Source organism: Rhipicephalus sanguineus, chromosome 8 (assembly GCF_013339695.2).
Source record: "Rhipicephalus sanguineus isolate Rsan-2018 chromosome 8, BIME_Rsan_1.4, whole genome shotgun sequence".
Taxonomy (NCBI): Eukaryota; Metazoa; Arthropoda; class Arachnida; order Ixodida; family Ixodidae; genus Rhipicephalus; species Rhipicephalus sanguineus.
Window position 1 is genome coordinate 91,499,504 of NC_051183.1, and position 72,089 is coordinate 91,571,592.

General features: G+C 47.1%; 1 protein-coding gene and 1 pseudogene across 1 annotated transcript; both read left to right on the top strand.

The window, feature by feature from the left end:
- Positions 1-11,815: 11,815 nt before the first annotated feature.
- LOC125759572 (uncharacterized) lies at positions 11,816-39,005 on the top strand. The gene is made up of 4 exons (XM_049418542.1): positions 11,816-11,929; positions 18,622-18,648; positions 35,437-35,737; positions 38,671-39,005. Exons 3-4 carry the CDS (start codon positions 35,562-35,564, stop codon positions 38,990-38,992), a joined length of 498 nt encoding a protein of 165 aa, XP_049274499.1. The 5' UTR covers positions 11,816-11,929; positions 18,622-18,648; positions 35,437-35,561; the 3' UTR covers positions 38,993-39,005.
- On the top strand, positions 29,152-30,159 carry LOC119403378 (uncharacterized; annotated as a pseudogene).
- Positions 39,006-72,089: the final 33,084 nt, after the last annotated feature.

Genomic DNA, 72,089 nt, shown 5'->3' on the forward strand with positions numbered 1-72,089 from the left:
CATCGCCTCATTGTCCCCTTTAGCGGGAGATGGTGTAATTTGTTTATTCCCAAGGAAATGTAGCAAAGTTTCCTGATGATGCGTCGTCTGTTAGAAGCACTTGGTTTGAAAACTGATCAGTAATCACATTTGTTACAAACTTTCGATCATGAATTGCCGCATTACCACGCCAACGTATACCTGAATTAGTGTATTCAGCCACTTAACGAAGAAGTTAAAAACGGGACTTGTTTTTTATGTATGCCCATCGTTCTTGATAAATCAATGGCTAAAAAAACTGCATTTTCATCTGTCTCGCTCTGTCAATGTGTGTGTGTGTGTGTGTGTTTGTGTGTGTGTGTGCGCGCTTGTGTGTGGATGTGTGTGTATGCGCGTGTGGGTGCGTGTGTGTGTGTGTGTGTGTGTGTGCGTGCGTGCGCGTGCGCGTGTGTTTGCGTGTGTGTGTGTGTGTGTGTGTGTGTGTGTGTGTGTGTGTGTGTGTGTGTGTGTGTGTGTGTGTGTGTGTGTGTGTGTGTGTGTGTGTGTGTGTGTGTGTGTGTGTGTGTGTGTGTGTGTGTGTGTGTGTGTGTGTGGACTTATAAACGGTTTCGCATATGCAACATATCCAACAAAGTAGCTTCGCTTCAATATACAAATTTTGCTGTCTTTCGGGACTGCACCATTCTTTATTTATTGCATCTTGTATCTGTTGTTGCTTTTCTCGGAGACGGCCTTGGGAAACTACTTTTTCTGTGTTTCAGTGCAGCTGTGGAGGACACTACCATCAACTAATGGCAAGCCTGGCTCCTACGTCGCGGTCAACTTCGATGGCAGGGGCGGCTTTGTCGACGCAAGGGAAAATATCGCCACACGCCGGGAGTGTGGTGCCAAGCCCCGAAACCGGTACCGGCTGACAAGACGCGGCAACGTTTTGTGTAGATTTAGTATGAAGATTATTTGTAGATACACCGAACTCATGTGGTTTCAGCAGCACCTGAAGCAACATGCCATTCTAAAAGTAAACACCTTGTTCGGTTTTCCAAATGCAGTCATTGCAAATATGAAGTATTCTCGATTATCGATGCTTCGTATGCGGTTCCTATGCTGATGAACTCAGCTCGTGATTTTGGCAGAGTAATTATTAAAAATAACTACTCCAACCAGAAAAATGTTCTTGTCTTTGATATACCTTGTGCATGAGAGCATACCAGATGACTGTAATGGTGGATGGAATGGCTCACTGCCTCTTGCTAACTTCTAACAGATACAGCTTAAATACCTAAGTCCACAACTTGGAATTATGACTTATTGCAATTTTATTTCAACAGAGAATCATAATGACCACTACGAAAAAAGAAGTCTATAGTTCCATTAAAGCACGAGTAATGGAACTATACCTGTTTACACGACCCTTTTCTGACAAGATATTATTTTCACTTTTCACTTCGTATACTGTCATTGAATGGCGATATTTAAATGGCTTCCAAAGTGGGACATTCATATAGTTATGCCTTAGCGTAGCTAGTATGGTCTTTCTCGGTGTGCATGGTCTTCTTCCCAACTATATTCAGGAACGCGTACTGAACTTTTCAACACACCGAAATATATTAAGGCAGACTTTCATAGCTTGTTTTAGATCCGTATGCCTGTAAGCTTCGATACGAAAAACGAGAGGACGTTATGTTGAGGCTAGTCGTCACCGGAATTACCATAACAATGACGACATTGATGCGAGGCTTCTGTAGGCTCCAGATAACAGGTACCGTTGTTGTTATTGTAGATAGTGTGGATATTGCTAAAAAAATCTAGAACTAGTAACCTAAATAATCATTGATCATTGCGTTAAGCTGAATGACTCATTACATGGTACAATAATGCTACGGTTTGTGTTGGCCTATACCCTGACACACAGAAAAATTCGCTGTCTATATTTTGAAACTGCTAAGCAGTTTTCCCTGCTTCGTTTCGAGAAGGTCATTACTGAAGATGGCCTTTCGAATCCTGTACCCAGTACCGTACATAAGCGACATATAAAAAGCCCCTGCTCCTTCGGACGAATCGGGCTGTCGTATGTTCAAATAAATAAAGACGGAGCTGTCATTCTTAAAACAAGGCCTCAATGTTACTTCGTGAGGTGTGATGAGCAGAAGCAATTCAAAAATATGTGAAGAATGTCGTAAAAGTCTAACCTACAGTTGTTCTCTTTCTCTTTGTTACAAAGAGCATCCTGAAACTCCAGCAAAGTACAGCACCTTTAGTTTCTGCATATAAGATGCATATAAGACGAATATGTTGCGCTTGCACTTTTTAGACACAACAGGATTTCAGGGGCAGATGGAGGATCGAAATTGCGCAATCATTGCACAGGATATGTCGCTGGAGCCAGCGTTTGAACAATTTCACTTGTCGAAACGCGCGGCATTTTGGCAGATTTCACGCACTGTCGGAATCGATTTCGTGCAAAGGAGTCTGCAAGTAGCTGTACACTCTAAGGCAAAATTGCCTGAAAATGAAGTCACGGAGCCCAATAGGCGTGCGCGATGAACTTATAGATCGTTGAAGGAGCAACCACAGAGGGATGCGTGCTTTTTGCAAACCAGACAGTCTGGAAAGGCAACAAAGGGATCAACCGCGCGGGAGATGCAAGCAGTGTGCAGAGAGAGACGTTCCATGTGCAAGCCGCTGTCAAGGGAAATAACCGTGCTCCTCCCCGCTCTTGGGTCAATCTTCCCACTTGATTTCCCGGTGGCGTGTTGGCGGTTGTGTCGCGCTTGGAGACTTCGATGATCTAGGCACTACGCTGCATGGTTTAGCGTTTGGTTATGCTTTTACGTTTCGCCGCACCCATGAAATCTGGAGCTGGTCTCGACACGTAGCGATGCCGCGCTGTATATCCCCGGCGTAGTCACGGTACTGCGTCGCCACCGGCTGGTAATGGCGGCCGAGAAGACAGTAGGCCTATCGGTTCTATGATTTCACTCTAACTCTGGGCAGAAATTGGCGCTGGATTATTTCCCAAGTAAGTGATCATTCTTTATTCTGCCGTACCTGTCGCGCCCGCGAAAAGCATCACGCTTGCCGGCAATGGGCTCGATCATGTTGAATATCGTGCGCACGGATTGCACCGCGAAGGCCGGCTTCGGCGTCAGCTCTCCTGTGCTTTGTGACCGCCTGGAAGTCAGCCTCCATTGCTGTCGACCACGCGGACGCTCGCTTATCGAGTGTTCGCCGCAGTGATTAGCTGCGGGCTCGTGATATTGGGCAGGGGCCTCGCCGCTACGCCGCGACTCGTTCGAAATGCATTGCGGTGGCCGGCAACGAGCTCGGTTGTATGTCACGTGCTTGAAGTACACCGGCATGGGTTTGCGGGGGCTTTGGATAGCCGACTTTAGCTGTGCTTCGGAACTCTGTGGTCTATCCGTCCATGACGTGCACCTCTTGGGCTCCGTTGCACCTCTTTCGGGTAAATTTGTCTTAGAGTGTAGGTGGCTAGATAGATAGGAACAGTCGAAGTGGCTTTGTTCGGCAAATGCATATATTATGTGAGGAATCTTGCAAAAGTCTAAAGTGCAGTTCTCTTTTTTTTTCTTTTTTACAAAGAGCGCACCGAAACTCCAGGCAAGTGCAGCACCTTTTGTTTCTCCGAAGCACATAAAACAAATGTATTGCGCTTGCACCTTCCGGTCATGAAAGAAGCTCAGGGGAAGATTGACATCAGTGCACTGGGAACGTCATTGCAGCCAACATTTCGATATTCGAAACGCTGCCTCAAGCGTCATTGTTTGTTCAACGATATTTGATCCCTTACAGCCCACATCGTGTTTTTTTTTCGAACATCAAACTCCCAAAATTGGCCAGAAAGCAGTTAGAAGACGTGTGCTATAAACTTTTGCGATGGAAAGAAAGCACCGCTGTCTCAGACGGCGAGTTCTATTTACGCTATTCCAAAGCCGCTGCCCAGCGAGACATTTTTTACTGCTCACACAGATGTGCTACTATCTTGAATTAGCAATTGCACGAAAAGCGTAAAAAGCAAAATACACTGTACTGTAAAGAGAAGAAAGTTAACTAATGCGCTGATGTCACTTTTACCAGTGAAATATTCAATTCCGATAAGCAAACAATTAGGCTGAATTAGTCGCAGGCCACCGTGATGTTTTCAAAGGAGCTCTCCATCCCTACATCCTCCTAGTAATGGGTCTGCTATAGCAGAAAAAGAAATCTGCTAAGCAGGTTTAAAAAAATGCTAATATATTTAATCTGATAAACCCGTAGAATGTATGTACCCTACAAAAGTGCTGGAATTCAGTGTGGCTGGTTCTATGAACAATTTAGCGATTTATAGATCAATTAGGCGTTTAAAGTTTCGCTCGAAATAAAGAGGGGCAGGGAGTGATAGACATGAAGTCGAGTTGACGGCAGTAATAGGTAACAGTAAATTGTAGAAATCGGTACTCAAATGAGTAAGTAAGAAAATAAATTCTGGAGGTGACTTGGACGTCTCGTATTCGTCGCTTAGCCAACTGCAGCACTCTCGTTTTCTTCCGGCAACGTTTCGTGGAGCTATGCAAGGCTGAAGGCTAGAGTAGTAACATACGACCCTTACGTCTTATGACACTCCCATTTATTGTTATCGCAATCATTGCTTCACCCTTGCTACCCAGCCGTGACTTTCTTTAGAGCGTATATGGCCTTTGTGGTTAAATAGATAGTGATTATGATAATCGACATATTTGAGCCATACATTATTGAGGTCCTTGCGCAAAGTTCTTTTTTAACACGAAATTGTTTTATACCGGGGCCCACGAAGATTTCAGTGACGTATTTCCATCACGGAAATGACGTCGAAAGAATGGACACGATCAGATGGCAAAGAAAAACTGAAGAGAAAAGTTCGAATCTATAACCTCTCGGTCTGCGACAAAAGATGCTGTCAACGCTATCCACTGGGCCACGGTCACACACTACAGAGGCTTAACAAACGCGTGTTTTTTTATCTCACATTTACCTTTCGCAGTGTACTTGGTCGGCGCGGTAGTGTCGGCCTCTGGGAGCGATAAAGTGAAGTAATGACCGTGGCCACCGCGATTAGCTCCTGCAACGTGTCGTTGCTATGCGTCCGACCCATTTGGCGCCTTGTGCAATTTTGTGAACGTCTTAACACACCCCGACGTGGCCACTTTAACCCAATTCTTGGCCTCGCTCGCAGCATTGATCCATGTTACAAATAGTCCTGAGACGGGCGCCTGCCTCGCCTGGCTGTACCATCGCGTTCGCCGATTACGCTCGCCCCGAGAAAAATCGCGGCCGGGCTAAAAAGGAGACAACACGCGCGTTGCGTTATTCTCTAGTCCGGCTGTTACCACAAAGCTACCACAAAGCTTTGTTTTACTTTTACTTTTTACTTTCGTGTTATACCGATTTCTATGATGGAGGGATGAACCATGTTTCTTTTGTTATGAAAACATAATCGCAATTTAAATTAAGGGTCACTGTGTTCAATATTTTCTACTTATCAGTGAAATTGATTGATTTTTTTACCTATTTACGTGGTTTTGTTCGCTCAGATGAGCATCTGGAAGATAGAACGGCGGCGGAAAGCATGGCAACACGTAAGTACTTCAGTGATACAATCTTTTTATAGGAGTATTACGTCTTCAGAGATTGCTGCTTGTCACACTATGGTTATTTTTAGCCCCTTCATGGTTCAAAACGCATTCCTCAAGGTGTTGCTTGAAAAGATAAACAGATCTTGAATATATTAGTGAGCCTTCACTTCTTACTACGGTTCATTCCATGCTCCATGAAAGTTAACTTATCTCTAAATATCACGGCTCACATTTCTAGAAATATTGTTCCAATATGTTCATAAAACATCAGACGTGCTAATAATAAATCATTTGGATATGCCGGTATCTACAGAGGCTTACAGTGGGGTGGAGGCTGGTAAGTGCAGGCTGATGTGCTTTCTTTTCAGTTTTGCATGCATCATACCGGGTATCAGTGGCGCAGCTATGGGAGTGGTTTGGGGCAGTTCAACCCTCTGCCCGCCCCCTCCCTTTTTTTAGTTTTTTTTATGTGTATACAACATTTGCATATTTTTGGTGATACATATTCAAGCAGAGATCTTACATGTAATTTGCGTACCGTTGCGTTTGTCGGGCCAATGTGCCGGACTAACTATGGTGTACAGTAAATTGATAACCAAATTGCTCTATTGTGCAACAAGATTCCTGAATTAATTCAATACACTAGAGAGGCTACAAACATTACACAATTTAGGAAGCGAATTATGAATGTAATAAACAACACAATTCGAGGATACATGTGCTGAAAGCATTTAATGTATGTAATACATTTAATGTATCTAATATATTAATTGTATTCGTCGTTGTCCCCATTACACTTTAATTTGTATGTATTTCAATATCTGTTAAATTGTGCTGGTCATAGTGTATGTTGTATTTATCGCTGAGGAACAGCTTCATTTGCATCTTTATCTTGTAGTTCTCCAAATGCTGTAGTATTCCTCGTTTATGTTTTTATTTATATTGTTGTATATTCCATAACTTGTCTTGCTGTAACTGCCCGAAGTGCCTCACGAAGAGTGGGCCAAGTTAGGAAACAAACACTGTCATTTTGCCCTCTTCGTGGTCATTTTGTGAAAATGCCCAAATACACGAACTGAAATAAAAAAATGAAATATATAAACGCACACATGCAAAGAAGCGAACGAGAAAATTTCCATCAAGATGGGTCGGACCGCTAACCCCCCATCCTCCCCCGAAAATACCTTCTGGCTACGCCTCTGCCAAATATAGATTTACTTGATGTATGTGTTTAGGGAGTTCTTAAGGATTCAACAATAGAAAATGGGCAAGATAGCATTTATGATCTTTGACTTTTTTGTTTAACGCAATTTATTGTGTGCGCTGCCACGTCTTTCGCGGAGACGTAAATTACTTTGTTCGGCCGATGAGTTTCATTCGCACATAAGGGAGCTTCCAGAGTTGAACTCGAGGCCGGCCAACGTCAGTGGTAGCGAAAGGCAGCGAATTAACCGTTGAGATGGCGCGAAAGTTCGTTGTGCCATTTTCTGCAGAATTACAGGAAATACTGACATGTGTAGAAAGCTTAGTCGGGTGTAGTAGCGGCTTCTGAAACAGCGATTTCGGTGCAGCTATCTTAGTTGTCATTTATATTATTTGTAGAAAGCGCAAAGAGCTCGCTTTTCGGCGTGGGCTCAATCGGTGATGGCACGATGTGTGGAGAGAATGTCACAGCCTAATTTGTCGTTGTGAGCAGATGATGGCAACGCAATTAGTTGTGACATACAGAACAGTCTCAGTGACGAGGCATCCTCGTTGACAACATCATCGATGTAGGCGCCGAACGGCCCGCCGTACTGCGTACAGACAGAAGTAGCCATAGACGTAGGGACAGTCCACAAATGGGCGCTGTCACTTCTCCATAGTTGTTGCAGACACGTACATCTATCGCTAAAAGAGCAGCACCGCTGTCGGCAAATGCTGGCGCCGATATTCTCTCTAGTACCGAGGCTTCAAAAAGTTAGCAGCATCACCAACTCTCTATAACCCTTCAAGGCGAAAGCCTGCCGCAAAATTGGTAATACATTAGTGAACCAAAGCAATTTAGTCAAGTTAGGTAATTAATTTACTTAATCGGGGACCAGACTTCTTGCAGGTTAGGGAGCAGTGCAGTGTGTGAGAGACGTAATAAATTACCTTCTAATTATTACTTGATGGTACTCTGCGTACTTAAGCACATAAGTGTTGATTCCTATGTCGGCACACAATTTTTACTCGTGAAGTGCTAACGAAGTACTATTCCTCTACCAAATATTTTGCTTGTTTTCCGTAAAACCGCGCTTTACAATAATCGTGTACGTGCCGCTTTTTCAAAGATGTCGAAGACAGACCGCGGTAAGCAAAACCAAATTTATTTCCTGCAATTTCACCTTTTCATTACTACCCTGTAACTTGCGTGTAAGTGGATACCCATGCTTTAAAGGAGTACTGACTTGATACTGAAACTTCGCAAAATGGACATATTAAGTTTCATTTCATGCAGTGTTCAAGCTCTCCACACGCCGGAGCCCGTCAAAACGCACAAAATATTATAATTCGATTTCAAAGCGTTCGTCGCCCGTGATCTGCAAGAAAGCCCCACCAAAATAAATATTATAAATTCTAATCACGAGTCAACATAGTAGCAGTTAACGTACTGATTCTACGTCCAGCATGCAGCAAAAATCGTTGTCGAAGTCGTTGGACGACAATTCACTCGTCCCTGCTTACGTGTACCACGGGCAAGTGACAGGATATGATCCCCAGGTGGTCGAAATTTCCGGAGCCCTCCACTACGGCGTCTCTCATAATCAGATCGTGGTTTTGGGACGTTAAACCCCAGATATTATTATTATTATTACAGGATATGACAAAGCTGCCGCTAGAGCATTACGAGTGGCTGTCCTGACGTAACGTACACCATGTCAGACTGTGTCTCCTCAATATCTAAATCTAACGTTAGTTTTTATAGTAGCGTTACTTATTATATGCGCGTCAAAGCGTTCCGAGGTACGACGACGCTTTCTAAAGTGGTCTCGATATCAGCATTGTTTATAAGAGTACAACACGAGCATTTTATAATTCGTGCCAGGACTCCTTTAAGAGCGTCAGAAGAGTGCGTGGTCCTCGTCACTAAATTAGTTTCTTGCTCAGTTCAAAGGTTAATATTTTTATAGTAATATCTATTCAAAAAGAAGCAGTTGTAACAAAGGCTTGAATTCAAGTTTTCAAGCGGCGTTTTTTTTTTCAAACAAATAATTGGCATTCTGTCGCACGGGCTCCAAACTGTTTATCAGCGAGGATGTAACCCTCCATATTTTGTCTCTGATATGTAACCACTTGACATTCTCGAATATATTCGTTATGAGAAGGCGTACGAAGGCATCAGAAGCGACTGAATTATAGCTATTGTGAAGGAACACGGACGTGGAGAACTATATACTTACATACATACTTACATAACTTAGAAAAGGCAGCCTCCAATACATACGAAATACTTACTGAATAATACTTTAATTAGGCAAAATAATGTTCACAAAAGGCAGCTTGTGCATTTAGAGCCACGCCATATTTATAACATTCGCAGATCTGACATGCGGCAGATTATAACGCTGCTATTGATGAGACAAAAGTCGTGGTTCACTGTTGTGAGTGCATAGCTTTTTTTACAATAAACCATGGAACGTGCCTAAAACGATCAGGCTCCGTGAAGCTTTACCTAGAATTTCTTTGCCGCACTAGAACGCTTATAAAATTGTAAAACAAAGTAAACTAACTTTGTTTCGAAATATAGCATGCATGCGTTCTATCGAAACAGGAGCAAGAGCAGTTTTTAGATTTCCTAAAAAAAATCACAGCATATCCACGGAGTGAATTATGATGAGTGGGCCAAGCTGCGGAGGTTCATCGGTAAACCGTGAATCTTCCCTGAATTCTGCCCAGTACATCATCACCGACGTGAGATCGGGCGCGTTTATACTAAAGGTTCGATGAGTTATGGCGACTTGCAGCTCACTTTAATTTTACATGTACGCTGTGAATTTTCGTTGTTTAGAAAACCATTGCTTTAGAAAATATCTGGCGTCTTTCGTTAAGCAGCTGGCGTCTTTTCGTTTTGCTTTAGAAACATCTGGCGTTCTTTCGTTTTGCTTTTAGAAAACATCTGGCGTCTTTCGTTGGTTTATTTCATCAATCAACGGCGTTTTGAACAAAATTTTTATTGTTTAATCACGCACAGGAGAAATCTCACCAGGCACTACCTTGGAGGTAAACAATGGCTGCTAATGGGAATGAGAGACAGAAGAAGTCGGCTTTTAGCTAACACTTACACTTCTACTTCTACTAACGTTTCCTGCTGGAACATGGCAATGGCTGCTAATGGGGAATGAGAGACGGAAGAATTCGGCTTTTAGTTAACGCGCACGCTGCGAATTTTTTATTGTTCAACAACGCACAGGAAAAATCTCCCAATGGCACCACCTTGGAGGTCAAGATCTGGTACTAGCGTTACGACTGGTTACGCACTACGACTACGACAACTACGAGGGACGAACGGGTGCCGCCTTAAGGAGCTTCGCCCCTAAAAGGCGGAGGGGGGGGTTGTGTTTGTCAATACACAGCTTTCTGTGGCATTTACTTCATTAAACAGTTACCCTTTATTACACCTGCGTGTTTTGCGGTTAGTCACTTAACACTTAACAATTTTGTAACAGCTCTTCTTTAGAAAATGCGGCAGACTCAACGCACTCTGGCAATCAATTTCATGCGCAGTACTCAGCCAGTACCAGCCTTTGTCGGGTTTTTCGCTTTGAACAAGCGTTCTGAGGTGGATCGCCGTCTATGTCTAAATTCAATGCTTTTGCACACATCGTGCGCTTACCAGGAAAGCCAAGTACACTGACGTCTGAACACACTTCTGTTGCTGTTAAACCAACTAAACATGTATCGACTAAACATCACGCCGTTGTGCACAACGTACATTTACCATGTTGCTCTTCATTTCACACGTCTTCGCGACTCTCCACTCCAATTATCACTGCTATTACTTAGCTCCGTACTGCCAAAGAATTTACGATAGTCTCGCACGCTAAAATTTGAAATGCAGAAACGGATGACCTAATATCTACCCCTGTTCGAAAAATATATAAGCTGGAATGAGGAAGACTTCATTTCTGGGCTTTTATTATTCATCAGGTAACACATTAGTGTGTAACCATGCCGTTAGTGTCATTAATGAAAGAAAAGCTGCGGTACCTCCATCAAGCCATCTTGGTACTCATTCGCAGTCCGGCCTGTTTGTTTTATTGCGATATTAATTATACGGGCACTGTAAGCGCATTTGTGTTGTCGCTTTCGGCGTCGCCGTGATGCTCCATATAAACTCCAAGTGCGATGCAACATTGCCCCGCGCTTTGCACGTTCTTTGTGCGAGTGAAATCGTGCGAAGGCAACCGTCGATCGCGGCTCATGCGAGGAGAAAACGCACCGGCTGCCTTCTGTTGCGCAATAGGGCTGGGAGAGCTGCGTGGCTCGCTGCTGCTGCCGTGTTTTCTTACGCCAGCGTTTCGTTCAGTTACGTCAGGTCGAATGTTAACGAAGTTAGCTGCTAGCCTTACTTCTTGTGACATTCCAATTTGCTGTTATCGCATTCATTACGTCGCCCTTGTGGCGCAACTGTGACATATTTGTTTAGCCTTTCAGAAAAAATCATGAATAGTTGAAATGCGAACATGTTAGAATTAATACGCTTTTATTCGTCGTTGTGTTGACCAGTACGCATAATTCAAACATGACTTCTACTTGATTTCAACATGATTTTTGCAATGCATAAACTATCGCAGACTACCACATAATTATCTGTACGAGATAAAACAGTGAAGTTATCGCGTGTAAAAACAGTTCCACTTGGTTATTTATTGCTTGCCTTTCATTTGCTTGTGGCTACACATTGGCGTGTTTCCTTCGTGCATCATCCTTTGATCATTTCTTCAAAGTTAGCGTTTGTCCCCTTCACACCATGATTGTCTGTGCGCTCAACATTAAATGAGAAACTTTACGGCAATGAGCTGAACGTGTAGCATATAGCGGCAGGCGCTGCAGCCATACGACATAAAATTTACGAAGGTATAGGTTTTAATGCGGTGAGTGCAAGGGAAAAGCTGGCAAAAGCGAACAAAGCAACAAGTATGTAGCGAAACGTAATATTTATGCCAGTAATTTATTGTTCTCTCCTACTCGTCACAGACACCGGGAACACGAACAGCAGCTTGACTTCCGAGGAAGCGGGAGCTACATCTTGTTCACCTGCATCATACCCGTCATTCTGGGCTTCCTCGGATTAGCGCTCGTCTTCGTCGTGAGCCGTGAGTGCATTACGCGCAGTAGGCATACTACTCTTAAGCGCACACGGTAGGCCCTGTACCAGCCATGTAATTAAAGGCTTTTTGAGACCAATTAGCTCTTAAACTGCTATATGCAAAGCGTTCGGGTTTGTTTCATTTTATTTGCCGGCCTCTCTTCTTGCAATGGAGCCAGAATTAGAATCGTATTTGAAGTGCTGATATTTTTGCAATTCTTTTACTAAATCAAGTAGTTCTTGTCATTACTTTTTAAGTAAAAATGCCCGAAAAATAAAACTATTCCGCATACATACGCTACTTTAGTTCAGTAGCTTCCTGTTCATGCTTCGTGTATTCTGGTACTAAGTCAGCGTACTATTTTTTCGAGTTGTTTTGATAATGGGGCAAATATAAAGGAAAAATTGATTTCGAGATATTGGCAGTTAAAGAGGAAAAAGAAGTTCATTACATGTTATGTTCAAAAAGAACTTGTACTGAACAATTTAATTAATTGCAAGCTGCCATACAGTCATCACGCCAATAAACGTTTCTCCTCTTTTCTTCTTTTCTTGGTTCCCTGACTTGTTTTCTCATATCTTCTGTATCTCTATGAGCCAAATACAACCGATGGCCGTCGAGCTCACCCAATCAAATCACCTTCTTGCGCCTAGGGGACATGGCAAAACACCCTGAGAAAGCTCACTGGGGCCATGCAGGCCGTCTTCAAAGATAGAACGGTTTCAAAGGTGGCAGTTCTGAGTGTTTCCATTTCAAGGAACACGATCTATTGTGTTCTCTACGAGTGCCACGGTTTCTCTGCATTATGTGCAGACACAGTTGCTCTTAATGCGGTTTGTGAGCTCCACATCAATCAAACGGTAGCCATTGTCACTACAGGTAACACTTCATCCTTGTGGCGACGCGGAGTGAGGACAAAGCTTACTTGCTGAAGTGCTGACGCGAGTGCTCTAGCTCTCGTTTCTGTTAGTAGCCGAAGCGTGTTAATTTCCAATAATACTGCGCCTTCTAAACAGTTTTGTTGATGTGTCAACACGCGAATATCCTTTGCCACCGCAAGAAAATAAACAAAGGCGCAACTAAACTCAAAATGAATGCACAGAACCACGTCTCTATGCGCGTCTGACACACCCAAGGCATGTGGGCTCGGTAAGTGCCACGCGTGTTCAAAAAAACTGCACGACGGGCTTTAAGTAACTGGACTATAACTTTAAAAATTCTATTAAAACAAATTACTTGGGGCACAAAGCTAAGGTTATGACGATCTGAGAAAGGGGGCTTGGCTGCTCGCGAATTGGTTTTGAAAACCTGGTCCTTCTGGCTCAATCAAAACGCGCAGAAATGCGTGGGGAACTAGATATTGTTAAGGAAGGCTTTATCATTTCAAACAGCAAAAACCGAAATTTTTTAAAAACATTTTATCTTGCTTAGTGTGCTTGAGCATTACTTCGTAGATGCGGGTGGGTACACGCACACGTCCATCTATGTATATGGATGGCAAACCACTTTATGCATCGCTTTTTTGTACATGAAAACCTGTCGCGCCTTCCACAAAGGTCTATAACAAAAAAGCTCTAGTAGCAACGATTTATGCAGCATTGAATGTTTGCCACATACGTGAGAATCGTGTTAGCCACAGCAGTTTACAATCGTATCAATGTTAACAGTTACTAGCTATCAAACATAGAGGCCGTTACTAGTATAGCGCATATATCGCCTCAGCACCTTGTAAGCAATAACAAATAGAGTTCCCGAATTGTCATTGCCAAAACTGACCTTGTGTAACTACTGAGTCAGAGTAATGCGACTTTACTTTAAGGAACACATCCAATCCAAAAGGCAAAAGCTGGAGGGCTCACACACATTCATTTTTAATTATAGTCACTACTTTACTAATCAAGTCAATAAAACTATGATACCAGGAACATTAGCATGCGTGCAATTACTTGCACTTTGTTGAAGTATATACAAAAGAAAACAGCATATCATATAACGAAATGTACACACAGGTACAATGGCATTTAGCTGCCAAAAAATTGGGGGACCCTTAAGCTTCGCCTTTAAGAGTTGAACGCAATAGCGAAATCCGGCCCTTAGTGCGCACTTCAACCACTAAGTGCATACTTATTAATGTGTATTGTTACACACACACGCACACATCACACACGCGCGCGCGCGCGCGAATGGTGCAGGTTTTTGATCTAAAGCAAGAGTCGCATGGCCTCCAAGATACACGCCGCGCGCTCGCCATCTCGGAGGCCATGAAGAGTCTCACAATGCCTCACAGATGGCAGCACATTATCTAGCGTTTGCTGTTTGTTTGTTGATATGTTTGCCGCTAGATGGAGATAGTTGTCCATTTTTAGAGCTGTTTGAAAGTTCGTGTGTGTTCACTATCCCGGCCTTTTTCGACATAGTTTGATGGCCTCCCAAATGCGCCTACAAATCGCCGAATGGGCTCGCTTTCGTCTTCCTTCCACTACATGGCATTTATGTAATATTCTTTTTCCGAAGAACCTGTAAGTAAACATCGTGGCTTTGTGGTAGGACACCTGCTTGCCACGCGAACGGCCCGGGTTCGATCCTCAATGGGACCGAAGTTTTTGTTCTTTATTTTATTTGCTTCCTTCTCGATTTTTCGCTCACGGTCGATTTTTCGCACACAACCAACGGTGCCGACACCGACGGCGGAATTTCTGCGACACGAGCTCTCTAACGCTATCGCGTTAAAATGTAGATGTAGTCACATTCCTGGGAACCGTGCTGACTGTCTGTGTGTACGCATGCCTTGTCGGAAATTGTTCTAGTCATAGTCGTTAATTTGTGTGGTATAATGCGTCCTTGCAAGTGCGTAATGTAGTACCACATAAGTGATAATTTGACATAATGAAAGCAGTAATAATGAAAATATGGCCGCTGAGAAAATACCCTGAGCTGGATCAATGCACTAGTAGCAAAATGAGGGTGTAGCCATTACTAAATTACCTGAAAGACAGCTCTGAAACTGTAGCGTGAATATACAGCCGAAAATAAATGGTCACTTTCTTTCAAACTTAGTAACACTGGAGGTTACGAGCTATTTGCTTGCATTTAAAAGTTTTTTACTGCCCTCTTGTAATAGTGTAGACATTAGTAAGTCTGCTTCATTCTTCAATCGGCGCGAAAATTCGCAGTTGTTTGCAGTCTGTAGCTACAAATCACTCCTCCAGTATGTAGATGTGGCATTCCGAAATCAAATTTGTATTGATTAAAACGCACTGAACTTTATCGCTCATCTGTATTGAATATTTATCCACCACGTGGAATGGTGGATGGCACCATTCATCATTACGGTGGATTATGGTGCTGGAAGATGGTGGCATGTGGTGTCAAGCAGAATCACGCAGCGTAAAACGGCTCACAGCGTCAGGACCATCGTGCCTAGCTGTCGCACATAAATAATTGTATAAAAGGCGATGTAGAAACCGTTAGTGCAAAAAAGAGGAAAAGAAAGACATATGCAACAAAAACCTTCTGCCACTAGGAGTCGAACGTTCCACCTTTGGATCCCGAGCCAAGTACTTTACCTCTACGCCATGCTGACAGAAGTATTGCTTTCAGTAGAATGACTAGTCAACATACCAATACACCGTTTGGATTCAGCTTTGTATGTCTCATACTCGAGACAGACGCGATCTCCACCTTCTACTCAAATTTGCTCAGTTAATAAACGCAAACAAACAGCTGCCGGTAAAGAATGGCACGCCGATAATGGCATCAGCGCTAACTTTCTTCAAAATATCAAAATTTCAAAAAATAGCAAGTGGACCGAGCAGCGGGTATAGTTAACCGGATGTTACTGCGAAGTTTATTAGCCATTTCTCGCTTTTTCCAAAGGACGAGAGGCTTTATGTGCAGAGGCTTTATGGTGACTGTAATCTCATTCGATAAATACGCGCGTACAATTGATTGAGTATTGTGATGTTGTTTTTTTTTGCGCAACGTACAGCGCGACCGTGCTAGCGCACTGATCTGATGTTATATCATTAGCTACAACTACATAACAGCTGGACCAAAAACGAGTGCAGTGAGGAGAAAAAAAAATATGCCATCATATTGATTCAGTAAGGCGGACGAATTGACAAGTCTATGTCCTCGAATACGAGTAAGAGAAGTGCCGGCGAGTGCTACTGGCGGTGGTTGGTGAACGGAGGCCTTTGCTGAAAGCGCGTCGCATCGATGCTCATCGCTTCTTGTGCCGACACCGTACACAAGAAAAGATGCTTCATTTAGGTTAGCCGATGCCACAGCTATGCTGTAAAGTCATTCGTACTCGTCGGATTCGTGTATCCTGAAACCCAGAAGCGCCGATGACACGTAGATGGGCTCGTTCGGTACACTATGCCTAACCTTTGCTGGAAATCGTGGTGGTAGATTATAATGGTGGAATCCGTACTTGGTGGGGCTCATCTCTACGAAGGCCGAAGGTAAAAGTTTGTTCATTTTATTTGCGCGTGCATTTTCCCTGTTACCTTAAAGTGCCGCTGAAGTGTGCAAGAGTTGCCAGAGTTGCGTATCTAGCTTGGAGGTATCAAGGGGTGGGTGTTTTCTGGTCTACCCGCTGGAAGGGGTAATTGCGCAGCCAGGCTCATTTACTTCTCGACAACTGCGCGGCGATGTAACACAGTTAGTGTCGCTGTTCACACCGACCTCCCCCGCCCCCCTCTACACTTGTAAACATCACATTACATCAACACATCACGGATGTAAACCTGATAAGTACTTGCGTAAAATGTAAACATTCACGGCTGCTATGCTCCACAAAACTTGAGGCGGTTATTGGCGCAGCATGAATGAAAAAAAAAAAAGATGTCTCGACCTCCCCGAAGGGAATCGTGAGGAAATGCGAATGCATTTCTTGCGCCGAGAGTACACGGCGTAGTAATTGTATTGGCGTAAAGCTGAACACATCGACGCGCTCAAGTGTCTCCCTTTTGGGCGCCTCTTTCAACGAACGCTTCCTACGTGCGTTCGTAATCACCTCAGGGATGTTGCCATCGCCTTCAATGCAGCACAAACGCGTTTAGAACGCGCTGTTTTCAGGCTGTGCTAAGGCAGCACAAACGCGTTTCAAACGCACTGCATTGAGGCGGTGGCGCAGGGAGGAGAGAGAGCGAGCGGCGAGAGAAGGAGCGGCGAAGCAGTGCACCTACCCTCTCACCACACACGCGGGAGCTCCTGTTGCGATGCGAGCGCCCTCACACGCCAGAGCGCGCTCCTCCTCTCCACTCACTCTCCGCTACTCCGCCCGCACCACCTGCTTCGGTTTCTAGGGGCGAGGATAAACGCGCGCACCCGCAGCTGTTGCTATGGGAGAGGGAGTGAGAGCGGAGAGGCGCGCGGACAACGCCGGATGCCTTACATAGCCCGACTAAGAAATGCATTCGCATTTAAAAAAGCGTGCTAGAAAACCTAATGATCGGCGTTGGCTTCATTGAACTGTAAGCATATTTTTCTGCACATTCAACAGGAAAACATGAAAAACGACAGTGATTTCACTGTTTCACATAATGTCACGTGCACTTTCATCATGCCACAATCATCCATCATGCTTCCATCATGCTACCGTCATCCAGCTTGTTCACCAAGCCATCCACCAAAACATGTTTTGCATCGACACCACCAGCCAGCATTCTACACTTAACACCAAAAGGAGCTCGCCACCACCATCACTATCTGCCACCATCAGCCACCATCACCACTCTCGCAATCATCAGCCATTATAAGTACCACAGCTTTCACCATTCTTATTTAAAAGTTGTAGCGCTATATTAGACGAGAACAAGAAGAAAGGAACATGACAGGACGGGCGCTAACTCCAACTATTTTTATTGAAACAACCGCGCAGCATTTTATAGCAATAAAGAGAAGGCACGCATGCGCATTCATGAGGAACAGAGTATGGGGTGGGATGCGTGCACGCTCTCACTTTTTGTTTAGTACCTCAAATTCACTAGCACGCAATGATACAGATGTGGTGCTGACGCACATGTCGCCTTTCTGTGTAATGAAAAGCGCTTCTGATTGTTTGCGAGCTAATATATCTTTACTTCTGCTTTGGATGTTTGTTTTCTCAAGCCGTGGCTCACAGTTTCTGCAAGCGCTGCAATGAGCCGGTAGATTCTGGAACAACGCTGACTCATCGCCTAGCGACCGTTCACGTTCTTTGGCGCTCTGGTTGATGCAGCGCCCAGTCTGACCTACGTAAACCTTGCTACATGAAAGGGGGATCTCGTAGACCACACCCGCGGCAAAGCGCACATACGGTTTGGCGTGTTTCATTCCACAGCCGGGAATAATAATTTATCACCAACTAGCCCCGCAACGTGTTTTATTAAGCGCTCACCACATCCACTATTTTTTCCACCATTTCCACTAAGAATGCCAGCATCCCCCAACCCACGATTATCAATGCGGATGCATCTACTGAGGCCGAAGGATACGCCCTTAGCCAAGCGAATTCTGTTTATACAGCTGATTTCTTTTCTTCTCAGGAAAATCAAAACGCGTTCATAATAAAAGATTTCTCGCGTGCCATTACTTCGCGCGAAGGTAAAAAAAAGTATTTGCTCAGAATGTCTCAAACGTAAATTCATGATCTCAATTTATTTGAACGTATGCGGAATATATTCTCGACTGTTTTTTTTTCTTTTGTGCAGGTCTTGGAACTGAACCCGCTGCTGCAAGTGAGTAAAGTGGTTTCAAGTGCGCGAAAAAAAAATTATTTTACCTTAATCCATAACATCGGTGTCTGGCAGTGAGTATATTTCGGTTAACTTCGTTTTTCGAAGAGCTATTGAAGTGGCTCTTAGAGGCCACGTAAAACGAAGCGCGTGGTGAAGACCTCCTCCGCTAGGTGCCGCTACGATCCTAGCTGCTCACAAGGAAACCGTGTGCTCTTCCAGTGAACTCGTTCAGTGAAATTTCAGCAATTATCCTGACAGTTCATTGTCCCTTAACCAAAATTAACTTAGTCTCTGATATCATACGTACCCAATAGAAGCCTTGAAGCAGAATCATTGATTTCCTTTGACTTTATTACGGAAAATACATTTTCTGAATATTTCGAAAATCGCGTGCAACTGCCCAACCGGAAGTGCTCGGAAAAGAAAGAGGAGTGTCACTTAGTGCCCATGTCACTAATAAATTAGATTCCTGCATTTTATAAAACCACGGTGTGATTCTTATACAAGCTCTAGTAAGTGGTTAACCTCCCACAGCGTGAAAAAGAATCACAAAGGGGGCAAGGGAACCCTGGTTGACAGCAACCACCTCAGATTCCATAACGTGCACCTAAACGAAGTAGAACGGTTACTCCATTATAATCTCGTAGATTTGGGTCTATGAGGAACTCAAACGCCGCGCCCTTTCGTTTAGCAGAGCACGATGTTAGTTGTTGAGCTGTCATTATGGCTAAGCTTGTTATCAGAAACACGCTGTTATTAAGGCACTGTGCGACTTTCTATTGCTATAATAATATCTGGGTTTTAACGTCCCAAAACCACGATATGATTATGAGGGACGCCGTAGTGGAGGGCTCCGGAAATTTCGACCACCTGGGGTTCTTTAACGTGCACCTAAATCTAAGTACACGAGACTTTCTATTGCAATGTTGCTGCCTTTAATCGTCCTGCTCTCACACTTTGCTTGCAACCAAATGTGACAGCCGGACACTTGATGAAAAACAAAGTAAGGTGACTGTGTGAATAAAGGGGCCTTTCAACACCGCTTCAGCATGATCCGAAAACGCTGCCGATCGGTAGCCAAGGCTCCTGAGAGCACGTGAGCCAAACATTATTGCACAGCATGTGGCTTGCAATTTACAATTCATTCGTAAAGTCAGCCTGATATCGTTCCCTTTTGTCTCGGCAAATGATGCCATCAACTTAAGACCACGGCCATTGGCCGTGGTCTTACGTTGATGGCATCATTTTTGATGGCATCATCAGTCTTGAGTTGATGGCATCATCAGTCTTTAGTTGATGGCATCATTAGTAACTATGCATCGTGAGCTGCATAGTTACTGCGGACGCCAGGGAATGCCGCCTCGTGCCCGCAAGCGTGTTCGGGATCACACTGAAAGTAAGGCGCGCTTTCGAAGAAATTAAAAGAAAGTACTAAGGTCATGACGCGCGCTGACGAAGGGACGCATCTTACTGCCCACTTATCATGCCCCTCTCTGCGTAGCTTTCAGTGCGCTTGCCGGTACGAAAGGGGAGAGAAGGCTCTTAAAGCGTGCGGCAATTTCCTGTAACTCCGCTCGTACATGAAGGATTATAAAAATTTTGCGGCATTACATTTGTGAGCTAATGAGCTCTTTTAATGAAGGGATTGCACTAGGGTTGACAAAAATGCGGTCTGTGGGCCGCATGCGGCCTTCATACCTCTCGCTAACAGCCTGCGGCTCGCACATTGCTGCCTTCGTCTCTTATTTTTCGTCAGGCACCGCATGTAGTCATCCTGTGTAGAAATTTAACAGTGCAACAAAAAAAATCACAGTTTCGCCGCAACGGCGAAGCAATTAATGCGATAGCAACCAACTGGAAGGCAACGCAAAGAACGGAAGGCAGCTCGAAATTTCCAGCGCGTCACTCAAACGCAAAGGATGCACGAAAAGAACACGCACTGGACGAGCGCGAACTATCAAGTCTCACAGTTTTTACTTATTTCTGTTCGAACAGCATGCTCGTTAGTTCTGTTTGAACAGCGTGCTCGGTCGCGTTGCAGCGGTCGCTGCAACGCGACCGTTGCATGCAGAAGTAAATGGTGTATATAAATAGCTCGCCGTTAGCATGCTGAGAGACGGTACTCTTCGTGGCCAAGCCATCTAACATCGTGCGCTGCGCATCAAGAGGTCCGCGGTTAGATTCCGCGCGTCGGATAGTATTTCTGAATTATTTTCTTTGTTGCTTTTACATATATATATATATATATACATATATATATATATATATATATATATATATATATATATATATATATATATATATATATATATATATATGTATGTATATATATATGGATGGATGGATGGGATGCTATGAGCGTCCCCTTTATAACGGGGCGGTGACATGTCTGCCACCAGGCTCGAAGAAAGAAAGAAAAAAGCTTCCTTGTTTCATGTTGGCCTAATACCTTATCTACATTGAATAAATCTATGTTATTATACCAAAAAATATAAATTCACGGTCTATCTCTCTGCCTCTTAAGGCAGAATGACCTTATTTTTCCTCCATTATTTACTTTTGTTCTTTATCTCTACTTTTCTGCCACCAATACTCTAACCGTCTCTTACTTATTTCTATCGCGGACGTGTTCAGCTTTCCATTGTTGTCCCTAAAACCCAAGGCTTCCTGTAGACTCGTGCCCACACGTATACCTGGGTGAATATCGCCACATTCAATCAGTACATGTTCCATCGTTTCCTTAATTCCCCCGCAGCATGTACGTTGTTCTTCTTCGTTACTGAATCTCGCTTTATAACTACGCGTTCTAAGGCAGCCCGACCTTGCTTCAAACAGTAAAGCGCTTCCCCTTGAATTATCATAAAACCTTTCCCTCCTTATTTCGTTTTTTCCCTTTCGGTAGTTACTCAGAACCGGCTTCTTTTCCATCGCTGTCATCCAATAAGTCCTCTCCGCCTCCCTGACCTTCCGCTTAATGCTCCTTGTTGTCATATCGCCCGTACTGTTAGCCGTATATTTACTGGTGAGCCTCCTAGTTCTTTTTCTCCACTGCGTGTCAACGCTTTTCTATACAAATACCTGAAAACCTTCTCTGCCCATCTACTCTTCTTCATTTTCCTCAGCCTCTCTTCGAATCTCATTTTGCTCTGAGCTTCCCGCACTTCAAAGCCTGTCCATCCCATATCACCCTTTACAGCCTCATTTGTCGTCTTCCCGTGAGCGCCCAACGCGAGGCGGCCCACCGTCCTTTGATTTACATCCATTCCTGATTGTACCTCTGACTTCATGCACACCACTGAGTTTCCAAATTTAAGCCCCGGGACCATCACACCCTTCCACAGCCCTCGAAGCACCTCGTACCTATTGTACCCCCATAAAGCTCTGTGCTTCATAATTGCAGCATTCCTCTTTCCCTTTGCTACCGATGCTTTCTCTTGCACCTCCATATATCTATCCCCCTCATTTACCCATACTCCGAGGTACTTGTACTCGCTTACCCTCGGTATTTTTTGGCCCTGTATAAAGACCGCATGGTCTTCGTGAACACGGGGCATTACAGCGACGCCCACAGCAAAAATCAGCCGAGAATGTCTATATAATTGCTATCACAATTAAAGTCTTCATTTCCGAATCGCCGCCCAGATTTCAGTCAATGTGGAGATCGGTATCACAATTTCTCGAGTCCTGACGCCTAATTCTTATCAGACATGACATATACTACAGGGAGAAAGGGTCTTTCAGATGGCAACGGTAATTAGCTTACGTTTCATTCACACACCCCTCCCTCTCTGCTCATACCGTCTTTACTGTTCCGGCCCTTGAGCGGCTAAATTTCGGGCGCACGGTCCGCTAAATGAGGTGAGCTTGCGACCCCTGGATTGCACGATTAGTTGAAAACGTGTTGCAGGGCAACTTCAATGGACCAATGGTAGTTGAGATATCATCTTTTATGGCTATTGCATAGCTAAAATGAAACTGCGTAGGTCTGAGACAAAAATTAGAAGCACACATTGCGGTGTAGAAAGCAAAGTTTGACAGCCATTTGCGGAATAAACTGCGTTTGTCATGCGCGGGTGTTGAACTTAGTTTGAAAACATGTGGACCAGAAGTTGTATTCTCATATTGGCTTCTATCTATTTTGTGCGTGTCCCTTGATAAAGACAGGCAACTGAATTGCTCGCTGGATCGTTTGATGAGTGCCAACGTTAGCACCAAATTGCAGAAGCATCAAGTGACTTACTTCTTGGTGCGCTTGCGTAAATGCAAGCGTTTTGCTTAGTATGTTTGCGTTTAGTGCAAGGGCTGTTTCCTGTGAAGTTCCGAATTGTTTCAAGACACTCATAGTTGAGCGCCGATCCGAATGTCGCGGGATCGAATCCCGGCGGTGGCGGCCGCATTTTGATGGAGGCAAAATACTGGAGGCCCGAGCGCTTAGAATCAGGTACACGTTAAAGCACCCCAGGTAGTCGAAATTTCCAGGGCCTTCTACTGCGTTGTCTCTCGTAATCATAACTCAGTTTGGGAACGTGAGACCCTAAGAGTTATTATTGTTATTATAAATGCGTGCAATATCCACTTCCCTTAGCACCCGGCAGACCGTTCCTCATCTGCCGAATGCGCAGCAAGGATCTCTGGAACGACGTGGTTCAACCCGCCACCGAGTTCTGCTCGCATCTCATCTTGACACCCTGGGGCGCAAACATCCAAGAGCGCGGTGAGACGTCTACAGCTTCAACAAGTTTCAGTCTTGTGCAACCTCTGTGCTATTAGGACTACTTACGGCAGATTTCACAATGCCTGGGGTTTTACGCGCCAAAACCACGATATGATTAAGCCGCGCCCTTAACGAGGGCTCCGAAGCTTCCGACCATCTGGTGTTCTTCAACGTGCACTGAAATTACACATTACCGGCCTCTAGAATATTGGCCCTATCAAAATGTGACCACTTGGGCGGGGCCGAACGTGGACCTTCGGGTCAGCAGCTGGGCGCCGTAACCGGTGTATATCAACATCCACGACGGACTTAAGCCAGATTTCTTAGCTACATTGTAGATACGTTTGGCACAATTTTTATGACTCTTTTCCCTGTGATACACGAAGAGTCATACTCACAAACAAACAAGAATAAAAAAAAATTACACCATCCCCATTAAAGAGAACCATGTGGGGATGCGAAGCAGCGCATGGGTCGACCTAAAATTCCGTTCATCAAGGGCAGCTTGCCCGATGCTAACGCGTGCTTGCAAGTGGAGCACACCACGAATTTCCTGCAGTTGCTGTCGCTGTTGCTCGTCCCGAACTCTTGTTGGAGCACGCCACGCGGGTTCATCGCGCGTCTGCAGAATGTCGTTTCCCGACGCCATGACGTGATTGCTGAGAGAGTGTAATGGGGAGAGGCCACAGCGTCTTAACCAGCCCCTTACACAGGCCCGACCGCGCTTGCGCGAGCCGGCGCGCCCTGACAAGCATAGGACGCGTAGGTTCATCGCGGGTCTGCAGAATCTCGTTCCCCGACGCCATCATATGATTGCTGAGAGAGTGTAAGGAATAGATGCCACAGCGTCTTACCCGGCCCCTTGCACAGGCCCGAACGCGCTACCGCGTGCCAGCACACATGGTTGCCTTTAGTGGGAGATGAGCGGACGGTCGCCAATGGAAGAGCGGACACAGCCCCGAAAAAAAGCTGCTTCGCATCTAAAAATCCAGGGATACCATACATACTGCGGGAATTCGTCATGCAAAGCAGTTTTATTTGGAGATCTGGCTGAGCCACATTGCACTTTTTGACGGAGTAACTTACCACAAGCAGCATATCCCTTTATGCCGCGAAATGCATCGGTTTTCCGCATGCGCATGGCGTTTATTGCACGTCTTATTTGATGATGATGATGTCCTATTTCTAGTGGCGTCCTCGCGCAATGAGATCGGGGCTGAAAACCGGGCGGCCGGATGCTTAAGTTTCCTGCTAGTGAATTGCCTTTTCATGTTTAGTGCACCGGGGATGAGTACTGGGATTCGCCCCATTTCCATGGCACATAGCTTCCCATGAGCTTTTTCACAGACGCAAAAGGAACCACAGATGCAAGCCCCTAGCCATACAAAGCTTCTGTGTAAAAATATTTTCCTTTCATTTGTCTGCTGGGAGGGAAAAAGCGGTACAAATGTGAAAAGTTCAAATGACAGCCAACAGCAGCCGACGTTAGCTATCACTTAAGCAGTAACAGCCAACATTATCTATAACTTGACCAACACATACCCACCCTATCCATAATTTCTCAACAGCGAAGCCCTTAAGGCTTGCCGTAATTTGTCCGTCGGAAACAGAAATGATGATCATCACGAAACAGCACGACTCTCTACATCCTCTTTTTCAACTTTGTTCTTCTGCTTCGCTCCAAGAACACGTGTGCCAATTTCTTAGGCGTGGCCTCTAATAACCCTGATGGCCGAGAGAACGAGTAGAAAAAGGGAAAAAGAAATAGATATGAAGGAAGAGAAAAAATATAAATTTTCGGCGACAAAAAATATTCCGAAGTTGTATCCGCGCCAGCATATCGTCGCTCCGAATGCGAGCGTCCTTAGTACTCGGCTACCCAGGCACGCTAGCAGTGCATAACATAGCCTTATATTTTATAGTGCAGCAAGAGGGTGGGGAAGGGAAGTGGGCGTGAGGAGCGGAGACATTATGGGAAGAAGGAGTCAAAGGAGAAGGAAGAGAGCAAAGCATAACCTAGAAAGCAAGATAAAAAGTGAAATAGACAGAAACAAAATCCACAGAGACAAGGAAAGAGAGAACAAAAGGAAGAGAGGGAAGGAAAGATAGCGGCAGATAGAGAGAGAAAAGGATAGAAAAATAGAAAGATAGCAAGAAATAGAGACGGAAAGAAAGGGATGCGAAAGAAAATATGGGAAATAGAGCGAAACCGCAAAAGCGAGGACCACATGCGAAACCTAGCGAAACCACAAAAGCCAGGACCACACGGGGAAACGTGCAGCACGTACAGGTGGCGCAATAATCCGCTGCGCCAGTGCGCCAGCGCCTCGAGTGTCCACTTGCGGCCACTCACAGTTTCTACTCGTGCGCTACGAATTGTGGTCTCTCCGTCTGCTACGCCCGTGTTGTATGCAAGTACGTGCGCGCCAGAGCGACAGTTCCATAAAAGGCGCAGGCCTTGACAAAGTTAGCCAGTGCAGGATTCTTTTAGGGCACCAGAGGAAGAGAAAGGATATAAGATAGCACGGACGTGCGACAGAGTGTTTCGATAAGGGCAATGCAGCGTGAACCTGAAAGCATAGGTCATCACCATCAATGTTTGTATGCATTGTTTCTTGTAATTTTAGATGAATATTGTTGAGTAACGAAGTGTCGGACAACTCATTAGGCTGGGCACTAGTAAACCCCACGATCACCGAACTGCAGGTGTTGCATTTAGTAAAGTCGTAGCCAGTGGCCTAGCCAGGGGGTAGCACACCGGGCCCATGTCCCTCCCCTCCCCAAAAAATTGCTCCGATGAGATAGAGGGCACAAAATGACACTAGACCACACACATCTGGCCAGACCCCATGTCGAATCAAGGAGGTGCCTACCCCCGAAAAAATTTCTGCCTACGCCACTGGCCGTAGCAATTCCGCGAAGTTTTCTGTGCTGTAGTTCCACTCAGTTTGTAGACGTTGCTCGCGCTGCATGAGTGCTTGAGTAGCTGTGCCACGGGTCAGCTCTGCACGTGATTTCTTAGCCGTCACCTAGCGGAATAGAGCGGCGTGGCGCGACTTCTCTCGCAAACACAGTGTTGTTAAGTGGCAAAGGCATACAAGGCGAATAAATTTTAAAATTCTCGCGGTCCCCGACGCATTTTGCCACGCACCTAAGGCTTTTCATTGCTGTTCCTCTTTACGGACTACGCAGACTGTGATGTGCGCCGGTAGGCGACCTACGGTACGGCGGAAAAACAGTGCTGAGCAGCGTACGAGGGAGCATTGCTGGATCTGTCGATGGCTTTCCTTCAACCAACAAAATATAGACTGCAGACTCGAGATCACTTTGCCGGCTGCGACTCAGTTCTGTCAGCACTGTGAAAATATCACTTAACTCGCGTGGAGCCTAAATTGACAGCGAACTAGCTACAGCATGTACTTCATAATCATGCCTGGGATCACTTTCTTTACGCGGCGCACGCTTAGAATTGAGTGGTCCCGCTCCTCTCTGAAGCATCGTCAAGGCCGAAAACGGAATACCTTTGTTCCGGGTGGGTGGTGCTTATAGGTATTGGCACAGTTACGACGCACCTAGTCATAAGCGATATTTCAAAACACCGCTAACAACCTGACACGCTCCACTCATGGGTCGGCTGCCGCACGGAGCACGCCAGTGCTTTCATTCACTCCCGCACCGCGGCACCACCACCTGAATGCACGTTTCCTATAGGTGCCCATCAGATTCCGCTGTAGTTTTAGCATTGCGCCTCCAGTGCAAGCTACGCCAATTTTTTTCAATATGTGGGAGCATCTACCGATTTAACCAGTAAAGGCAGTACGCGGGCAAATGTAGTAGGCCAGTACACCACCGCTTACGCATAGTGAAGGTTTCGTAAAGACATGATGTCGTACATAGTAAGGAATCCCAATAACGGGACACAATTTGCTCGTGCAGAGAGAAGCCAGCGTGAATTCTTCAAGGCGGCTGTGGGCCGTTCGCGTCTCTACGTGACCATCGACAGTGACCAGTGCCCGCAGACGACAGTCGCCGATCTCCTGGCGCGGATGAAGGTCCTCAAACTTACAGGCTACGAGTTCTACCTGAAGGGAAACGAGACAGCCGACAATGTGAAGGCGTGCTTCGACATCGTCGACCAGCTGGTTGCCGCCAAAAGTGGGTGTCTAAGCTGTAAGCAAAATTCGGCTTAACCAATGCATAAACATGGCACTGAATTACATCGGCTTAACGAATAGATAAATGCCGGGCTGATTTGCGAGAACTTCATTCAATCAAGGCTGGGCTTCTGGTTATGTACCTTCGTGACAAAGCGCTGTCTTCCGACAGTTTCAATCTGAGTCTAACAAATTTGGATCGGCGACACAGAATTCGGCTGCTTTCTTTAGATTCTGTCCTGTTGAAATGAGCGCCTATCCTATCCCAAACATCATGTAACTTAACAGCGTGAGGGTTCCAGCTAGTTGGTACTCCATATTCAATAATTTACTAAGGGTAAAAGCGTTTACAGAAGAGAGGGCAGCAGACATGGACAAGCGCTGACAACAGATCTTTTTTTTGAACACGAGTAGCTTATGCGCAACCAACACATCAGAACATGACAAATTTTTAACATGAACATGCGCAGTACGTCCAAGCACATCTCTCTCAAAGCCAGCGCTACCAAGCAGGTCATGCTAACGCATCTACTACCTACACACTGCATTCGGGTTGCCTCACCAATTTCTCGTGCAATCTGATTGCCGTCCCGGAGCAAAATTCGTTTAAAGTAAAATCTGTTGGAAGTTAGCGCTACTCCTTGTTTGTTGCCGTCTCTTGTCTAAAAGTTCCTGCCATTAGTATTATCATAGTCCCTCAATAGCTTTTCTGGTCACGAAACTGCCGCCTCAGTTTAATATAGAGCTAGCGGCGGCCGCTAGGGGCGCCGCAGTAAAAGAAAGGCCACCCAGTGGAGCGGCCGCCGTAGGCGACGCTTGTATTTTTTCTTCTCTTGTAGGTCGCGGCCGAAAGCCCCGCTTTTTTTAGACAATATTTACATTGTATTTTGTCGTAGCAACTATAAGAACTAAACTTGGAACTTTTGAGAACGTTTTCTTACCGAAGACAAGGTGCATACAAAAAGTAAACAATCTCAAATTCAGCTGGCGGCTCAGTGTGCCAGCAGTAGATGCGAATAGGCCTTTTGTTACTGCGAAATTTATCTCTAGTTAGCCCAACAGGCCTAAAAATAAAAAAAAAAACACTTTGGCGTTACTGTCATGCGCTGTACAGAGAATGAGACAGCGGCGTTTAAATGCATGACAACCTGGGCTCAAGGTCGTGCACTGTCATTTCCCTAATTTCCGATTGCACGCGTGTCGTTCCAGCAGTGCTTACGGACTAATTATGTGTAACAGAAAATGTTCTAGGACGTAAGCTTGCATTTGTCGGTAATATTTTTTTGAAAAAATACGTCGGCAGATCGTGGCCGTCAATGAAACGCTTGATTAATGGTGTAGCGACGCGTCCACCGTCGCACACCCCCGCGGTCGTAAAAAACTCTGCGGGGCGCCTCGGTTCGGTGCCGGACGCGCGAGCTCCCTTTTCTTTCTCTCTTTACGAACATTCTTCTCTCTTTCACTCTCGCCACTTCCGGTGCAGTGTGCGCACTTGCTCTACTTTCCTCGCTCTTGTTGGGCAGAATAAACCAGACGTTGTTACTGAGAAAGACGTGTCCGTCTCGTTCAACCCAGCTCTACAAAGTGGTGACCCGGACGTGATTCGCGGCACTGCCGAAGTATTGTAGAGCCATGCAACGCAACGAGACGCACCCCAACACGGAAGCTACTGGCACGACCGATCATGACGTCTCTGCGGTCTCCTTCCGACTTCCCACCTTACTGGGACCGCAACCCTTCGATCTGGTTCCTGCAAGCAGAGTCACAATTCGTGCTTTCTGGCGTGCGCACGGAACAACGCAAGTACCATCTCGTTGTTTCGGCGCTGTCACCTGCCGCTGCCGAAGAGGTGTGTGACCTGCTTTCAGGACCGCCCTCCGCCACACCATACAGCACTCTCAAGGCTGCTCTGTTGGAGCGAACGACGGTATCACAGCGTTCTCGCATCCAACAACTGCTCTCCGCGGAGGAATTGGGCGACCGCCGACCAAGCCAGCTTCTTCGCCATATGCGCACACTGATGAGTAGCAGCACAACCCCCACAGATGACAACTTCCTGCGCGAACTCTTTCTGCAGCGCCTTCCGGCCAATGTGCAAATGGTCCTCGCCACTGCATCCACGTTGGACCTCAACAGTTTGGCCAGCCTGGCAGATAAAGTCCTGGAGGTAGCGACGCCGTATGTGTGCAACGTCACGCCATCATCCAACAACGTGAGTGTCGTTCCACAGATATCATCTGCCCCTGCTTCTCCTATCGACGCACTTTGCCATCGCTTGGAAGAACTGGTTTGTGCTGCGGAGCGTCATTACACCCCCACCACGTCACCGAAGAGACCGCAGCCCAAGCACCCCGCGGTATGGACGAGAACAACGCTCCCGGTCTCCCACACCACCAAGGATGTGTTTTTACCACCGTCGTTTTGGGAAGGACGCGCGTCACTGTCTCCAACCTTGCTCGTGGCAGGAAAACAAGCAGGCCGACCAATAACGGCGACGACGGGTCAAGGCCAACCAGAAAGTCGCCTACTACACGTCATGTGCAGAATCACAGGCCAGCAGTACCTGGTGGACACTGGTGCAGAGGTCAGCATCATTCCGGCACAAAAATCCGACCGAACGACACCCCCGATCTCCTACCTTCAAGCTGTCAACGGTAGCAAGATCCCCGTGTACAAATCGCGGTCGCTCACTCTCAACCTCGGCTTGCGCCGCGTGTTTCGTTGGGTTTTTCTCGTCGCTGACGTACGCCGTGCCCTCATTGGCGCTGACTTCTTAAACCACCATGGACTGCTGGTCGACGTGAAACGGCATCGACTGCTAGACACTACTACACTTCTCTCTGTTCATGGTGTCGTTTCCCATGACTCATGCATAATCGCCCCAACTACAACAGTGGCCAATGACCGTTTCTCTGAGCTTCTTCGAGAGTTCCCAAACATCACCAACCACCTGACTGGACAAAACCCGTACAACATGATGTCCGCCATCACATCATCCACCACTGGTCCACCTGTTTTCGCTCGCCCACGACGACTTGCTCCTGATAAGCTCAAAGTTGCCAGGGCTGAGTTCGAACATATGATAGAACTTGGAATAATAAGACCATCATCTAGCAGCTGGGCGTCTCCACTCCACCTCGTTCCCAAAAAGTCAGGTGACTGGAGGCCTTGTGGAGACTACCGTTCCCTGAACGCAAAAACCGTTCCGGACCGGTATCCCCTGCCTAACATTCAGGATTTCACATCAGCTCTACATGGAACAACAGTATTCTCCAAAATTGACTTAGTCCGAGCCTTTCACCAAATTCCAGTAGCAGAAGAAGATATTCCTAAGACAGCGATTACCACCCCATTTGGCCTCTTCGAATTTTTGAGAATGCCATTCGGCCTTCGAAATGCTGCACAGACATCACAAGCGGTTCATCGACACGGTCATACGCGGCTTGCCGTTCGTGTTCGCCTACGTCGACGACCTACTGGTGGCAAGCACATCTCACGAGGAACACCTGCAACATCTCCGTCAACTTTTCGAGCGCCTGTCAGCAAGCGGAATCGTTGTGAACACTGCCAAAAGTGAGTTCGGAGTTCCATTTCTTAATTTTCTGGGCCATCGCTTGGACAGCACTGGAATTAGCCCTCTTCCTGACAAAGTGCAATCCATCGTCGAGTTCCCCAAGCCTACATCAATAACCAAACTGCGCCAGTTTCTAGGGCTCGTAAACTTCTACCGCCGATTTATTAGAAACTGTGCTACGTTGTTGGAACCCCTCGACCATTTGCTTTGTGGCAAACACTCGGAAACTGCACTGCCATGGAACACCGCGGCGGACGAAGCTTTCAACTCCATCAAGCACGCTTTGGCTGAAGCCACACTGCTGTCGCACCCCAACCCCAGTTACCCCTTGGCACTCATGACTGATGCATCCTGTTCTGCGGTTGGGGCCGTACTCCAGCAAAAGGTGAACGATGAGTGGCAGCCCCTTGCATTTTTCTCCAAGCGCTTGACCTCTGCCCAAACAAACTACAGTGTTTTCGGCCGTGAGTTGCTCGCCATCTTTCTCGCCGTGCGGCATTTTCGACACCTACTTGAAGGCCGCTCTTTTACAATTTTCACTGACCACAAACCTCTCACCTATTCAATCGGCCGCTCTGACTCCCTGTACACACCACGCGAGGTGCGCCAGCTGGCCTTCATCTCGGAGTTCTCAACCGACATACGCCACATCAGCGGTGTTGACAACGCTCCAGCGGACGCCCTCAGTCGCGTGGATGCCATCACGCGTAGTCGCTCCAAAAGTTCTACCTCAACATCATTTCCCTTCAACCTCCAAGATCTGGCTGCAGCCCAATCAAACGACACCGAGCTTCAACACCTACGCGAAGCGTCCACATCACTTCAGCTCGAAGCAGTGACATTTGAAGATGTGCCAATAATTTGCGACACCTCCACAGGCACACCCAGACCATTCCTAACCAGCCCTTTCCGGAAGAAAATATTCAGTGCCTATCACGGTCTTTCTCACTCCGGAATTCGTGCTTCCCAAAAGCTTATTTCGTCACGCTTTGTCTGGCCGGGCATGAACGCCAACATCAGGGATTGGGTCCGTGAGTGTGCACCTTGTCAGCGCGCCAAAGTTCAACGGTACCCCGTTCCCCCGTCAAAGCCTTTCTTGCAACCCGATGAACGTTTCGCCGTCGTGCATATTGACATCGTTGGCCCGCTACCTCCATGTCAAGGCTATCGCTACCTTCTCACCTGTGTCGATCGCTTCACCCGCTGGCCCGAAGCGACGCCTATGCCCGACATGTCTGCCGCTACAGTCGCAGAAGCTTTTGTTTCCAGCTGGATATCCCGTTTTGGCTGTCCGACAACGATTGTGTCTGACCGGGGTCGCCAGTTCGAATCGTCCCTCTTTTCGGAGCTTCTGAAACTTCTTGGTATTTCACGCCTACGAACAGCGTCATACCATCCCCAAACAAACGGCCTCGTCGAGAGATTCCATCGTCATCTCAAGGCAGCACTCACGGCGCACAGTTGCCCCGACAAGTGGGTTGACCGCCTCCCGCTCACGCTTCTCGGAATTCGATCTTCTTTCAAAGAGGACCTCTCCTGTTCCACTTCCGAGCTTGTTTACGGCACTTCGCTTCGCCTGCCTGCCGATTTCTTCGAAGAAAGCGGCAGCGCCAACAAGCTAACAGCCACTGAATACGTCGACCAGCTGCGCGAGGTCTTTCGACACATTCGTCCGCAGCCTACACGCAGCCAGCCACGTGCAGCGGATATCGCTCAGGACCTACAAACAGCGACACATGTGTTTGTGCGGTACGGCCCTGTGCGCGCCCCGCTTCAACCACACTACCTCGGCCCCTTCCGTGTGTTGGAGCGCCGGCCTGCCAACTTCGTCGTCGACATGAACGGGACACGCGACACAATCGCGCTTGAGCGACTCAAGCCAGCGTTCAGCGAGGCACCCGCGCTTAATTACCTCGCCGTGCCTCCCTCCGCTGGACACAACGGCTCCTCCTCTCCATCGTGCCTCTCGTCACCACCACTGCGCCGTGTTCACTGGGATGACGATTGAACTAAAATCGCTCGTCGCACCAGCTTCCTCTCTAAGGGGGGAGCAATCTGTAGCGACGCGTCCACCGTCGCACACCCCCGCGGTCGTAAAAACTCTGCGGGGCGCCTCGGTTCGGTGCCGGACCGCGAGCTCCCTTTTCTTTCTCTCTTTACGAACATTCTTCTCTCTTTCACTCTCGCCACTTCCGGTGCAGTGTGCGCACTTGCTCTACTTTCCTCGCTCTTGTTGGGCAGAATAAACCAGACGTTGTTACTGAAAAGACGTGTCCGTCTCGTTCAACCCAGCTCTACAATGGGAACTGTTGTTTCCAGGCTTCGAGAGCTCTGCTAGTTTTCGTGCGTATCAGTTGTGCGACACAGTTTTCTAACGTGATTTTTGTTGTTAATATTATTGCGATAGCAATTATATGGACAGTCTCGGCTGGAATTTGCCGTCGCCGTCGCCGTCATGCACCGTATATGTATAAGTATGTATATATATATATAAAAGCCCCAAAGAAAAATAATTCAGAAAAATGCTTCCGAAGCGCGGAATCGAACCAGGGACCTCTTGCTCCGCAGCGAGTGGCGCTAGCCACTACGCCACGGAACGCAGGTCCTCCACGTAGCTAACGGCGAGCGTTATATACACACCCTTTACCGCTGGACGGACTCAGAGATGGCCGGCGCTTACAAGCGCTTCTTCATTACCAGCGAGATGGCGCTAGGAGCCCGATGGGCGCATTTAAAAGTCGTCGGCGAGCTTGCTCGCTTCTTCTTATATTTGCGCAAGGAGAACCTTGGCCTTCCGCTGTCTGCTCGCGCGGTTTTCTCGCGGTGAGGGCAAGAGGAATGTTTCAAGCTTTCACCGTGATGTCCGCGCTCATGTTGCGGAGCGCCGCTAAACGACGCCGCTAAACGAACAAACAGAAGATGAGCGCGAACTATCAAGTGTCACAGCTCGACACTTGAAGCACGCTAGTTTCCTTCGCTGCTTGGGCCGCCTTTGTAACGGGAGCGCTGTTCAACCTGAGAGTATCCATTGGCGAGCCTCACTTCGTATAGCATTAGTTTCTTGCTATCGCATTCATTCCTTCGCCCTTGCGGCGAAACTGTGATTTTTTCCAATGAAAACCGCATAGATTAATTCGTCCCCCTCACTTCGCATTGCGCTTCTTAATCTACCTCTTGCGAGCAGGGTGACGAGGATTGACGCGCGTTTGCATTCGGCGGCGTACTTCCTTGGCGAACGAGGACGCTTAATAGACGCTTAATAGACTTGTTATCGCGATCTTTCTTTGAAGAAAATGAAGCCGTACAAATGCTTATGAGAAATAACAGATAATTTTCGCCTTCACTCAGAACTAGGGTATAGTGTAGAGCGCAAAAGACATCTTAAAGGAGTACTGACACATAAATCTTGCATGTTGTTTTTTTCTGTTGTTGTTGTTGTTGTTACAATAAGTAGCTAATGGCCCGTTTGTCACGGCTGGAAACCCCCCTTGCACATGATGGCTCTCGAGGTCGTTTCAGTGGTTTCAGTGGCGCTGAAACTGTCCGCAGTCGCGACTTCCGATTCGTAAAGTAGGCTGGCAGGCCATGGAACACACGAGAAATGGCGTTAGGCCTGAGGCGCAGCTTGTCTCTCGGCAACGGCGCGGTGTCGCCATTTATCGTGAAATAGTCCACATGGATGATGTCCGATGAGTCAAAGTGCCTCGCACACACACGCACATGCTTCGAATCGATGCTAAAGTTGTCCGTTTCTTGCCGCGTTATTGCTCACTTCCAGTCCTCGAACTTCTCACGAACACTTGCCATGGAAAATAGCGATACCTTTTCAGCAGTGTCCTTGTAGCCGAAACAGCACCTCGGTACACAGCACCTAAACGGCATCGTCACGCAAACGTTCCGCTTCAACTGTACGATACCTGAACTTGGCCCTTATTCAAAAAGCAATCACAAATACAGAGTACACGTGCAAACTTTCAGCTCGCGCCGACCGCATCTGCGGTCTCTGTGGGATCAACCTGGAGAAGGGTGGCCTCTAAGCGACGGCGGCGTCGCGGCGCGGCAGTTTTCCGCGCCATATCAAGCTCCCCCATAGCGTGACGGAGAAGTTTCGTGACCAGAAAAAGTATTGAAGGACTATGGTATTATTGAGTAATTACCACCTTTTGTATTAACTTGAAATGCATGTTGCGATTCTTCGTGAGTTCAATTACGAGAATTTTGCATCTGCATCGAGTTCAACATCACGCGCCGAAATATTTTGTTGTGCGTTCGTTAGTGAAAGCCTTGCTCGGGCAGACACTGTAACAGTGCGGTGCTTAATTTGGTGCTTCGCCGGCTTCCCGCAGGCTCGGCCGTGGTCATCTTGCGTAGCGGTCCTTACGGGACGCAGGTAAAGGCTAATGTGCTCGCTAACGTGTACCAGACGCACGCGCCCATAGACGGCTCCGGAACTATACGTGACACCATCTTCATGAACAACTTCAACTACACGGACCCGAATCAACAAGCAACGGGCCCGGCACTGACCATGGTGAACATGCTGAGCCGAGCCAGAAGCGACAGGGCCAAGAGCATCGCCTCCGGAGGTCCCAACGTCACCAACATCTGCTACAGCGAGAGTCTGATGGGTATAAGGGTGGACACGCGGTGAGTTTATTCCGGTGAAAGCCCCGTACTTCTCATGAATAAGAATTGTAGGTGACCCTAAAGCATCACGTAGGCGTCCGGCACTGGCGTTCGCACCTGGTGTTCACGTGCCCTGGTGCATTCCTTGGGTTAAGAAAGGGAAAATAGACAACCACCCATTTGTAGCACGAAGCCACCAAGAAATCCATACGGATTTCTCAAAAATAAAGCCTCTTAGTCGCCGAAAAATTCGTCCTGGTCCATGGTTCGAACCCGGGACCAACGCCTTTCCGGGGCGGTCGCTCTACCAATTAGCTAACTAGGTTAATTGAGCTAACCAGAAAGCTAGCGTCCTCGTTAGCTACAAAAAGGTAACCCAAGGAATTGAAAATCAGTTTTCCGGAATCAAGGCGGCGGGAAGGTTAGGAAAGGGGAAACAGACATATACCCATTTGTAGCACGAAGCCACCAGGAAACCCATACGATTTCTTAGAAATAAAGGCTCTTAGTCGTCGAAAAATTCGTCCTGGTAGTGGTTCGGACCCGGGCGGTCGCTCTACCCTTTCTGGGGCCTTTCCGGGGCGGTCGCTCTACCAGTTGAGCTAACCAGGAAGCTAGCTTCCTGATTAGCTCACTTAACTTGGTTAGCTCAATTGGTAGAGTGACCGCCTTGGAAAGGCGTTGGTCCCGGGTTCGAACCGCTACCAGGACGAATTTTTCGGGGACTAAGAGGCTTTATTTCTGAGAAATCCGTATGGATTTCCTGGTGGCTTCGTGCTACAAATGGGTGTGGTTGTCTACTTTCCCTTTCATAGCCTTTCAGCCACCTTGCCGGATTCCCAGAACTAATTTTCAATTCCTTGGGTTACCTTTGTGTTTCGTCGCACTGCCGAAGCGGATCTCAGAAGCCACGTAAAAAGAAACTAGTGGTTGAGATCTGCTCCACCAGTTGGCGTAACGAGGCCAGCTGTTCACAAGAAAAGCGCCTGTTTTTTCATGAGCGCATTCGAATAATTTTCATTTTTTACCATGATATTTAATTGGAACTTATAGTTAATGAACTTACGCTCCGAGATCATATGTGTTCAATGTAGCTCTTCATTTGAATCAGAACCATCGATTACGTACCAGTTTTATTTTTTAAAGGCGAAGCGTTTCTTAGCGAACCTTTGGCACTTTCAGCTTTTCTATCTATCTATCTATCTATCTATCTATCTATCTATCTATCTATCTATCTATCTATCTATCTATCTATCTATCTATCTATCTATCTATCGATAGATAGATAGATAGATAGATAGATAGATACCACCTACGTCTAGGGGCTCTCATGATCGCCTCCTTAGCTTGGTGTAGACCAAAATTGGCATAAGAGAGTAAGAGCTTTTGACGAATGTGACTGTCGGATCATGACATACATAACGTGAAAATACCACTGCGTATGTCGTCAAACCCTTTGCTACAGACACGTGTGGCCCATACCCGTCTACAGCATAGAAATACTGTCCGACTGCTTCGCATGAAACCGATTCCCACAACACGTGGGATCTGCCGACGTTTGTAGCGTTAGCTACACTGGTTTAGACGAGCCAGTTTCGCGTGGCCCCTCAAGAGGCGTGCTACGCATGCGCGAAGACCAGAGATGTCAGACAGCTGGCGCATCAGAGCCGTCACCTCCCGCGCACTCCGCCGCCGCCGCGCGCGTCTCGCTGCCCCCGGTCTGCGCTTTGCAGAGGAGTGACGTCGTAGCCAAGGTAGACGCACTGGCGCCGGCGCGTGCGCAGCTATTCGCCTTCGCTGTGCAGTCGCCGTCTGACACTGCACTGGAGCCGCTTGATGGCGCATCTGACTGGCGTTGTCCAGTGTGGTTTAGCCAAGGAGAAGGAGAGCGCGAATGCTGCTACACGGCGCAGAAGAGCGGAAAAGCTTCACTCATCGGATCCCGAAGTAGTTGCCTGGCAAAATAAATATACAACTGTTACATAATATGTATACCATGTGTGTGTCACTCGAGCAGCCGAAAGCAAGATGATCAAGCTTATCCTAGACAATCAGGAAAGCTAAGAACAATCAGCTGGACCTTTGCTAACGCTACATTATCCTGGCATAGCCGAGCTAAGCCACTGCAACATTTTTTTTCAAGACTATCTGAATGCTTCTAAAACGAGAAGTACGCCTCGAACTTAACCCTTTCAGACGCCACCTATGAAGACCTGTCTGTAAATGAGTCAAATCGATACAAAGTTATTTCAAGGCACTCGATATTCTATGCAACAAAAATAATGCCATAATGCGCTAATTTATGCGTGTTATAGTAATTCATTCCAATTCACTTGTAATTAAATATCTATTTATTGTGAAGTCAGTCATGCTCCGCTTTGGCATTAATAAAAATACATCTTATGGCAGAAATATAGTGTAAATTCGTTTTCGGGTATGTCCTTTCGGAGTAAAGAAAAATTATACTTTTGACGTAGCTCGTGGGAAGGGGTGCATTGAACTACTCGTCTAACAGTGTAGTGCCTTCAGCAAACTGATCATATGCAACAGTACACTGCAAAATGAGTTAAATGAATACAAATTCATAATGCAGGAGGTTCATTTCATACAAAGCTCAATGTATTTTGCACTCCCTTAGTACCTAGCCGTTACAAATGGTAAAAACAAGTGGTGTACACAATTGCGTATATAGTGTGTCAAAGAATTAAGCGCGGAGAATAGAAAAATATTGTCAATCGTCGCTCGTGCCTCTGGATTTCCGGTATCCGGCGTGGGCGTTCAACGGTGGCCTGCACAAGAATTCTAACTTGAATACGCATGGAATGAGGCCAAGAGCAAAATGCCGCATGACATCATCTACGGCGCATGTGGAAATAATTGATGACATGGGGACATAAATTATTGTTACCCGCATTGTACCCACTGTAGCTAAGCTTGAATGCGAACCTCTGCAGGACGGTGCTTAGGTACTCGGAGATATGCGAGACGGTCCAGTGCTGCTCCACAGTGAAGCCGCCCCAGCGCAACGACCTGAGCCGTTCCAGGATCGTGAGCGTCAAGAAAGGCAGCCACTACCTGGTCTCGTACGACGACCCGGCCACGTTAGAGGAGAAGGCGAACGAGATTGCTGAAACCACCGGTGAGCGGCTCTGCATCGCGGCCGATGACGCCGATGCGGACGACTTTCACGGCAAATGCGGCGACAAAGCGGCGCTCCTCAGCAAAATGGCCGAAATAGCGCGCAAACGCAACTCGGCCTACATTCCCTTTGTGTAGAGCACGTGAAAGGGTCGGGGCGTGGTTAATCCAGCGAATGTCGCAGCTGCTTTCTTAAGATTTTACCTACAATTGAACATCGCCAATTTTCATATGTTGTAGTAATAGCTCGCTGCCAAGCGTGTGACGCAATCATGTGCTTCGGCGCTCGATGGAAGCCGTTTTTACGTCATTCCGGGCAAGACCCAACAATAAACGGAACTGTGTTGAACGCGTTCCGCCAGTGGACGTGCGTTCGATTTGATTAACCAGTGCATTTGCTTGTAGAAATGCGTGTTGCTTTATTCTTGTTTGATTTGTAACAGTGTGTCAGTGATTTTGGTTTTGACCACATTCACGGCATTGTGCAAAGTGTGTAGGCTCGAAAGGGCATGTCGTGGATTCGTGCATGTTGCCTCGTATATCCGGAAGCCAAATTTACCAGTCAAGGTAGGAATCATGCATTTCTTTCTATCTCTCTTTGTCTATTTCTTTCTCTCACTCTCTTTCTTGTTCTTTCTATCTTTTTTTCATTATCTTACCTTTTTTCTCACCCTCTCTCTCTCTCGCTTCCTCTTTGTGTCTATCTCTTTGTTTCTATTGCTTGCTGTTTCTTTCTCTCTTTCTTTTTCTGTATTGCTCTGTTTTTATTTACTTGTGTTTGTTTCTTTGTGTCTCTCTTTCTCTGTATGTTTATATGTCTCTTATTGTTTTCTTTTTTGCTACGTACACCACTCTATGGTGGTGATGTAAACTTTTATTCGACTAAAAGTCATTGGACTGGCGTCTCAGCGTGGCTCCACGCGGGAAGCGACTCTTTCGGCCCAGGAAACGATGGTCAACTGTTTCTCCTAGTCGGGAGTTCTGATAAGTTCATCCCATGTTAATTTTGAGGGAGCTGGTAGGAGTGATTTTGGAGGCGAAAAACCCCCAAATACCCACAAGATGTGGTCTTGGGCAGCTAGTGCATTTTGACTACAATTTTGACATTTTGGCTCCAATACTCCGTTATTGATAATTTCCAGTACATGAGGACTGACGAAAAGGTGTGTTTGTATGCGGCATAGGATTGTGGCCTGCGCTCTCGTGAGGTCGCCATCTGGCGGAGGGTAAAGCCTTCTTTCGTTCTTTTGGTTCTTTGTTACGTCGTTATCAGAAATCGGAGCCTTGCCCGGCAAAACAGGGTCCGGGGGGCGCACCTCCTGTTTTGTTAGACCTCGGGATACACGATGCGCCTCCTCATTCTCTAGGTTCCCCGTGTGTGGAGGAACCCACACAAGGACGACGGTTGCTTACCCCGTTCTTTTTCAAGGATCCTTGCCACAGGAACGGCTACGCTGCCTTTAGCAAAATTTGTTATTGCTTAGAGTTCTTGGTCTGCCATTTTAACACGAAAGTGTTTTATACCTGGCTTCACCAAGACCTCATTGACAATTCCGTCATAGATGTGACGTAGGCGAAGTGCACGCGTAGGTGCATGAGCCGGGAAACTCACTCATGAGGCGACTCTCCTGACTCACTGGGACTCAGATCGAGCTGTGAGTCTGGTTCTGAATGAGTACGGGTGAGTAAAATTTTGATGAATGTGAGTCTGAGTTAGTCCTGTTGAGAAAAATTTTAGTGAGTGAGTCCGAGTGAGTCCGGGTAAGGAAAGTTTTGGTGAGTGTGAGTCCGAGTGAGCCATAAGCAGGAAATAAATTTCTTGAGTGAAACTGAGTGAGCACATTTTTTTGCCAACCTATATGGTGACAGCTACTAAACTTCAGCATCACTATAAGTCTTATGTCTGCTCAAGTTTATACTCACGTCTACTCACACATACATTAGCGCACTAGCGTTCATACACCACACCAGCATTTATTGATTAGAGGCGTGAGTGACAAGGAAGACGTGCCCCCCCCACCCCAAACTCTTTAACGGGAAGTTCTTGACAAAAATATCTCATGTGAGTCATCTCTATCAATAAAAATGTCCTTAGTAGATTGCAACTCTTAAGAACCCGTATTTTAAAATCACAGACCAAATGGCACCAAATGCATTATGTGAGGAAATGGTGTATAAAAGCATTGACACCATGGCTGAAAAACCCACATCCGCTGACGGACTCATGAGAAGACTCACTCAGAGTCACTCAATCGAACCGCGAGTCTGAGCCTGAATGAGTTCGAGTCAGTAATAATTTTGTGACTGTGAGTCTTAGTCCTGTTGAGGAAAGTTTTGGTAAATGTGAGTCTGAGTGAGTTCGAGTCAGTAATATTTTTGTGAGTGTGAGTCTCAGTGAGTCCTGTTGAGGAAACCTTTAGTGAGTCCAAGTCAGCCCAGTTGAAGAAAATTTTGATGAATGTTAGTCCGAGTGAGCTCTGAGGGCAAAGTATATCTCGTGAGTGAGCCTGAGTGAGCTCCGCATTTCTTGCCGACCTATGCACAGATGACAAAGTAAAACAGAAAAAAACTCATTGATCTGGAATACGTGGGAGTCGAACTCACGAGCTCTCCGTCCGTGACCACGGGAGCTGGGAGCTTTACCCACAGCGCCCCCAAAGGTTATGCGTGACACGCATAACCTTGGTGGCGTGTTGGTGGCATAACCTTACCAACACGCTTTATATATTTCACACCTGCCTTTCAGAGTGATCTTCATGGCATGGAACAGTGTCACCATCTTGGGGAGGAGAAGTACTGCAAGATGGCACTAAGAAGCGCAGACAGGACATGCTTCGGTAGCCTCAGGACTTGGGCGCCTCGATTTCAGCGTTCCTTCGTCCGAAGGAACGCAGGCATCGATGCGCCCTACTCGGCGCAGCAGAGGCTGGCTCTGCCATTTGCACTCCATTTCGTTTCAATACAGTTAGAGTGAGCGCTTTGTTCCAGTAAGAAACGCTAGCGGGCAGCGGTACGCATTCGCGCGTTCACGGCTCGAGCTTCGAGCTCTTCCTGTCGCGTTAGTGAAGTGCTGTGTGGTAGAGCATGCATGAGCAGACGTGTAGGCTATCCAATTACTGGAGAGCGCGCACCCTACCGCTTCTCTCCTCAATTGACGACGCTTTCGATGAGCGCATACCGAATACCAGTAATTATGTGTTGGTTGATGTCATCTTTGTGCGGGATTCACCGTACGCTCTGCCCGGGTTCATGTTAACTACTACTTCAGCTACCACAAAGGTTTATCTTGATCATTTACGTTAGTATTCGGGATGGAGGTGTGCCACAAGCGTCAGAGTAGGTCTGCCCACAAGAAACGGCGCTATGGCCACCACACGCCAGCAGACTTTTTGCTAGCTCTCATTTATCAATGTACAGTGAACATTTAGCTACTTGTGTAAAGACACGTTTTCAATTTCCTGGTATACCGCTTCCTATGATCGATACTTCAAGCATGTTTCTCTTCTTTTTTTTCTCTGAGCTTCTTTCTTTCTGTTTCCTACTATCTCTTTGTTTCTCTCTCCCTCTTTCTCTTTCTATGTACGCGTTCTCTCGCCCATCCGAGCTATTGCATCCAACGCGAGAGAAATCGGCGCAGCCGGAGAGTGCGCGGTGGGCACACGTGTTCGGACAGCGATAGAAGACGAAGAAGACAACGAAGAGAACGCGCACCGGCAGAATTATTGCGTTGCAGGCGCTAGAGAGGCAGATGCCGTTCATGATCATGATAGACTTTGTTCCCACAAAACGGCAAAATGACAAGCTTCAACAGATCCGCCGTTAAAATATAAACAGAGGTATCTCTAATGCAACCAGTGATTCTCTTCTAAATGTAATAGGAATACAATAGCTGATGTGCTAACGTGCCACCACTCCCACTGATAACCCTTAGCTAACGCTGCAGTGGCTCACACTTGGGGGCTATGCAATGCGTAGCAAAGTGCGCACATCATTTATAAAAAAAACGAATGCTTCCGTACTCGATTATTTACACAGCGCCCAGTTTGGCCCGTATATGTCTTGCAACAAGGCAGATGTATCTCGTATACGACGAATGTCGCGCATTTCACGTACGGTACGTAGTGATGCAAAACTATCCGTAAGTTGTCTATCGATAGCATAGATAGTTTTAACACCCAAGTGCTTTATGCCGGGGTAAACATTCAGGACGGATTTCCCCCACGGAAATACGGCAGCAACATGTACACGATCAGACGGCAAATACAAAAACTTGAAGGAAAAGTTCCGTTCATGGCGGTCAAGCCCACGACCTCTCGGTCTGCGACGATGGCTGGTGGGCGCTTCACCAACTGCGCTACCGTCGAACACATGAAGGAGGCTTCACAAACTCGCCTTTAATCTCTCACGCTTTCCTCTAACAGCGCTCTTGGTTCGCTAGGTGGCATTGCTGTCTCGGAGCAGTACAGTGAAGTAATGCATGGCCTCCGCGATGAATTCCGGCAACACCCCGTTGTACCATCGCTACGTTCAGCCCGTTCAGCGCTTCTCCAAAATATGTGTACTTTTGTCAACGTCCTACACCGCCAGGTGGCGGCTTTAGCCCAAGCCACACTCTTAGCATCCTTCCACATCAAAAATGCATGGCAGGTCCACTGCTGGGAAATACGAGGAAGTCCGTAGCACGGGCACCCAGCGATTTCCGTTGGTAAAGGTCCCATTCATCGTTTGCGAAAGCGTCGATAACGCAGTTGTTTGAGGTGATCATGCAGGGTCTTCCCGGCAAGAGTAGAATCTTGTTAGGGAGATTCGCAAACTCGGTGTGCGACGTGTGAGCTACTTTTTGCTGCGCTTTATCGACGGCACTTGACATTACTGTTGTCTGCAGCGAGTTCAGTCAGGTTGTTACCCCACCACATGTGACGCAGCGCCGGCACAGCGCAGAGGGAGGGCCATTCGCTCTCTCGGCGACGTGGTGGCGTCCTCTTGTTGAGATTATTTCTTTGTCACTTCTCTTAACTGTAGTAATATAGACCTTGTTCGTTCATTTTAGCCTAGTTTTGAGCATTGCAAGCCGTGTTATGGCTTGTTTTGAGCTCTTTGCTGAAAGCGTGATCACGCCACTTGAGATGCATGGATGGACTACAAGCCGGTAGCGATGCAGAACTATCGGCAAATCGACTATCGATAGCATGGATAGCTTTTTACCTAGCGATAATGTAAAGAAACTACCGATAGTACTACTATCGATAAACTATCGATAGTATTATCGCGACTGCAATTGATAGTACCGTCGGCAGTATTACCACCGACATTACTAATAGTAATGTTGTAAATAATAGTGCGGTTGCTGGTCGGCAATCTTGCCAAAAAGCTTTAGCAATAGCCTACTATCAGCAATGCTCAGTTTACCTAATTTATCAGTAATTTTGTAGCGAAATAAAAATTATTTCAAGAGTGGAAATGAAGGAATATGTTTCAATAATTTCACATTCAAAAGTAACCTCTTGCACCTTACAATTAACAAACCTAGTTGTTTGTGAAGATAAATTTGAAGCCGCACAGTACAGCCAAATGTAGCGATCTCGTTCCCTATAAACTTGTTTAAATCAACTCAATTGTAAGGTATCCACCAAGAATTATGGTGAAGGAGCGCAAGCATGTGAACCCTCTTGTCCTTCAATCTGCTCCTCCTGCTCTACACCATTGGGGAACCAAGTTTATGATGCAATGATTTCGTGCAGTTGATTTATACAATCGGTAGGACTGTCAAACTTATTCTCGATAGCGCTATCGAAAGAACAGTGAGAACCGTGTGGTTTTTATCATCGATAGTTCGATAGTGACTGAACTATCGATAGTATCTATAATACCACTAATAGATCTGCATCACTACAAGCCGGGCCCTAAAGTGATCCTCTATTTAAAAATAGCTCTGCGACCCTCGCCTGGCTGTCACATAGCGTTCACCGCTCAAACCATGAGATGGATGGAGAAACTTTATTTCGTCAGAAAACAGTGGGGACGATTCCGTGTTAGAGGGCCATCACCCCAAGGTTGACGGCGACCTGTGTGGCCCACTCCACGACCCTTGTCTGGACGACTGGGTCTGAGCTGGTCAACACGGCCTCCCACTGCTCGAGAGAGGGATCACGCATAATATCCGCCGGTCGCGGCACCATGCTGCATTTCCACAGTATATAGTCTTAACTTACCACTGTCTGGCACCATTTGCATCGTGGTTTAATCTCCTCCGGGTATATTTTGCTCAACACGCATGGGTTGGGATTGGGAAAAGATCGCGTCTGCAGCTTCCTCCAGACGTATTCCTGCGCCTTGGTCAGCCGCTTGTGCGGGGGTGGATAAAGCCTCCGCTCTAGTTTATAATGATTGGTGATGTCGTGAAAGGACACCCGCCCATCTCTCGCGGACCTCCCCGGAACGGGCGGCTCACCTGCCCGGCTGATGAAACCTCGAGCATTCAGGTGAGCCGCCTCGTTCCCAGGGTTTCCATAGTGTGCTGGTACCGAGACAAATTCTATTTCCCGAATTTCTCTCCCCGCGGCTCGGTGCAGCAGTCCTGCGGCGGTGAAAGATATTCTGCCCCTCGCCAGATTTCGAATGGCTCTTTTTGAATCACTGAGAATCAGGTCAGACTAAGAATTAGTGTTAGCTAGCGCTATTGCCGCTTCCTCAGCAGTTTCTGAGGAGCGTGTTTTGACTGATCCAGAGGCAACCAAGCGTCCCCGCCTGTCCACTACCACAATCGCAAATATGTCCTTGTCCTTATATTCCGCGATGTCTGTATAGACTGCCGATTTGTACTCCCCATGTTGAATATGTAAAGCTTTGGCTCTTGCCTGCCTGCGTTCGTCATGGTGGATCGGATGCATGTTCTTGGGCAAAGGCTTTATGTACAAGGCCTTGTGTAATTCTCGCCGCACCTGAGTTTTAGTGTCACCAGCGGGAGCCTCGGCGCCAACGCCAATCCTTTCCAATATATCCCTGCCAGTTTTCGTTGTCGAAAACCTAGCATGCTGCATCACCAGGTGCGCCTCCCGTAATTCTTCCAGGAGTTTGTGCACCCCTAATTTTAGTAGCCTGTCTGTTGACGCATTCTTAGGCAGCCCAAGGGCTGCCTTGTAAGCCTGCCTAATCATAGCCTCGGCCTTGCCTTTTTCTGTGGTATCCAATTTCATATAAGGTGTCGCATAACTAATCCTGCTGAGCACAAACGCCTGTACAAGCTTACAGAGATTCTTTTCTTTTATCCCGCTCTTACGGTCAGCGATTCGCCTGATTAGCCTCACGGTAGCGTTGACCGTGCTCTTAAGCTTTTCAAGGGCCACTATATTCTTCCTGCTAGTCTGTAAATATAGGCCCAGGACTCAGAGTGTTTGGGCTTCGGCGACCGGCATACCCCCAACTTTTACCTCCAGCGGTGGTGGCGGAATATAGTGCCTCGCATATGGCCCTCGTGGTTTGTCCCGAACCACAAAGAGCTCGGACTTGGTCTGAGAGCATGAGAGTCCCGCATCTTATGTGAGGTCTTCGACAATACTCACTGCCTGTTGTAGTGTTTCCTTCAACTGCGCGTCGCTACCCCTGGTCACCCATAGAGTAATATCATCCCCATAAAATGTGTGCTTCAGTCCCGGTGTCTCTTCCAGCCTCGGCGGTATCTTAATCAAAGTGTGGTAAAACAGGAATGGCGACAAAACTGAACCCTGTGGCGTCCCCTAGCCCCCCATCGGGAAAGAATCCGATTTCATTTCTCCAACTGCTATCTCCGCAGTCCTGCTCTCCAATAATCATCTGATGTAGCGGATGGTTCTGGCCCCTGGGCAAACTTCTGATAGGTTCTTTATTATTGCCTCATAGGAAACATTGTAAAAACCTTATTCAGGTCGAGCCCCGATATAGCTTTGGTGACCGTGCCGTTCCCGGGATCGACTACGTCATGTTTCAGCTGTAACATGACGTCCTGCGTGGACAAATTGGCCGTGAAACCAATCCTAGTTGCGGGAAAGATCGCCTTGTCCGCCGCATAACCCAGAAGCCTGTTCAAAAACATGTGCTACATCAATTTGCCCACGCATAATGTCAGCGAGATTGGGCGCAGGTTCTCCACGCAAACCTTCTTGCCTAGCTTAGGAATAATTATAATCCTAGCATGCTTCCATTGTGCTGGGGTCTCCCCTACCGCCCAATACTTGTTAATCGAGGCCTTCAGAGGCCCCGCCGATTTGAAATGCAGGTTCCTGAGCATTATATTAGTAACCCCGTGTGGGCCCACGGCCGGCGTAGTACGGAGCTGCCCCATGGCAAACTCCACCTCCGCCACCGTAAAGTCTTCATCTAGTTCTGAGTTTTCCGCCCCCGAATAGTGTGGTAAGCAACCATCTGCTCCACGGGTTATGTACCGATCCCGGAGCTCTTGTATAAATTCTCCAATCGTGCCTTGATACTGATGCACTAACCGAGTCAGTTGTCCCATTTGTGTCGACTTGGTTGCCGCCGGATCCAAAAGGTGCTCATCAACTGCCATGTCTTTTTGCATCCAAACTGCCCATTCATTCGATCACAAATCTGTCCCCACTGCTTGCACTGCAAGTTCAATGTCTAGGTTTCAATTTGGCGTTCTAGCTTGGCCATCCTTCCGGGAAGGACGACATTATGTTTCTCTTTCTTCCACCTTCTCAGGAGACTCGCGTGCGCTTCCCACATGTGTAACAGCCCAGAGCCTGCACTAAACTCATCTTCCTCGATTGGCGCTTCTACCGTGGTACTCTTTACATCCTGCTTGAGCGGCTCAACCCAAGCGTCCGAGTCTTCAATTTCCCTGTTCACCGTATCTGCCCTGGTTTTCCTAAATCTGTTCCAATCCGTACCTTTATGCGCCTTTACATTGTCTTTATGCTTCGCAGCACGCAACCTCGTGGAAAGGATAAAGTGATCACTTCCTAGAGCTTGTCCCGTGTTAGCCCACTTTGTATTACTGATACCCTTGAGAAACGTGAGGTCCGGAGAAGTATCCATGCTAATGTTGTTGCGTATCCTCGTATGATCTTGCGGGTTGTTTAAGAGCGTCCACCGCAGATCCCCGGCAACTTGCCAAAGCCGATTGCCTTTTGGGCTGGCTCGGATGTAATCCCACTCCGGGTGAGGCGCATTGAAATCCTCCACCACTATAAGCTGAGCACTAGCCGCTAACCGCTGAGTTTGAATCAGGAGCGGAGGCAAGCCCAATCACTCATCCTTTGGAGAACACAATACAATAAGTACAAACAGACTCTTCTCATTCTTTCGTTTGGGCACAATCTCGAGCATTGTGTAATCTTCCCTTCTGCTATGTACGGTATGCTAAATGGTGGTGGTGTTGCGATGGACTAACACTGCTGTAAAGACGCGCGATAAGCCCCTTGGATCAATCCCTTGCAGTGTAAATACCTTAAATCCGGGTAATTTCACTGAACCACTAGCTTCCTGTAAGGCTATTATGTCCGGCTTACTATCTAGATTTTGTACGTGTAACTGCAGCTTGTCCCGCTTGCGACGGACGCCCCTGCAGTTCCACTGCCAAATCTGAATTTGTTGGCGAGGGGCCATGATGAGGCACCAGGTTGTCGAATGTTGGCGCTTGGCCAACTACGGGAGGCAGTCTTGCCTCCAATAAAGTATGGAGCTGCTGAATCATGTTCATGAGCTGGGTTTGGGTAGCCCGGAATTCACTGGCCAGGGTGCCGAGACGCTCCTCTATTTTGTCTTGTCTGGCTTCGATATTGTCGACCCGAGCCTCCAAACTATCCTGTCTCTCCCCCTGCTTTCCTACTTTCTCCGCATGGTTAGTTACGTCCGCCTTAAGACAAGTGACCTTAACAACCGGCTGTGGCATGTCTACCGTCGATGTTTCGGCTAACCTTTTTCTATTGACTCCCTCATCTGCCGGCAGCGGCCTCTTGACTGGCCCCCTATTGTCCACTTCCATAGCCGCACTGTCCTGTACGCGAGCAGACGCCGCTTGCGTCACTTTCTCTAGGCCCTGTACTGCTGGTGACTGTCCTTCTTGTCGTTGGCCGTTTTTAAGAGCGCGTTCCCTCTCTGCAATTGTATCTTTCATTTTTTTAATCCAATCACCGTGCTGCTGAACCAGTGTTTCCAACTCCTCTATTGAGCAGTTTCATTTTGGGAGCCCGCGTTTGACAAGCTCACCTTTTTGGTCGTGTCGTGGCGTTTCTGTCAGGACTGGAAGCTCGTCCGCTCTCTTTACCACACCCGCCTCCTGGCAGTGGTGGGAAAGATTTCGACCAGTCCATGCTTTCGCCTTTGCCTCTTTTACCACTCGATGACCGCTCCTTGGCCCTCGAGTGCCGCTCATCCTTGCCAGCTTGGCTCTCACGTTGGATGCTCCGCTGCCGCCCTGTCGTTGGCTTGCGGGCAAGACAAAACTCGCAGTTCTGGCGTCCTGTGCGATGCGCACCATGGCACACGACGCAGTCGGGCGTGCACGTCAGCGGCTCTCCTTCTGGCGGAGCAGGATGGTCCATCCCAAAACGATGACATAGGTTAGTCTTCGAACGATAGCAAACGTCCGCTCGATGTCCAACTCGTCTGCAGTTGTAGCAGGTCTCGACTAAATTTCTATACGGAATCACAGCGCACAGAAAGTTCCCGTAAGTGACCTGCCGGGGTACCCGCTTGCCCCCGACCGGGATCTGAATTGCCTTCGACTTGCCCAGAGGCCGCGCATCGAGAATTTCTATGCCTTCATTCTTCAGGAATCCTGCCCGGACTTCTTCCACTGGGCACCCATCATAAGCATTGTAAATGACTCCCCGCATGGTTTTTTCAACGGCGCCACGTACGCCGAAACCGGAAGGTCATGATCGCCCAGCTTGAGCATCTTCACAGTCGCATATGCCCCACTGCGATTCATACATGGCGTGCTCACCTTCAAGGTGTTGTTCGTCCCAATAACCCGCATAAGGTCCTCCTCCGCTGCAGTCACACTCGTCAGACGCGCTGCTGCACTCAGTGCACATCCGAGTTCCCTCGCTGTCACCGCACTCAAGGCCCAGTTCTGGGGTCTATACACAACCCTGAAATCCGTGGCTGGCATCTGCAGAAATGGTCCTCGTTTCTTCCACACCGGCGCCTTCCCCCGCTTCGCTTGCTCCGCTCCGTGCGTCTTGCGCTCATCACAGCCTGCCTGCGTCTCGCAAGGCGTATTGTTGGCGTTGTCGCCATATAAAGACTTCTTAAATCGGTCTTGTGCCATCAGAACTGGGCCCAACTCTCCCGCCCCAAACTCTTCGGGCGCTATAGTGTAACAACTTCGGGTGCTATAGTCTCATCTTCAACTGCGTATTTCATCATCTTCAGCCTCGCAAGGCCCACGGGCACCAAGCATAAACCCGACACCTGGTGTCACGGCACCGGCTCGGCCTAGAGGATAGGCCTAGCCTTGCCGCCGCGGGGTTGAGAGGAAAATCTTGAAAAACCTCTCAAACGGTGGCAAACCTGCCTACGTGTCCGCAGGTACAGGGCAACTTCCTGAAGACGAGCCAACCAACAGCAAGTCCATGGAAAAAGGCGCCCGCCGAAACTCGGTCACTGGGCCGGAGCCCATGCGAAGCAGGCCCGCACAGCGTCTCGCTCCGGCGTCCTCCTTCTCAAACCATCAGGCGTCCTCCTTCTCAAACCATCAGACTCGAGGGGAGACAGACACGCTTCGCGTTTCCCGTCGCGTTTGCCACGCTTTTCTAGCACGGCCCTGGTGTTATCTTTCTGTTAACTCTAACATTCCGAAATATGGCTACCTTACCCCAAGCTTAGTAAATAAGCTCCGCGTCCAATAACCGACGCTCTTCTGGTTGTCACACCGCTTTATTACGCTCTCCCCGTGCGAATAGAACGGACTGAGCAACACCAGCAAAGGTGCGCTGCCAGAGCCAATCTCGCAGACCACGAGTGATGCATCATGACACTAACGAGCACAGGCAGCGAGTGTTTCGGTAGCCCCAGCGCGGCGAAGGCTTTCGCTGCAATATTGTAGAAAATTATATGGTTGGTGAAATGCGGCGTCCACGGGGATTCGTTTCGGTGACGACGCAGTTACGGGAATCGCCTTTCGCATCGGTGTGTGACGCCTCCGCGCCAGCGTAGGGCCGCCTCTAAATAGATAAACGGTGTTTCTCTGCCGCCTACTGTTTCTAGGGAACGCACACCTTGACGTTTCACTCCTCAAAAACGACGCTTTGAAACAGTGCATGTCGAGTTAGTGTTTATTATGTGCTTGTTCAAGACATCTTTGCGCGGGATTCGCCATGTGCTTTGTTCATGTGTATTTTTACCTACTGCAGCCACCACAACGGTTTAATCATGCTCATGGACGTTTGCCGTCGGGATTGAAAAAACTACCACAGTCATAAAAGACGGCAATGAACTAAAAGGGGTAGATCTCGCTAATGCTTTTAACGATTTTTTTTTTGTCCCTTGGTCAGCCATGTGATAGTATCGACCTTTCGTACATGAATTCACCTAATAAGCAGTCATTATTCCTAAGGGGTGTTACAACGCAGGAAGTTATTTCTTCATTCTTGTCACTACGTAACAGCAGAGCCACTGATGCATTTGGTATTCAAACAGCGCCGGTAAAATTCGTCATAGACCTAATTGCATCTTGCCTAGAGTACATTTTTAATCTGTGTTTGTCAACAGGCGTTTTTCCTCGTAGCATGCAGATGGCAAAGGTGACAGTAATATTTAAAAAAGGCGACAAGAATAATCTTTCAAATTACCGCCCTGTATCAGTGTTGCCTGTTTTTTCGAAAGGTTTAGAGAAGGTGATTTTAGCGCGGTTTTGTTCGTTTACTGATCACTTTCGTATCATAAGTCCTGCACAGTTCGGTTTTCGTAAAAACAGGTCAACTGAATTAGCCCTAATGACCCAAAAGGAGTTTATATTGCAAAAATTTGAGGAAAAGAAAATGGTGCTTGGAATTTTTCTCGATTTTTCTAAGGCCTTTGACCTTATCAGTCATGATGTTTTGCTTAAAAAACTTGATCGCTACGGTATTCGCGGCCTAGCTCATTCTCTTACTACGTCCTACCTTCAGCACAGATCACAGTTCGTAGCTATAGCCGGGGACCAATCGGAGTTGAAATCTGCAAGAAGAGGCGTCCCACAGGGGAGCATATTGGGTCCGTATCTCTTCATATTGTACATCAATGACATAGTCAATGTTGATCCATCTGCTAAGAGCGTAATTTACGCAGACGATACAAGTCTGTTTTTTGATGGTAACTTAGGTTCTGAAATGTCAAATCGAGCCAATAAGACGCTTGCAAGTATACAAAAGTGGGCGACAAGTAATTGTCTTAAGATTAATGTAGAAAAAACAAAGGCGGTGATGTTTCATCCACGCAACAAACAATTTCAACTATCCCCCATTAAATTAAATAATACCGAAATAGAAATACTATCGTCTTTCAAATCGCTTGGCGTATATTTCTCTGAAACTATGTCGTGGGATTGCCAAGTGAATCACTTAGTTAGTAAATTATCTAGAGCAATAGGTACTATGCGTCGTCATTGTAACTATCTTCCTACATCCATTAATATGATGTTATATAATTCAATGTTTCTTTCCCTAGTTCAATACGGAATTCTAGTCTGGGGGACGACTTCAGCTGAGAACATTCGCAAGCTGACGGTATTACAAAAAAGAGCAATACGCCTTGTCTCCAGGGTGCCATATCTTTGGCATACTGCTCCTTTGTTTACAAAGCTTGGAACTATAAAAATTGAATCTTTGTACACATATAGGCTTTGCCGCATGTATAGAATGGAAAAAAGTAAGAATGATAACGCTTTAACAAAATTGGCATCCTTACAGCAACATAATTCTTTTTATAAATTTCGTTATTTAGAACCTTGGATCGTTAACAAAAACAGAACTAAATACGGTGACCAAATGCTACAGTTTTGTTTACCTGCTGCTCTAAATCAATTATACAAAGACAATGGTATCAGTGCATCAACTCTGTCGTTAAAAAGGCTACGCGATGTATTTATGTGATTGCTTGTGCTGCCACGGGTCCATTTGTTTGTCTTTCTTTTTATATGCCTTTAGCACTTCGCCTAATTTCTTTCCCTTGTTTTCATATGTTTCCACAATAACCTTGTTTATTTATTTCCGACCGTGGATGTTTACTGTTTTTCTGTTTTAGTTAGTCCATTGATTATGTATATCGTGTGTTCGACCGCTGTGAAGCCGCCCAGTGTATGAGGTGGCCAGGTTCTCCTCAAGCTGCTCAATGCAGCTTTTTGCCTGGTCATCCTCGCAACCTTGTTGTTGTGAATAAACAATTCAATTCAAATTCAAATTAAGATGTGCCACCAGGCCTCAACCTGGGTTCGTCTACATCAAGTGGTGTTATAGCTGCCAAGCACCTGTGGACATTGTGGAACCATCGTATATCAATGTATATTAAACATTCAACTACTTCTGGGAGGACAAGTTTCACTTCCGTGTTATACACATTCATATGACGGAGGGATCAACCACGTTTTAATAGTATAAAGAGACTATTGATACTAAGACTAATGATAAACTATCCATAGTATATTGACAGTAGCATCGGTGGTATTAGTGCCGATTATACTATCGTGTGTGCTTTGAAGAATTATTTTGTTGATGGCCGGTGATATCGCCAGCACATTTGCCATGGCCTACCATCAGCAACACTCAGATCGTTTATTTGATGAGCAATTTTTTGGCGAAAGTCAGAATGCTGGAATATGTCCATCAATAAATTCATATTCAAGAGAACTGGTTACGCCTTACAAATAACAGTCTTAGTTCCTTGTACTTCTATTTGGCATTCAGAAAATGCAACATAAATTTGAAGGCGCACTCTTCCGCCACTTGTAACCGCTTCTTTTCCCCTGCAGCTGAACAGTTAAACTTGTCATGTGTAGCACACTCCCAGAAGGCGACACCACACCGCCGACCAAGAGCTCTGCGAGAGAAAAGTGAGAAAAAAGAGGCGCGTCTTTAAGCCCTCGACAGTGTGTGACAGTAGCGCAGTGGATAGCGCGCCCGGTATCTGTTTTCTTGGACCGAGGGGTCATGGGCACGGTGGTGGAGTCGGAGAGGTGGCCGAAAGGTGCCGCTTCGCCAATGCGCCACGCGTTGCGCGATAGCGCTCGAGTTGCCACCGATTCTCCGCAAGGTGGCAGCAGGGCTACTGGGCCGATTTATCTGCTTCGTCGCACTTGAAGCACGTAGCCGGGGGGCGCCGGAAGCATTAAAACTGTATTTTGGATGCGAAGCAGCTTTTGCTCGGGGCTGTGTGCGAAGTTCCATTGGCGACCGTCCGCTTTCTACCACCTAGCATAGCCATCTGTAACATATTGAACGCGCGCTCGCACCGAGGAGTAGTCATCTTCCTCTTCTTTTTCGACCGCCTTGGTGATTATACGTGCAGAGCACTTTAGGGGCCCGGGCTGCCGTATGCTGTCCTAGCTTGGTGTAACGCAGACAAAACCGTGTGCGCTGGCGCGCGCTAACGCGTTCGGGCCTGTGTAAGGGTCTGGGTAAGACGCTGTGACGTCCCCCCCTTACACTCTCCCAGCAGTCATGTGATGGCGTCGGGGAACGAGATTCTGCAGACAAGCGATGAACCCGCGTGGCGTGCTCCAACAAAAGTTCGGAATGTTACCTCGATGTGTTCCTCGGGAACAGGGTGTAAACACTGCTCTTGTGGACGCCATCTTGTTTCAAACGTTCGCGTTCGGTGGCAATGCTTGGCATGCAAAGATGGAACGCTTTGAGCGATATGCACGGTAATTTCGCTCGGTTTCTCCCTTCTGGCTGTAGAGATTGCACATATAATGTTGGTAACAAATAGATTAGGCACTAATTATTACGCACGAAGCATTTGATGGCGAAATAAAGGCATTTAGAGCGTATCTATCAGTCTGTCTATCTTACTGGCTGCGTAGGTCCTCGTGCTCTCGCGGCCGATTGATTAAGTTGAGGAGTACCAAAATTGACATGACATGACAAGAGCTTGTGAAAAACATAAATGACTGCCCATTACATGCAAATCATGACATGCCTTTAATGTTCGCCATGACATACGTGACATGGTCAAGGAGCTACAACGGCCGTTTGGTCAACTTCATGTATACCAAAATTGACATGGTATGATAAGAGCATGAGGAAAATGTACCTGACTAGTCATAACATGAAAACCTTGTCATGCATGTCATATAGGCCATGACATACATGATCCGGTCATGGAGCTCATACGGCCGCTTTATTAACTTGATGTGTACCAAAACTGACACGGCATGATAGGAGCGCATGACAAACATGAATGACGGGTCATAACACGAGAGTCGTGTCATGTATCTTTATGTGCGCCATGACACACATGACACAGCCATAATGCTCTAACGGCCGTTTTATTAACTTTATCTACACCAAATTTGATACGGCATCATAACAGCGTAGGATGAATAAAAGTGACTGCTCATAACGCGAAAACGATGTCATGCATGTCATGTACGCCATGATATATATGACCCGGTCATCGAGCTCCAATGGCGGTTTTATAACTTGTTTAGTACCAAAATTTACACGGCACGGTAAGAGATTATGAGTAACATAAACAGCTGATCATGACACGAAAACCTTGTCATGCATGTCATGTAGGCTATGACATACATCACCCAGTCATGGAGCTCTAGCAGCCAGTTTAATTATTTGGTGTCTACAAAAATTGACACATGATAAGAGGGCGTAACTACCATAACTGACTGGTCCTAACATGAAAATTATGTCGTGCATGTCATGTGCGCCACGACACATGTCTCATGGTTAGCTTCGCGATAGAATATCTGAGCTTCGAGTAGTTTTGGCGGGAACGACTAAGTGTCTAACTTCACACGCGTTTGTTAGTGATGCTTTGGTCGGGTCAATTCGAACTAGCTTAATCCGCGCCAATCCGAATAGACCTAATCTTCTGGGCCTGCTCAAATTATTTAGGATTGCTTTGATCAGGATTAGTTTAATCCATGATAATTTTATCCGACTTAATCCATATTGCTGCGGACAGCCATCAAAAGACGATTAGGCTGAAGACGACGACGACGATTCGGAGACTGTTGTGTGCCGCTGCCTTGCCCGAGCACTCTCCTGTAAATACACTTGTTTACAGCCTCTAGTCTTCGTCTCTTCACGTAACATTTTGGTGGAGGTGCCCGGGTATATATATATATATATATATATATATATATATATATATATATATATATATATATATATATATATATATATATATGTATATATATAGTCAAGTAGATCCTCCGTGAGAAGTCACAACGTTGTTTATTTCGACGTTTCAGCCAGGGCTGAAACGTCGAAATAAACAACGTTGTGACTTCTCACGGAGGATCTACTTGACTACTTGCAACGCTACGGCCACTCCACCACGATGCCTGCCATATATATATATATATATATATATATATATATATATATATATATATATATATATATATATATATATATATATATATATATATATATATATATATATATACCCGACACTCAGCACAAACTGACCACCTCGTACCATCCACAAACGAACGGTCTCACGGAGCGGTTCAACAGAACCCTCACGGATATGCTGTCGATGTACGCGTCGAATGACCACCATGACTGGGACATTGCTCTCCCCTTACGTCACGTTCGCATACAATTCTTCTCGACACGCCACTGCCGGATTTTCGCCGTTTTATCTACTGTACGGTCGTGAACCCGCTCTGCCACTTGATACTGTTCTTCCTTCGGCTGCCACCCCAACTACCGAGTACGCACGTGATGCCATAGCACTTGCCGATCATGCGCGCCAACTTGCCCGTACTCGGCTGACTGCCTCGCAAGACACACAGCGACATTACTACGATGCCCGCCACCGCGACGCACAGTTCTCGCCTGGAGCGCTCGTGCTGCACTGGTCGCCTTCTCGTCATGTGGGACTTTCGGAAAAGCTCCTGTCTAGATACACAGGACCCTACCGCGTCATCCGCCAAGTAACACCCGTGACCTACGAGATTACTCTGGTCAGTCCTCCTTCACCCTCTGCCGCGGTGTCAAGTGACATCGTGCACGTCAGTCGACTCAAGGCCTACTCCAGTGTATCTGACCCATAACTTTAAAAGCTCCGGGACGGCGCTTTTACCGCCGGGGGTCATGCTGCGGACAGCCATCAAAAGACGATTAGGCTGAAGACGACGACGACGATTTGGAGACTGTTGTGTGCCGCTGCCTTGCCCGAGCACTCTCCTGTAAATACACTTGTTTACAGCCTCTAGTCTTCGTCTCTTCACGTAACAATATTGTCTTATTGCGTCCATACTCAGTCATCTAAATGGCTAGGCCCTTTCCACTTACTCCATATCGACTTCTTCAGGATGGGTTTAAATCGGATTATTTAATCTGGCCTAATATGGATTGGCTTAGCGCGGCCATGCTCGTGCATCCAACCGGCTAGACAATCTAAATTCACTCTAAATTCACTTGCTCGTGACCAGCGTAATGCTGAATAGCCTAAACCGGCTTAACCCCTATTGTCTTATTGTGACCATACTCAGTCATCCAACTGGTAGGCAATCTCAACTTACTCAAAATAGATTTCTTTAGATTAGCTTAATCCGGGCTGGCTTAACGTGGTCATGCTCAGGCATCCAACAACAAGCGAGACAATCTCACTCCAAGTTCACTTGCTTGTGATTAGCTTAACGCGGATTACTTAATCCTGCTTATTCCACGCTGTTTTGTGGCCATACTCTATTATCCAACTGACTAGACAAACCGAATTTGCTCAAAATGGCTAGTTCGGGGTTACATTAATCCGCATTACCATAATTCAGGCTATATTATTCCGGCTTAATCCGTATTCTCTTATTATGGCCATACTCAGTCTTCCAAATGGCTAGGCAATTTCAAATTACTGATAAGAGACTTACTCAAGATTAGCCTAATTCGGATTAGCTTAATCTGGCTTAATCTGGAAGGGCTTAACGTGGCCATGCTCCGGCATCCAACAGTCTAGACAATCTCAACTCACTGCAAATTTACTTGCTCAAGATTAGCTTAATGTGGATTAGCTTGGTGATATTCTGCTACACGGGCGACGATACCCGCATCGTTGTCGAAGCAGCTCGCATGGCTTGTGAAGGGCGGCCGTGCATAAGAAGGCATCCTTATCCTAATTCAAACAAGATATCACCTTAGAGCTTGCTGATTTCGCATCGCCATTAACAGTATCATTTGTTGTTCACATTGAGTCTGGATTGCACCTCTGACTTCAAGCATAACACCATCTTCCCAACTGTATGTCCTAGGAGCATCACACTTTTCTAGTGTATATATATATATATATATATATATATATATATATATATATATATGTATATATATATATATATATATATATATATATATATATATATATATATATATATATATATATATATCTGTGTGTGTGTGTGTATAAGCCACGAAGGAAAATAATTGAGAAATAGTTTCCGAAGCGCGAAATCGAACGGGTGACCTCTCGCTCCGCAACGCGCGGCGTTAACGGATAGCCGACGAGGCGTCCGTCTTATGGCATGCCAACGGTGAGCTATTTATCTACACCAGTTACTTAAGCGTGTTTCCTTGGTCACCAGCGAGATGCCGCGAAAAGCGCGAGGGGCGCGCTTTAGAGGTCGTCGCCACGCTCGTTGAGATGGGCTCGCGCCTCCTGGTCGCCAGGCGCACTTCGCCCTACTGGGCGTCGTCACCTGCGCGCGCGCTTATCGTGTGAAGGGTGTGGTTTGTATGACTTGTGCTTTCACTGCAATGTCCGCTCTGAAGTTACAGAGCGTAAGGTCACTTCGCTCGCTGCAGCGGCCGCGTTTGCGAAAGGAGCCTGCTGTTCAAACAGAAAGATGCAGCAATTTCGATTGTTGTTAATTGTGGCTCGTATTGCGTACACCTGTCGTTCGTTTCGTGCGCCATTCTTTTATGTCTGAGCAGCGCGCTCTATGTGTCGAGCTGTAGCAACTGATAGTTCGCGCTCGTATTATGTGTGTTCTTATGTGCGTCATTCGCGCTTGAGCGACACGGTTGAAATTTCGAGCTGCTTTCCGTTCTTCTCGTTACGTTTGTAGGGGGTGCTACCACCCCCTGTAAAGTTGTATGCGCCTCATGGCGCACGCACATCTCGCATATTGGCCGTAGTTTGGTTTAAAATCCGCCGAGCGAGAGAGGCGCTGTGCTTGCGCGTGTTAGGTTTAGCGCGGTGGCGTCGGCAGCGCCACCTGCGGGAGAAGTTAGGCCGGTGTGGAGCAAACAGCAGGGAGTCTCTTTGGGCTTTTGATAGCGTCCAGGATGGACGTCTCCCGCGGTGGGTCCGTGGGGGGCGATACCGCGGCTCGTTTCTCCGGGCCCCTCGTTGTGAGTCGGCGACGTCGCATTCGTGGTGCATTGTATGTTGGATGTTGTCTTGAGTGTGTGCTATGCTTCTGAGCATTGTATTAGTATTGTATAAGGTTATTTAACAAGTCACTAGTTGTGTACTAGATTCGGCAGGCGAGCTCGCCGTATGTAAATGGCGTACACGTGTTGTTTCACGACCGCGTGAACTGTCTGCATATGTTTCGAGGGCGGCGATATATTCAGACCCTACACTGGCTGCCCAACGTGGATCTCTTGGGGCATCGGACGACAGTTTTTGCGGTTCGGGCAAGATTTGTTTGAACCGGGTTAAGAGTTGGCCAAGTGGGGAATTTTCATCGCTAGCTTCCTCGACGTGCTTTCTTGAGAGCTAGGTGATCGGTTGACGTGGCGTGTTTGAAATTGTCGGCACGCTAAGCGTTGTTTTTTGCTGCTCTCAAGTGGTTGATTTTTATTTTTAAGAACATCGTTGAGTTTTTGGTACGAGAGCCACGTGGTCCACATCCTGGGAGAGCGAGGCATAAAGCACGTGGCTTGTAGGCAAGCCCGAAGCGAGTGAGTAGGGAAGCCTCGTAAGTAGTCCGAGGTTTCTGTAAATAGTTTCTTCTGTCGCTTTGACTCTGGGTGTCGTGGCTTGTGTAGCCGGGTGACCAGGGGCCACGGGTGTCGTTGATGCTGGTATTGGGGCTCGACGCCGGGGCGTCGTGACAGCGTCCGTGTCGGTGTCCGGGACGGTGGGCCGCCGCCGATCGCTCGATAAGCCGTTCTGTGCAGCGAGGAAGTAGGGCCACCTCAGAGTGCTGATGTCCCCTCGCGGCTGCCTCTTCTGCACCTGTGCGGGGCTTGTTCGATGCTGGTTGTTCTCGAGCGACTCGTTAGGCCTTAGGCTTTGCGGAGCTGCCTGCCCCACGTGGGACACAAACCGTCGGATCGTATCGTTGAGGTGTTGTAATCTGCTTCCTAATTTAGCTTGCACTGCACAAATTAAGAAAAGCAGCATTTGTTCACTTGAAATTGGCGTCTCAGTCACCACCGATGTCATTGCTAGCCATACTGAACATCGTACCACGTGGGTGATGCGAACGTAGCTCAATTTCCTTTGTCCAACTGCACCGTTCTGTTGAATGTTTTGAGTGTACGCAGTGGTAGCTATGTAACCCGCAGCGTGCTGTCTTCTGCACAACGTCTTCGCCGGTGGCCAGGAATGCGGTCGAGACATCTCGGGCAATGGACATGACTGTGACCTGCGCAGCTGCCTTCAAACTGGAGCCCTTGTGAGTGCTGCCCGCAACCAGAAGACGTGTCGGCGCGAGCGGAGCTCTCTCGCGCCGACAGCCACGTTGCCTTGGCGGTTCCGGGATGGAGGTCAAATCGTCGCGCCAGTGCAGCGGTGTCGACCAGCGGCTGCGTCTCGGTGCATGAACATTATTTGGGAACATTTACGCCACATATGCTGTCTTCTTTCGTGGAGCTTGTGTAGCTGTTTGTTTTAAGTTCTTTTGGCCGGGATATGTGTTGAGTTATGGTTAGAAGATGTGGGATTGCTATCACCCCTGTGAAGTTGTTTGCGCCTCATGGCGCACGCGCGTCTTGCGTATTGGCCGCAGTTGGGTTCACAATCCGCCGAGCGAGAAGGGCGCTCGTGGTGAGTCGGGGACGTCGCATTCGCGGTGCATTGTATGTCTTATGTTGTCTTGAGTGTGTGTTATGTTTCCGGCTATTGTATTAGCATCGTATAAGCATATTTAGCAAGTTACTAGTTGTGTATTAGATACGGCAGGCAAGCTCACCGTATGTAAAAGAGGTTAATAAACGAACACGTGTTGGTTGCCCGACGGCGTCAACTGTCTCCGTATGTTCCGAGAGCGGCTCATCTTCAGACTCCACACATTCCAACTTTTTGCAACCGTATTCACTGCTTCGCCGTTCCGGCGGAACTGTGACGTTTTTTTTTGTCACATTATGCAATAATAAAGGCATTACCGGCTGCATTCACGTCCACCATGAGATATTTAAAAAATACACAAGCTGTATAGTGAAGAAAGCGTTTACAGCATTTATAATTATATCCAAATCAAATTACATCCACTGGACAGGTGCAAGAAGCACGAGGCATAAAGCGATTCCTGCATCGCACCTATTGTAAGATAGTTTCAGCAACCGCTGTCAATATAACATGCAAGAGAAGTACCTTGCCAGACTATTTTACACAGATTGTAAAGTCCTGACCACTACATGATGTCTACCCACCTCTCAGAAACTGGGTATCTCCTTCACATTCAAGGTAAAAGTGCTCAGCCTCCTCCTGAGCTTTTATGTGAAACTTTTCTAAATTTCACCTATTATGACTAATTTATGATGCACAGATTTCGATATAGCAGTATTAGCAGTTCAGTTGTTTTTTAGTGGCTTGGCATTGCTGGCATCGGACCACTGTCATTGGGTTATTTTTCATCTTTTGTTTTTTTCGCTGTTGACGCGCATACTCCTTCCCACAAACTGGATGCAGGAGGGTGGAAGCTACGAGGTGTAAGCAAGCCATGTGCTGGCGCAGCAAAACCTAATTCTTTATCTAACTGCATTAAAGCACCCCTAAACCACCTCCAAAATTTTTTTATTCAAGAACATGCACGCATTTTTTCTGCGCGCATGTTTCAAGAACATGCGCGCAGAACATGCGATTGATGCGCGCACAATTCACAAAGTGGAATCCTCAGAAACGCTGAGTATCCTGAATGGAATACCGAGTGCTGGCACTTTGCTCTGGGTGCCGTTTGGTTTGAACATTCTATCTATCTATCTATCTATCTATCTATCTATCTATCTATCTATCTATCTATCTATCTATCTATCTATCTATCTATCTATCTATCTATCTATCTATCTATCTATCTATCTATCTATCTATCTATCTATCTAACGAAAGGGGGCAACAACTTCACTGTCCGCGATATTCGTTGGACATAAAAGCTGTAAGCATGCGAGTCTGTGTGATTGTTAAGCGCGCTCCTCTGAATAATCGTCACGCGATTTTTACTCAGATGAGTAGTTACGTCACGTTAGGCGATTTTAGCCACGTGACCAAGCACGTGATGCGACGTGACTTTAGTCACGTGAGTTGCAGTGTGATGTGTTGTGATTTTTCGTATCCTACTAGTTGTTACGTGGTTTTACGTGATCCTTAGTCCCGTAACAGCAAGGTGCATGTTTGGGCTAGTTGGTACTCCGTTTCAACAGTTAAATAGCGCGAACTTCGGGGACGAAAGGCAGGACAATGCGACACACACAAGCGCTAACTTCCAACTGAATTTTATTAAAGAAAACACATGAATATAAAGGGTAACACCACGCCTGGGCAGCTTCACATCCACATAACAACATTCTCTCCTAAGTGATAAGATTCATCTCTCTAAAGGCACAACACCAGTTACATAGAACAAATGAAAGTTAATAAATCACATGTCACTATCTTGCAATACGCCCAAAAAACATAGTTCCTTTGCTGACAGAGCCAGCGCCTCCTCTATTTTTCAGTGCCTGGGCGAACGCTCTCCTCGGGCCGTCGAGCGCGCGCTCTGCGTCCGCGCGCCGCTGCCGCGTGGCGGCGCTGTGCAAGTAGACTATGGGAAGCTGGCGCTGAACGGCCGCCCGCATCACGAAGCTCACGAATTCGTGTTTGCATCCGAGTTTAATTGCATTTGTGCTTCTTGCAGGCTTTCACAGGTACAGGGGCATGGAAAGAAACGCGAACATAGCGGCGCGCTGTTTTCATCACGCTCTAACCATGGTGGCAATAAAAAGATGCTAGATGTTCTTTTATTGTATCATGGATGATGTCGTCTTTTCATCAATCATCCAGTCTATAACCACTTGAAAATAAATGCGAAACAGCAAAAGATGCAGATGCCGCATGTTCGCGTGTCTTTCTAATCCCAGCTGTACGTATTACGCACGCAGTCTGTCAGGCCCTGCTGCCGGTTCGATACTTGCACTCGAGGTTGACAGTATTCGCGTTTTATTTTCTATTTCAGGCTATTGCAACCGCCCCAATGCCTTAGTATGTCATACTGGTGTTCCACTCTCCAAATGGAACTGAAAGAAATTGATCACGATTGTATTTTTTTTATTTCCCTTTATTGATAAAGAAAAAAAATCGCACAGGGTCCCTTATGCATTCATCTAAGACGACTGAAAGACGAAAGCCATCTTCCTCTTTTTCTTCTAGTCAATTTATTGAACATTTCCTGCCTCGCTTCGAGATATTTCTGCGCCTAACGTGGTTTTCTTACAGCCTCAAGGATCGAAGGCAGTGCAATCTTTTTGCACACCAGCGGAGGCATGCAATGCCTCCGTGATCAGCTCATTTTGACCAAGCGAAGATGTAATATGACGACGTCACGTGATGTGACGTCACGATGATGTCACAAAATTTTATTATCTGTGACGTCATATGATGACGTCATCACATAATTACTTTTTGCATCACTCGTGCTGACGCCGCCGACCGTCAATTTTCGCGTTTGATCTAAGGTTTTCGCCTTAATACACTGTTCGGCTGTCGTTCCATGAAATTGCAGCTGCCGCTGGTGTTCGGTAGAGGTGGCTTGCAGTAATTAGGCGGGAGAATTGGTCTCCTAATACATCTTCAACAGAGGCGTAGCCAGAAATTTTTTTCGGGGGGGGGGGGGGGGGGGGTTCAACCATATTTGATGTATGGTCGTGCGTGCGTTTGTATGTGTGTGTATATATACGTCAGCAAAAGTGAAAAATTTCGGGAGGGGGTTGAACCCCCCCCCCTGGCTACGCCCCTGATCTTCAACTACACGAGAATATGCAGCCGTCGTTTACGACGTGAAGATTTCATAGAATATAAGAAGCGGCGGCTTAAGAAGGATGCAGTAGCGCCCGGTTGCGACAAATGTAATTCTCAAAAGCTTTACGAAGGGAGCGGGTGGTCGCGTATATTCCTGGAAGCAGTCTAGTGACATTTCATGTTATTTAGCGCATGAACTCCAGGCTTGCGTATAGTGTGCTACACCAGTAGACGGTAGCACGCATCGGGGAACTTTAAGCGCCCAAGCTTTCAGTATTAGATCCTGGCAAATGCTGCTTTCGAAAGTCGACTTTCACACAGTCAATAACCGACTCTCAGTCAAGCGAACGTAACGGTGACAAAACAATTCTCCGCGCATCACTGGCATGCACTCTCTGGCATTGGGCTAGCAGACGACGCGCGAGCGTCTCGATCAAATAGCCGCGAAAGACACGCGCCTTCGAAATGGGCTCGTTGCCCAGAACAAGTGCTTCGTGATTACAGCTTACAAGTTTTAATTATACTTTAAACACCGCGAATACAGCCGAAAACTGAACCATATAGCAGCTCCGAATGCAGCCACGGCATTCGTTTCCGCGAGCGACGACGCGATGGCAGGTCTACTACGGTGGCGGCGCCCGGCGGCTAAACGCCACACTGACGCCGACGGTCGGTTCCCATTGCGCTCCGCTCCTTCGCCCAGGCACAGAAAAATAGAGGAGGCGCTGACAGAGCAATGGAAGGCACGCTGATACAATGCCTTACATCCTTGGCCACCTCTGCTGCTCTACTATCTCTCGCGTTTTTTGGTCATCATAAGCGAACAGCACTGCACATTTTTTCAAATTCCGGCGTACGCCCACAGCTTCGGCAATGCGTCGCCACGTGACCTTGCAGACCTTCCCGGACATTGTACGCGCGCTCCATGAGACTGCCACATGTTAAACGAAAGGAGTAAACCACTGCTTCTTTACATTCTGCAATGCGTACACGATGCTTCGTAGAACACGTGCGCTTTTCTTTCGCCGTTGCGCATGTCATCTTGCAAAGGCTTGACAATTTCTTGGGTGCTGACATGACAACCTTGACATCTGCGTGTTGCCCCACTATGACTCGAGTTAAGTTTTACGAGGCATGCGCGCGCGATTAACGTCAGTGCATAAACGAAAAGATTGTTGTTAAGAAAGCCGAAATGATTTGCATTACACGACGAAACGGAATCAAGAAAGGTCCAGTGACGAAGGCTAGCCGTCGGTGGCCCGAATGAGCGCATTCGCGCCGTGTGCCGTTTTCTGCCGCATTCATTCGCAAACACACTTTTTCCCCATGCACGGTCGTAATTTTCAACATTTGCTTCTATGGAAGTCGTCAAATTCTGTCAGCGTGCGGTGGCGGTCGTGAAGCGACGGCGCGCAATGTTTACAGCCGGCCGCTGGAAGCAGCCGGCTGTAAGCTGCCGGAAAAATCGTAGGCACATACGCAGGTTGACTCATGGCATCGTTTTTCTCGTTTCCCACGAAATGCCGGCTGCATATCCTCGTGATCGCCGTCGGCAGCCACGGCGTGCCGTCTGGACTGCACACAGGGAATATATACATATATTTACGCATGCACGCGCGTACGAAAAGTAATCAGCACGTACGTTACGTTGCAAACCACGTTTTGCTTGCGTACTTACTTCACGCGAACGGACGGCACGTATCCAGCGGTTCCGTCGCTCCACTTCGTACGGCTTTCAGGGGAACCAGTAAAACTGCAAATTAGGATCCTTACAGGGGCGTAGCGAAGGGGGGGGTTGGGGGAGTTCAAACCCCCCCCGAAATTTTTCAATTTTGCTTGCGCATATATACACGCACACATACAAACGCACGCACGAACATACATAATGTATGCTTGAACCCCTCCCGAAAAAAATTTCTGGCTACGCCCCTGGATCCTTACCCCCATGTGCGAGGCAATTAACCACGCAACAATAACGGCGGCGACCGCGCGCTGCTCAGAACCGTCGCCCGGACCACCTGCTTTCGGCACGGTTTGTTGAAGCAGGGATCGCTTGTCAAGCATGTCAGACTCTGCAAGCATAGCGGACAAGTTCCTGCGTACGTTTTAAGCACTTTTTGAGCCTGAAAACTAGGTGCAAAATTAAGGAAAACGTTCAAAGCAACTGAGAACTGCGTAACTCGCCGGTCGGCGTCCATTTTTGTCTAACCAAGCAACTTCGGCGCACGCCACCAGGCTCCGCCACAGTACTCAAAACTCCAGCGCGTCAGCCCTATACCTCTTCGCACTACCCGGCGCATCGAAAAGCTTAGAGATCCGCTCTTAAAGGGACACTGAAGCAGTTTTTAATTCTAGAATTTAGCGGTCATTCGGAATCTTCACTTCAAATAACGGTGCGAAGTAGATTTTTTCGAGATACGTAATTCAACAATGGTGCTATCGGCGGGTAAGTGGCGCCATCTGGAGGCCACGCAAGATTGCTACATTAGTTTTCGCCTTTACCTGCTGCAAAGGGAAGCATGAGCACCGTGGTTCGAAGGGATTTGTTTACCGCCGCACCATCCTATTCGCTCACTTCAATATTCCATCAAATAAGCCCGTCGCTGAAACTTCGACCTCCATAAGGACTTCGTCGACGTGAAGCTTCGCTTCTGTGTCGGGTTTTGTTGTGGGTTGCTTTCACGAAGGCATACACAACATTAATATGAATGACCGACAATCCGTCATGCCAGCTCTGCGGAAGCGATGAAGACATCGATCATTTGCTATGCCGCTACCCTCGACTTACCTCAAAAAGACAAACACTTTTTTCTGATGCGATGCGATGACTGGATGACCGACCGCTCTCTGTACAGATGCTGCTACAGCACCAAAGTCCCCATCTCTCGTCGGCTCAAAAGGCAGTTTAAGCTATTTTGTGCTTTATGAACGCCTGTGACTATTGTACAGTTCCATTGCCTTATACTTACACCATATTTATTGCTCACTGCATCATTTTTTTTCGCCCATCTCTCTCTCTCTCCTCTTTCCACTCCCTTTTGTCTTTCCTGCAGCGTAGGGGAGCCAACCAGACTAGTGTCTGGTTAACCTCCCTGCCTTCTCATTTTTCTGTTGCTACCATGCGATACCGAAGTTCACCAGCAGCGTTTATACGGCCTTTGCAACAGCCCATGCACCGTCTTTAGGCGTCCTCAACATGCTGATTTCGGCGCGGCAATTGGCTGCAGTAGAACCTACCGCCGTGATGTAGTCGCATTTTACAAGTTCTCTCGAGGTCAAAAGATGGCTGCAATGTTGATCACTGCTATTACGAGCAAAACCTTCAAACCTACACAAACAAGCCTGTTATGCCCGAAGTATTTCCGAAACATAGACTACGGTTCGAATTCCGTCTCAAATGCAGCCGCTGTGTTTGACTGCAAAGTCTGCGCGGCTGATACGCGACGTGCTCTCTTCTGTATTTTTAGAGAATAGAAGGATGTCACCGCCGCCAAGATATGGTTTCACGAAAAGAAAAACTGAGGTACACCTCTGATTAGCATCTTTGCGTGGAGTGCACTGTGGAGCGCTCTCAGTGCCACCCCACTACCGAGAACGCTGTTTGTTACGTAACGACAGTCACAGAAGTTATATCCAGCGTTATACGCGATGTCTACTTGCCTCTATTTTGTGAACTTGCGTGGTCTGCCATTGTCTCTGGAGGGCCACAACATATTGTCACGTGGTCGTGACGTCGACGAAGGCAGCAGTCAGCACGTCCGAGATGAAACTCTTTATTAGGCCGAACTTGTGGCCGGGAAAATGAAACTCCAGCTACAGCAACAAACTGATAGCGGCGATCAGAGCGTCGACCGTCGATCAACTGACAAGCGGTCAAGTGCGGCTTTTATGCAGGCGCTATCGAACTTTCCAGCGATATCACTGGTGGCGGCGTTATCGCTCGATAATGCTGGAACATTCGCGTGCGGCGCGAAATCTTAACAAAACGATCTACTACAATCGAGAAGCTTCTCGAACACTGCTTCGCAGACAGCCTCGAGCGTTGATAACCGTCTTTGCTGGTCAAACCCAAAAACATCAAAATAAAATAAGAAGTGGGCGTGGCAATATGGTCCACTCCCTCGTTGGCCTTCGGAGCTTTCACTATATTAAACGAAGCAGCATGCAAGCTTCTTTCTTAAAGGAAAAGAAGTGCTCCCTCTGAACGGTACTGTTATTGTTAAAATGAAATCGTAGAAAGAAAACCCAACGGAATTCTCAAGGAACGAGCACTTCAAATTAAGGTCGTCGGATCACCGTGCGGTCCACGGTACTTAGCCCAGTGCGCCACCAAACATGAACAGTGGGATTTACTTATGAACATTGGGACTGCTTATTAGGTTGAATTTATTTGTTGAAACGTTAGTTACTGCTACGTCTGAGTGCGATGCTGGACAATCCATCAGCAATCGCATCAGCAAGTCGAATGAATGCAAGCTTCTAGAAAAGAGGTAGCTGCACCCATGTAGCAGCGACATTTTTCGATCATGATCGAAACTATCGATCAGAGCGGACTATGCCACGGCGATATCACATCAACAATTTCCATTTCTCTCGTGGCCGACTGGGATCGTATTATTGCGATCAATATCGATAGCCGGCTGCAACGCGGTGTAACAGCCTTTCATAAACAGTCTTTCATATGGTATTGTAGACGAAAGCCTATAATTGCTACCGAGACGTTCGATTGCGATCTAATGTCATCTGATCAAGCAAAATGGCCATCCAAAGCGTCCATGTAGCATCACATGATGCAAATGTAGAGCAGCGATCCAGCTCAGCCTCCATGGTAATCACTCCGTGTGAAACTTATAAGGTTACATTAGATTGGTGATTATCGCCGAATTTAAATATGTTCATGTGCTTCTCACGGTCGGAGGTAGCGGGGTGGGGCGCGCTTTCCGGTGCCGTGTCACCGGCGATGGCAGCATGTTCGGTCATCACTCGTACACACGAGCGACTGGAGGTATTACATTGAGCGATAAGTACGGAAGTATTACATCGAGCTCACTGCGACAGCCACAGACTGCCATTTCAAGAACTATGCGCTTATCTTAAGCGTAAAAACACTGAGCAGACGCTATTGTCTGCTGCTACGCACAGCCAGCAGTGTTAGAGACACCCCCGTTGACGTCACGAAGCCTCGATTAATCGTTGCAGCTAAGAGATGCGCGGCGCCGTCCGAGGCGCGCGCGGCGCGTTTTTTGTCATAATACAGTTCGTGATAGATTATGCAAGTTTCCGTCCTGTTTTTCGAGCTCGCCACAAGAAATGTTATAAGATGGGACAAAAAAACGCCAGGCCTGCGCGGAAAGCGCAGCACAGTCACAGCGAAAGCTGGAAGAGAGGCATTTCTAGAGCCCGTTCTAAACTCTCTTAGGGCTACTAATACAAGTACATTAGCAACGTACCCACTACGCCAAAAATCATAGTTTTGGGGAAGTTGAGAAGCACCCACCACGATATTATTCGTTATTCTGCGGAGAAGCGAGGTACCATCTGTGAGGCATTATGTGCACTTTGTTATTGCGGTGGTTGATGACGATGAAGAATTATGGCTGAGCCCATTGTAATGGGTGGAAGCTTTAAACGACTCACTAGTTACGTAGGTCATATTGTGTGACGTCCGGTCGTTATTTAACTGTCCCAACACGCTTTACAACGTACGTTAACCGGAGAAACAGAGAGCGAGAGAGAGAAGGAATTTATTGAAAGCCTGCGGAAATGGATCATGGGGGCCTTATGGGCTTCCTTGGCAACCACTAGAAGTGCACTTGCCAGGAACCCACTACGCTATAAATCACCATAATTTTTGTGAAGTAGGGAAGCAGACCATATACAATTTTTCGTCATTCTGCGGAGAACCGTGGTACTCGCTAAACACCTGTAAGGCATTATGTGCACTTTATTGATGTTGTGGCTGATGACGATGAAGAATTATCGTAGAGGCCTTTGTAATGGGTTGGAAGCACTCAACAACCCACTCGTTGCGCAATTTGCATTGTGTGACGCCCGGTTTCAGAATTTGCGTTTGTGTGACGCCTGGTAGTTGTTTTACTCTTCTACCACACTACATTACATATGTTAATGTGGTTCCTTCCCGACATGAAGCCTGTATAGGGTCTTTTTGCAACGCAGTTTCAAGCACCGGCATGGCCCCGGGGTAGAACACTGGGCTCCCACGCAGAGGGCCCAGGTTCGAACCTCGTTCAATCCGGGAAATTTTTCTTATTTCTTTTTCTTTTCTTTTTTCGTGCGATAGTGGTTGCGGACACCGGCGGCGGCGGCGGCGGACAACTAGGGGCTCCAAAAACGGCCGTTGAAATGATCTCATAACAGCTTTCGGTGTAAAAGCTCATTATTGTGGAAAAGTACTTCAGTGTCCTCTTAATTAAACTGCTTCGCTGCAAAAAGAAATATACGTTTTCGGAATGGGCCCGTGTCGATGACGGTTTGGGACCGATATTTTATCAGACCGCTCCCTCACCACCAGTTCCTGCAGTGACGAAGATTTGCGGTACTTTAAATACCGGTCCCGATATGCGCACGCGTTCTCTTGCACCCTGCAGTCACAGCTCCTAAGCAGCGTTCATGCTGCGTTATCGGCCAAGCGCGTGCTGTCTTTTCTACTCGGCGACCTATATCACGCGTCCTGTGTATCATCCCTGGCCTCTTGTCTGCGAGCGGGTCGGCCACTTGGGTCCACGATGCCCACCGGCTGCGTGTCTGTCCACTGCACACAGTCTCCCACGTTCCGCCATCGAAATTGCAATACTCGACCACGGCGTGGTCACTGGTGCATGCATCTAGAGCTCCTTATATTAACTCTCGTGTTTAAGATCCCGCTACGAAATACAAGAGCTGCAACTAATCAGTGTTTTAATCTGCCTCCATGTCATAATTTGTACGGGAAAAGGCTCGTGGAATTTAACGGCGCACTTATTTGGAATTCTCTGCCCATACATATAAAAGAAGCCCGCAACTTCAGGTCTGCTGTCAGAAAATACTTTTTTGAAAAATACTGTCGATGAGAGTACACTTCTTTATATTTACATTCTTGCATAAGTTGTGCGTGTCAATGCTTAAGTTGTGCATGTCATACTCATTGTTATGTATTTGCTTTGTTCGCTCGCGTGCGAGAAGGATAATAGAACACTGATGTTATATTTATATTTGTGTATGAGTTATGTATGGTAATATTACTATTATGTATCACGTCTTCTGTTTCTGTTTGCTCGCGTGCTGCATTTCATACCCTAAGTTGTCTGTGGACCCGGAACTAGCCAATGGCTATGGGTCCAGTAATGTTTTTGTATATTGTAAAGTATTTTGTAAATAAACAATGAAAAAAAAAATGCGCGTCCATCCCAGTATGTGTGAATCGGCGCCCTCGGCGCATGAGGTGTGAGCGCCGAGAGGGGTTGCGTGGGAGTGGTAGGTGCCGACGAAAGCATAATGATTATGTTGATTTTCTCGCAAATTATTGCGGTATCGTTAAGGCGCTGGAATTTACACTTTTTTTCGCGCGGACCATTCAGGCCAAAATGAACTGTTCCAATCCAAATGAGCTAACGAGTGTGTGCCATATCTATATAAAAGCGCAATTCAAATATTACGCTTGAATATGAGCGATAGTGCGCTATCCGTGTTCTAGCTGCAGTGCACGTTCGAGGTATTTTGGTGATATCAGCGTACTGACAAAAAAGATAGTTGGAACCTGCTCCGCTGTATTGTCAGTAGCAAACAACCGAGTTCTTCTCGGTTCCGCTTAATGGGGGCTTGACTCCTTCAGGAAAAATCATGGTTGATGCCTCCGTCATAGGAACGGGTATAACGCGAAAGTGAAACGTGTCCTGGCAGATTTACTTGA

Excerpts from the sequence above, each read along its gene's own strand:
- LOC125759572 (XM_049418542.1), top strand. The coding sequence starts at position 35,562 with ATGAACAACTTCAACTACACGGACCCGAATCAACAAGCAACGGGCCCG. Across the intron at positions 35,738-38,670 it reads GGTATAAGGGTGGACACGCG|GACGGTGCTTAGGTACTCGG; the intron begins GTGAGTTTATTC and ends GAACCTCTGCAG.